At 32.8% G+C, this 69,788-nt stretch overlaps 9 protein-coding genes and 1 long non-coding RNA gene across 12 annotated transcripts; 2 read left to right on the forward strand and 8 right to left on the reverse strand.

Annotated features, from left to right (window-relative positions):
* Positions 1-689: 689 nt before the first annotated feature.
* Positions 690-2,701, reverse strand: LOC111710187 (uncharacterized). Its single transcript, XR_002767012.1, has 3 exons — positions 2,658-2,701; positions 2,091-2,176; positions 690-757 (listed from the first exon to the last, which is right to left on the reverse strand). It is a non-coding gene; the product is annotated as an uncharacterized LOC111710187 (long non-coding RNA).
* A 6,142-nt stretch (positions 2,702-8,843) lies between these two features.
* LOC111710175 (uncharacterized) lies at positions 8,844-15,220 on the forward strand. Its single transcript, XM_023484231.1, has 5 exons — positions 8,844-9,258; positions 10,693-10,726; positions 11,665-12,079; positions 12,647-12,728; positions 15,096-15,220. Exons 1-5 carry the CDS (start codon positions 9,174-9,176, stop codon positions 15,218-15,220), a joined length of 741 nt encoding a protein of 246 aa, XP_023339999.1. The 5' UTR covers positions 8,844-9,173.
* Positions 15,221-15,913: 693 nt separating this feature from the next.
* On the forward strand, positions 15,914-19,966 carry LOC111710180 (uncharacterized). The gene is made up of 5 exons (XM_023484237.1): positions 15,914-15,966; positions 17,364-17,436; positions 18,118-18,230; positions 18,608-18,766; positions 19,422-19,966. Exons 1-5 carry the CDS (start codon positions 15,947-15,949, stop codon positions 19,531-19,533), a joined length of 477 nt encoding a protein of 158 aa, XP_023340005.1. The 5' UTR covers positions 15,914-15,946; the 3' UTR covers positions 19,534-19,966.
* A 356-nt stretch (positions 19,967-20,322) lies between these two features.
* Positions 20,323-23,538, reverse strand: LOC111710184 (uncharacterized). 2 transcript variants are annotated; one of them, XR_002767011.1, is made up of 5 exons: positions 23,028-23,538; positions 22,666-22,700; positions 22,146-22,249; positions 21,713-21,804; positions 20,323-20,711 (listed from the first exon to the last, which is right to left on the reverse strand). XR_002767011.1 is itself a non-coding variant. In XM_023484241.1 (4 exons), the coding sequence occupies exons 1-4, from the start codon at positions 23,197-23,199 to the stop codon at positions 20,591-20,593; spliced, it is 432 nt and encodes a 143-aa protein (XP_023340009.1). In that variant the 5' UTR covers positions 23,200-23,538; the 3' UTR covers positions 20,323-20,590. The 2 variants fall into 2 exon arrangements, 1 of the variants encoding a protein (XP_023340009.1); XM_023484241.1 differs by lacking the exon at positions 21,713-21,804.
* A 225-nt stretch (positions 23,539-23,763) lies between these two features.
* On the reverse strand, positions 23,764-27,318 carry LOC111710185 (pyroglutamyl-peptidase 1-like). Its single transcript, XM_023484242.1, is given in 5 exon segments — positions 23,764-24,412; positions 24,901-25,488; positions 26,057-26,144; positions 26,448-26,674; positions 27,240-27,318. Coding segments are annotated over 5 exon segments (1,065 nt in total). The 5' UTR covers positions 27,285-27,318; the 3' UTR covers positions 23,764-24,295.
* Positions 27,319-27,327: 9 nt separating this feature from the next.
* Positions 27,328-34,352, reverse strand: LOC111710182 (uncharacterized). 2 transcript variants are annotated; one of them, XM_023484240.1, is made up of 10 exons: positions 34,252-34,352; positions 33,409-33,882; positions 32,694-32,819; positions 31,675-31,802; positions 30,997-31,057; positions 30,460-30,534; positions 29,844-29,928; positions 28,853-28,921; positions 28,272-28,350; positions 27,328-27,636 (listed from the first exon to the last, which is right to left on the reverse strand). In XM_023484240.1, the coding sequence occupies exons 2-10, from the start codon at positions 33,848-33,850 to the stop codon at positions 27,532-27,534; spliced, it is 1,170 nt and encodes a 389-aa protein (XP_023340008.1). In that variant the 5' UTR covers positions 33,851-33,882; positions 34,252-34,352; the 3' UTR covers positions 27,328-27,531. The 2 variants fall into 2 exon arrangements, with proteins under 2 accessions (XP_023340008.1, XP_023340007.1); XM_023484239.1 differs by having other exon boundaries at positions 28,853-28,927.
* On the reverse strand, positions 34,253-36,759 carry LOC111710176 (immediate early response 3-interacting protein 1-like). Its single transcript, XM_023484232.1, has 3 exons — positions 36,251-36,759; positions 35,643-35,730; positions 34,253-34,362 (listed from the first exon to the last, which is right to left on the reverse strand). The coding sequence occupies exons 1-3, from the start codon at positions 36,276-36,278 to the stop codon at positions 34,278-34,280; spliced, it is 201 nt and encodes a 66-aa protein (XP_023340000.1). The 5' UTR covers positions 36,279-36,759; the 3' UTR covers positions 34,253-34,277.
* Positions 36,760-40,700: 3,941 nt separating this feature from the next.
* Positions 40,701-52,660, reverse strand: LOC111710181 (terminal uridylyltransferase 4). Its single transcript, XM_023484238.1, has 16 exons — positions 52,443-52,660; positions 51,921-52,125; positions 51,693-51,841; positions 50,748-50,832; positions 49,365-49,502; positions 49,100-49,155; positions 48,616-48,680; positions 47,984-48,081; positions 46,727-46,775; positions 46,327-46,427; positions 45,952-46,055; positions 45,817-45,889; positions 45,278-45,353; positions 42,790-44,105; positions 41,852-42,163; positions 40,701-40,998 (listed from the first exon to the last, which is right to left on the reverse strand). Exons 1-16 carry the CDS (start codon positions 52,634-52,636, stop codon positions 40,822-40,824), a joined length of 3,198 nt encoding a protein of 1,065 aa, XP_023340006.1. The 5' UTR covers positions 52,637-52,660; the 3' UTR covers positions 40,701-40,821.
* Positions 52,661-52,910: 250 nt separating this feature from the next.
* On the reverse strand, positions 52,911-59,810 carry LOC111710177 (terminal uridylyltransferase 7). Its single transcript, XM_023484234.1, has 10 exons — positions 59,660-59,810; positions 57,760-57,830; positions 56,965-57,049; positions 56,191-56,318; positions 55,716-55,794; positions 55,109-55,174; positions 54,375-54,474; positions 54,082-54,166; positions 53,037-53,149; positions 52,911-52,916 (listed from the first exon to the last, which is right to left on the reverse strand). Exons 1-10 carry the CDS (start codon positions 59,794-59,796, stop codon positions 52,911-52,913), a joined length of 870 nt encoding a protein of 289 aa, XP_023340002.1. The 5' UTR covers positions 59,797-59,810.
* A 1,255-nt stretch (positions 59,811-61,065) lies between these two features.
* LOC111710178 (uncharacterized) lies at positions 61,066-64,202 on the reverse strand. Its single transcript, XM_023484235.1, has 6 exons — positions 63,999-64,202; positions 63,338-63,401; positions 62,796-62,870; positions 62,097-62,173; positions 61,761-61,845; positions 61,066-61,158 (listed from the first exon to the last, which is right to left on the reverse strand). Exons 1-6 carry the CDS (start codon positions 64,157-64,159, stop codon positions 61,066-61,068), a joined length of 555 nt encoding a protein of 184 aa, XP_023340003.1. The 5' UTR covers positions 64,160-64,202.
* Between the last annotated feature and the right edge of the window lie 5,586 nt (positions 64,203-69,788).

The following is a 69,788-nucleotide window of genomic DNA, read 5'->3' on the forward strand; positions in this document are numbered from 1 at the left end:
TATAACTGAATATATAAATAACTAGTTAGACGTATAAATGAATAAATGAATAACTGATTAGACGTATAACTGAATATATAAATAACTAGTTAGACGTATAAATGAATAGATGAATAACTAATTAGACGTTTAAATGAATAGATTAATAACTGATTAGATGTATAACTGAATATATAAATAACTAGTTAGACGTATAAATGAATAGATAAATAACTGATTAGACGTATAAATAAATAGATTGATAACTGATTAGACGTATAACTGAATATATAAATAACTAGTTAGACGTAAAACTGAATATATGAATAACTGATTAGACATATAAATGAATAGGTGAATAGCTGATTAGACGTATAAATGAATATATGAATAACTGATTAGACGTATAAATGAATAGATGAATAACTAATTAGACGTATAAATGAATAGTTTAACAACCTTCAGCCAAAAGAATCCAAAAACTGTCCAACGGAAACCAAATTTAACAGGTTCTCTCCACCCATCAAATAACTAAAAATCCAGTATAATAATTTTTCATTAAACATTATTTTTTGTTGTGAAAATGCTGAAATTTAAATTTAGAATATTTTTCAAACTTGGTGAAATCCCGGCCTTTAATAAAAGAAAGTAGCGCTGAAAAAAATTAGTTATCACTTTATTTCTAAACAATTAGTGAATGAATTTTTCCTTGAGGAAGATTAATGCTTCTTTAGTTGGAAGCTCATCTGCGTCCAGGAGAAGGAAAATGTCGTCTTCTCTGAAAAGAGTATTTTATAAAAAAAGTTTAAAGTTTTTTAAAAATTGAAGTGTACTATTATTTCATTGTTTTATTATTTCTTTCCTTTCATACAGCAATTATGCAGTTACAGTTTTGCTTGGTTGATTTTTAAGCTATTTTCTGTTAACATTAATTGCTTTAAAGCAATATCAAATACACATATAATTGCTTTAAAGCAATATCAAATGCACATATAATTTCTTAAATGTCGTCTCCCTTTTCCACAGTTTTTTACCATTGGCATTAAATATCTTAATTCTAATGCAAAATCAAAGCAGCCAAAATGATATTTTAAATTTAATGTTGGTTAGACTTTCAGTTTCTGAGTTCTAAAACTAATATTTTTGCAAAGGCAAGAATTATTCTATAGCACGCCATTCATTTTACATCAAAAGAGAGATAAAAAATTGTTAAGTCGCTTACAAGAACTCAAAAACCTTTTTTATCAAATGCTCTGCAGAAAAAGGATTTCGAACAAAAATTAAATAAATTTGAAAAACAGTGATCCCCATAAAACTGTGAAATAGGAAAATGACAATCTTTGTTTATTTGTTGTTGCTTGAAACCCAATGGTTTTACTAGAAGATTAAAGGAATTGAGTCTTCGCCACAAACTCTGATTTTCTAATCACTTTATCTTTGGAACCAAATGTTGCAGACCTTAGATACTTCAAACTATGAATGATGTTAGATCAAATAATCTGAGTTTGAAATATCAAAAGTTAACAACATTAAGTTCTAACGATATTGTGGTTTAGATATTTGATTTTGTTCCAAAGACTCAATTCCTTTTAACTTATTAAGTGATATGGGTCTTAAACGTACACTGCACAATTGCTGTGAATTATTTTGATTGGACAAATTACATAATTACATATTTTGTTTTAAAAACGTTTTTGTAACCATAGTATTAGGAGGCAGCGCGTAAACTTAACTACAAGTTGTGCATACAAGATTGCATACAACTAACTACAAGATGTGCATACAACTAACTACAAGATGTGCATACAAGGTTTGCATACAAGATGTGCATACAACTTACAAGATGTGCATACAAGATGTGCATACAACTAACTACAAGATGTGCATACGAGATGTGCAACAAGATTTGCATACAAGATGTGCATACACGATGTGCTTACAACTAACTACAAGTTGCCTATCGGAACATTTTTAGCCAGATTTTAATATCTCATTTAAAATTCGCCAAAAATAGCGTAAGAAATTTTTTGTGCTGATTATTGAAGCAGAGCATTTTCTCTTCTAATACACAAAATTAAAGGTAGAGAATCTACGAGGTCAAAAAATCCCACCTGGTATTTTCTATCATTTTCATCCCGTTCTTGCCAAGGAAAAAGCGAAGAAATGAATCCGCATACCAACCATTAGTTTCCCCTTCCTAGAACAATAGGTTCAAGTTTTAAATGTCGGAACTATGTTTTAACCCTGAAAAGATTAACAGTATAAAAGTTTTCACCTCTGGAAATTTATTTATTTATTTTTGTGGATATACAAACAGACAAGCCAAATTTATACATAGATACTAGGGTTTTAGGGCGCTTCGCGCCCATCTTCTATTTAAATTGTGAACATGTTCTTTTTATTTACATTTAAAAGCAAAGAAGAAAAAAATTTTGCGGATTTAAAAAAAAAAATTCGCGGATTTTCAAGAGTTTAAATTTTTTTTACAAAATTAAAAAACCTTTAAAACACATTTATTTTTTATTTTTATCATTCCTAAACCTTCCCTGGGATAACGCTAGGTGCCACAAAAAATTTGGGCCCGATCGGTTTAACCGTTTTGACGTTTATTGGATACAAACAGACAAACAGACAAGCCAAATTTATATATAGATGAAATGTTGACTAATATCTGTTACCTTCGGAAAAAATGAAAGGAAGACGTACATTATTTTATCCTAAACAAAACTAATTTTCACATTTTTCACATTTTTAAATTGTACAAAAAAATGGAATAGGATCTACAAGTCCTACTTAAGTTAACAACGATAATAGTAATAATGAGAATGCTGATAAAAATAATAATCATAATAATAATAGTAATAATAATTATAATAATAATAATAATCATGATATTTGATTATTCTATATTATCAACAACAAATTTAAGAGAATAATAATAAATGTGAATTTCCTGAAAGTTCTCCAACCAACCTGACTGAAATCTCTCCAAAAATCTACAGAGAAAAATTCAAATATGGTTAGAATTTAATTTAGTAATTTACTTGAAAGGAATTACGGGTTTGCCACAAACATAACAGATTTCGCAGTTTAAAATGTTTAAGGTCTACGACATCGATTGCAAAGATATAGTTCCTCCTAGATCTGAAATTCAGAGGTTCTGGCTTAGCTATAATTCACATATTTGAATATTATCACTTTATGGTCTATAGTTGAACCATCTTTAAACTAACGGAGTTGTCTTTTTATACTTTTCCATTTAAATGTAAGTTCCCACAACATTCTTTAAAAGAAAAAAAGGCAAAAATTTATGTCAAACAGTCACAGAGCTTACTAGGGTAGGGACCGAACTGTAAAATTAGCGTGGGTGGGTTTGTTCAGAAGGAACCAGAAAACTGAATCAACTTTTATCCGTATTTTTTGTAAATAAATATTTCCCAGATGTAAAAACTAAATATACAAAGCTATGGAAGTTCCTGCCCATGTTGTCTGGCTTTGTAGCATTAAAAAAATTTAAAATTTTATTTCTCTACGATCCTGAGAGGTTTTCCAGTTCCGTAAGCAGAGTAGTTGGACTCAAGGAGTAAATATGCGTCCACAATTCCATCTACAGATATTTCAGAATATATTTATATGCGTGCACAATTCCATCTACAGATATTTCAAAATATATTTAAATGCGTCCACAATTCCATCTACAGATATTTCAGAATATATTTATATGCGTCCAGAATTCCATCTACAGACATTTCAGAATATATTTACATGCGTCCACAATTTCATCTACAGATATTTCAGGATATATTAAGTTGCGTCCACAATTACATCTACAGATAATTCAGAATATATTTATATGCGTCCACAATTCCATCTACAGATATTTCAGACTATATTTATATGCGTCCACAATTCCATCTACAGATATTTCAGGATATATTAATATGCGTCCATAATTCCATCTACAGATATTTCAGAATATATTTATATGCGTCCACAATTCCATCTACAGATATTTCAGAATTAATTTATATGCGTCTACAATTCCATCTACAGATATTTCAGAATATATTTATGCGTCAAGTATATACATTAGATCGAAAACTAATATTTTCAATTCTGGTTTCTCTACACTAAAGACTTGCGCATTTCTACTGCCGAAAATATATAGGAATTATTCAAATTAAACATTTGTAAACCTTGAAAAACGACAATATCTTCCACACTAATAATACTAAAGAGGTTGTGTTGTGACCATGCATGTGTTGCATGCAGAGAATAAATGAATAAATGAATAAATGAATAAATGAATAAATGAATAAATGAATAAATGAATAAATGAATAAATGAATAAATGAATAAATGATAAATGAATAAATGAATAACTGAATAAATGAATAAATGAATAAATGAATAAAGAACCTGAAATGAGAAAACCACGCGGATTGCGGAATGCCGCAATATTTTCCGTAATATCCTTGTACACACACACACACCTCCACACTTCTAAACAAATAAAAAACTTTACATTGATTCTGTGGCTGAAATTCGGATATCACTTTAAAGAATGAACAACAATTAATAATAGTAATAAGTTGATATATTTTTAAAGATAAAAACATGGCTATCTCATGCTTTTCATTATCATTCAAAGCTTTTAAGGGTCACTTCAAATCAAGAATTCATAAAATAATTTAGCTGTTATCTAAATTGATGCTTTGCCACAAATTCAAATTTTATAATCTAATTATCTATGCAAGCTGATGGCGTACGATAATAAAGATTTAGGGATTAGAAAGTCAGAGAGTGTGACAAAGAATCAATTTCTTTAATGCTGATTACACACTAAAAAAGATGAAAAATTATAATTTAAAAATGAATTAAAACCTTGTAAAGTCAGTTCCGTTAATGTAGCACTGATATTTACCAACCGTCTTGAAGTACGTTCTAGAAAAATAAAAAATTAGGTATGTTTAAATCATAATGATAATAATAATTATTAAAATAAATTTATTTTGACATTTAAATTCATAAAATAAAGCATTTTTTACAATTAGGCCGGGGAGTGAGGACTTCAAGATCTGAAACCATTATAAATTAAGCCCTGGTACATACAAAATTTTACATAGATAAAATAAAAGGATCAAATTAAAACGTAATAGATAAAAACAAGAACAAAATAAAATGGACGTGTCGCTCAAATATCAAAAGAAAACAAAGCAGAAAAGATACGAGGAAGGATTAGTGATTCCCAGAAAACAGAACGAATACTAACTAAATTTTAAAGTTAATAAAATAAATAGTAATGCAAAGACCGAAAAAGTGCCAGTTTTGAAAGACATTTGATAGTTCAATGTTTTAATCCTTTAATATAAATAAAAAGTTGAAATCTGAAAATGGCACATGTGAGGGTGTACGTAGATGTTATAATTGAAAAAGTTTAAGGATGCTGAACTCCCAAAAACGATATTTTAACCTAACTTTATAAGATTTGTCCAACTGACTGGCAAGAAATTGTGACCCCATATAGTATTTATCAAATAGATTATCAAGTACAATAAATGGCAACAGAGAAATGGACCAAAAATACACGACGTCACAAGTGTCAAATATAACAAGGAAAGCAAAATTTACTCACATTAGTTGACATGTTTTCCAAGATTAAATAAAAAAGTTTAAAACCAGAAAATAAAGAACACATAAAATTGCACTTATTTTACTGTAAGATAAGCACTTATATCTAAAATTATCACTATTATTAATAATTTTGTCGGACACAAAAACTAAGTTGACACTTGTGACGTAAGAATACAGCTGTACTGAGAGTGTACAAATACTGCGTTGCCATCTATTGTACTTAACAATCTATTTGATGAACACGAGTTCTCTATAAATCTAATTTGATATGAAGCGCCCATAAATTGAAGGNATAGATTATAATAATAATAGATAAATATAGATTATAATAATAATAGATAAACATAAATTATAACAATGATAAATTAATATACATTGGGCATAATACGCCATCTTTTAAACTAATTATTTTGAGTACAGATATATACTTTTCAAAGCAAAATATGAAAAATGTTACATTTGAGAAAAGGTTCCCGAAATACAGGGTTACTCACAAAGAATGAGATTTTAGCGGCGACTGTATAGATTATGTTCAGACATTTTTTTATGACATTGACGGTGATCCCTAAAATTGTAAACTAATTGCTCTCCGCCAAATCAAATCAATATCTAAGATTTTTGAAAAAGTTTAAACCTCAGAATATCAGACCTAAAGTGTTGAAGGTCGTCATTCAAGTCTCCTCCTGTGTGTGTATACCTGTATTTAATCACTAAGTTACCTGCTGAAAATGAAAAGAGTCTACCCGGAGTAGAATAAAAAACCAAAATATCAACTAAAGAAAGTATTGAAAATATTAATTTAATTGCCATTATCATTTTTATCATCATAATTATTATCATTATCGTCGATCATTATCAATGTCATTTTTACTATCATAATTATACTATAATGATATCACTTAGCTATCAATTTTTTCGATTTTTCTATTCATTATCATAATCATAATAAAAAATAACAAATAAATAACATCAATAAAATCATTATAAAAATAACTATTATCATGACATAATTATATTAATTTATAATTTTTTCGATTTTTCAATTTGTTATCATAATTATTATCATGATAATACTATATTAAGTTTTTAAAAAATAGTTTTTTCTGTTGAACAAAATTTCGATTTTTCTATTTGTTATCATAACTTTTATCATGATATTACTATATTTAGCTTCTTTATTGCCAATTTTTCTTTTTATAGAATAATTATAATTAATTACCTGAGTCCAAATAAAAACTTTAAGAAATAATTCTTTTCCCTTTCTTCTCTGTAGTATTTTAAACATTTCATCTAAATTCATGATCATAAGGAATTGTGTACACTGTACACTGTACATGTACAAAGTTACAATTACAATTACAGTTTCCAATAGCCACTGTATACAGTAGGGGCTAGTGGAAACTATGGAATAGGAAGACGACATTGAAACAATCTTATGTGTATTAAATGTTGTTTTACAGGTATCTTGAAAATCAATTTATTTAGTGAAAAGAGTTTGTATTCACTGCATAATTTCATTGAACTCATAGATAAATAACAATACAGAACACTAGATGTCGTCTTTTTAAGATTTAGGGGTGACGTTCACAATAACCCTAAGGCAGAAGCCCAAAGAAGTTACGCGTATGCTGTGTTGAATGACAAAACCCTTAAAAGCCTTTTCTGATCAAATATGAATTAGATATCAATGTGTATGATTTCCAAAACTGATTATTTTCAATTGTGGCTTCTCTGGAAAATTCTCTTGCGCATTTATAATGCAGGAAAACCAATAGGAATTATCACAATTAAGAACTTATAAACCTAGAAAAACGATAATATCTTCCACATTATTGATCAGATCAAGGTTTCAAGGGTACCGTTGTGAATCGGGTATTGTCATCCTTGCATGAAGGGTCACTTGAAATTACGCCTACAGTCCCTTTAACATCTCAAGATTTTAAATGTTTACCCCAGCCCTATTTTAAATCCTGAAACTGCCGTCGTCACTTATTGAGTAAAATGGGTCTGTTTACATGGAACAATTACTGTGTCTCATATTTAATGGACTATTAAAAGTCATAACTTGAGTCTAAAAGTCGAATTCCTATTCCAGAGCTTCCTGATTCTCACTGTATAGCGAATATACATATCACTAAAGCAATAAGTGTGTATAGTTCACTGTAATAATATCCAAAGATATTCACTAAATATGAGGTGCAATCAAGTTATTTATAAAAGTGTAAAAATCACCTTTAATTTCCTTAAATAACATTGTTGACGTAAGTACATATATATATATATATATTACGCGCTTTCCTTAGAACCAACAACTACATATGTGTAATATACAGGTATAAAATAATGGTACACACACACCTTCTATCTGTCTATATATCTATCTATCTATCTAGCTATATTTCAATAGAAACTGCAAGCACAAAAGCGTAACACCTTTTTCAACTCGAAATAAAAAATAAAAATAAAAATAAAAATAAAACAGGACAGGAAGTTATTATACTAATTAAGAGGGTTTTAATTACAATATTCAACGGAAGGACTGCTTCTAAAAATCTCAGGTGAACAATAATTATCGGAATGCCTGGTCCCGGGAAAATGAATTTCCCTTCCGTCTCTCCTGCAGTCATCTGTTACGGTTCAATGGCAAGCTCAGAATTAGAAAATAATTCGTTCAAAACACATTCAGGTTGTTAGACAAGAAACATAATATAGACATACAGTGAGAGTTAACAAACATGAAGCATAATGTAAATATACAGTGAGAGTTAATAAGCATGAAACATAATATAAACATACAGTGAGAGTTAATAAACATGAACAAACATACAGTGAGAGTTAATAAACATGAAACATGAACAAACATACAGTGAGAGTTAATAAGCATGAAACATAATATAAACATACAGTGAGAGTTAATAAACATGAAACATGAACAAACATACAGTGAGAGTTAATAAACATGAAACATGAACAAACATACAGTGAGAGTTAATAAATATAAAAAAGAATATAAACATACAGTGAGAGTTAATAAACATAAAACAGAATATAAACATACAGTGAGAGTTAATAAACATAAAACATAATTTAAACATACAGTGAGAGTTAAAAAACATGAAACATAAACAAACATACAGTGAGAGTTAATAAATATAAAACAGAATATTAACATACAGTGAGAGTTAATAAACATAAAACATAATATAAACATACAGTGAGAGTTAATAGACATAAAACATAATTTAAACATACAGTGAGAGTTAATAAACACGGAACATGATCAAACATTACAGTTAAAAAACATAAATCATTATCTAAACATAAAGTGTGAGTTAAATACATGGAACATAAAGATGTAAATACAGTGAGAGTTAATAAACATGAAACAGGAGCTAAACATTTACAGTGAGAGTTAATAAACATGAACCATAAACATTAAATTAAGTATATACATATGCGAAAGTCACTAAAAAAATAAATCAATAGTTTGCAGAGAAAATGCAGAAAATGTCAAGAAAAGGTTTGAAAAAGAACCAAAGTTAGGAAGGAAATGCGGGAAAATGGGATTTGTTCGCGGGCGATCTTTTTTCTTCTTCGTTTTCTTTGTTTGCACATTCACACAGTTTATTCTTTATATATATTCAGGTTAGATTTCAGTAAATTTATTTTGTACAAATAATATATTTGTTTTTGTGATGTCTGTTATCACAGTACATTCCAGTTTATTTCATGTACCGGGCCGAATTTCAACTAGCCAATGCAAGTAGTAAAAATATAGACTATATTAGGAGAAACGGGATTGTACAGCCAAATGAATGATTCCCTTCTGAAGAAATTTATGTGATATACGTCTTTATTTTTTTTGTAATATGTCTAACATACATCTTTGTTTTTTTCATATGTCTAATTTACGTCTTTATTTTTGTAATTTGTCTGATATACGTCTTGATTGTTTTTTTATCTGTCCAATATACGTCTTTAATTTTGTGATATGTCCGATATACGTCTTGATTGTTTTTGTGATATGTCTAGTAGGTTGGTCGATTTACATACTTTTTCAACCTAGAGGGGCAGTTGGCAAAGTTGGTCAGAACTATTTAAAACCCTCTGGGAGCTTAGGTTTTTCGTTTTCTCAAAAAATTAGTTATTTACCGACCAAACAAAATTTCTTCAAAATATGCCAATAAGAGTATCAAAGATCCGTTTTAAAACACTGGATTCAGAGAAGTCGATTTCAAGTAGATTTGTTAATTATTTAACCAATTAAAGACAAACAACTGTTTTTTTAGTGAAAATTTAGAAAAATCCCATAAAAACTCGTATTTGGCCATAAATCAAACAATTATACATATATCAAAAAAACTTCTAATTTTCAAAATATTTTTGGGTTTTAAAAATGACTTTTTTGCGAAAATGGCCGCGCGATCGCCATTTTGAAAGATTTTTGATTATTTTTTTTTGCAAAGTTCTTAAAATATTTAGGTGCAAGTATCATTAGGCCCTCAAGCTTGGTTCCAAGCCCAAATGTCTAGTATTGTCTTTTTTGTTTTGTTTTTAGTGATAAATCTGATATACGTCTTTGTTTTTGTGATCGTTCTAGTATATGTCTTTTTTGTGATATGTCAGATTAAGTCTTTGATTTTGTAATATGTCTAGTATATATTTTTTATGTGATATGTCTAATATATGATTTTGTGATATGTCAAATATACTTCTTTGTTTTTGTAATTTGTCTTATATATACGTTTTCATTTTTGTGATTTGTCCAGTATACGTGTTTGCAAGTTGTCTAATATACGTCTTTGTTTTTGTGATTTGTCTAATATACGTCTTAGTTCTTGTGATATGTCTAATATTAGTCTCTTGTGAAGGACTTAATGAACGCCAATGTTCTTTAGAGTGTCTAAATTGACGTCTTTGTGTGAATCCAGCGAACAAATCTCTACGCCTATGTTTATGCTATTATGTGATATCCATATTCAAAATTACGTTTGTGTGATTTTTGTATTCCAGAATTTCTTTTTATGAAAAAGAAGTAAAATTTTTAATTACTTTTTTATTAAATTTAAATTATTTCAGTTAACTATGCCGGAGTTCACAGCAATACTAATAGGAAAGCAAAAATTAACGAATACATTTAGTGTTTAATCAATCTCATTTAAAAATTACAAAATTATCTTTGTAAACGAAAAATAAAATAACTATTTTAGAAGTACATTTATTGCTTCTAGTTGTAAATACATGATAAATAAAGAGTGTATAAAAGGAGAGGAAGTTGAGAAGGTCTTCTCCGGTTCCAGGGTCCGACACAACTGATTTGCGGATTTCCTAATCCTCTTTCGGGGATTTCATATCCTCTACACTATTCAAATTAACCACTAAGATTTCTTCACTACCTTTCATACGAAGTGTATGAACCAAGTTCCCTTTTAAATTATCATAAATATTTTTTTCTAAAATCTTTTATGCAATTGTTTTTTTTTTTAATGTTTTTCTTTAAAAACATGTTTACCAAGTAAGACGACAATGCCTGATTTAAAGCGACCCTTGCAACCTTAATCTGATGAGAAAGGAATTGAGTCTTTGCAACAAATTCTGATTTTCTAATCTTTATCTTTGGTACCCGAGGTTGCAGACCTTTGATATTTCAAACTATAACTATAACTTCTGTTAGATTACATAACCTAAGTTTGAAATTTCAAAGGTTTCTACCATCAGGTTGCAAAGATATGTGGAAAAGAAAAAAAAATTGTGGCAAAGACTCAGTTTCTTTAGAAGATAAAGACTGAGTCAAAAAGTGTTAGATTCCGATAATTTTTCAATGTTTCTTAAAAACAAGAAATGCACAAGTCACTCTTGCAGAGAAACCGCCAAAAAAAAATAAAATTTAAAAAACATGGATATCTAATTATTACTTGGTAAGACAAAGCATTTAAGGGTTCCGTTGTAAATCGGACTTTGCCTTTTTTTCAGGAAAGTTTATTTGAAATTACCAGTGCTTTAAATCCTTTAAATCAAAACCCAATGAGAATTATTTTTGCTTTATCGCAGTGAGCACTCGGTGTTATTTACCACGTCTAGACAACTACATCTAGCGGACACTTTTAGAATCAACACATCACTGCTCCAGCCTACACCAAGTCACATTCAAGTCATAAATGCAACTGTCACAGCTAGTCAAAGAAAAAATATGTTTCTAGAGTCCGAAGTAGAAAATAAGCCTTCTGTACATAGAAACAATAGTCAACTTGTACATTACGATTCCAGTACTTTTGAACACAGTGAGTATAACAACTTTGTACATAGAGAGCATGACAAATCTGTACATAGAAAACATGAAGTATCTGTACATAGAGAGCATGACAAATCTGTGCATAGAAACTATAAAGAATTTGAACATAGAAAGCAAAGCCAACTTGTTGACACATCTGCTGACTATGGAAAACCTATTAAAAATAAATGTCAGGTAAAAGAAAAAATATATTACATATTTTTTATAAGACTTCAGAGACGACAGCAAGAGTCTTTTCTCTTACAACTATCACTTCCCTGAGGTTGTAAACCATTGGAAGGCTAAATTGAAGGCAGAACACCAAATCTAACATTCAGATCGTAATATTAAAATAGTTTTCGGTCGTCTTTTTAGTCGCATCTTTTATGTATATTGAATAACACTGTATATTTTTCCTGCCATAACTTTATCATTAAAAAATCTCATTGGCACAAAATGAAATTTGTACAAAATTTCATTGTCTTTTAATATTTGCAATATTATTTTACACAAGAATGAGACTTCAGAGTGGACTGTACAGAATTTAATAAGACTTTTTTTCTTACATTCGGGGTTTCCTCACAGACTTCAGCCAAATCTTCTGATATGCCATTTAAAGACTAGATAAAAACAGAAATTCGAATTGAACCTTTTTATTGCTAAATCATTTCATTTAAGTCTTATCTTTTGTGGGTAACCCTGATTTCATGATATCAGTATGTTTCTTTTTAGAAAAAAAAACAATATTTATTAATTTTTTAGGGACATGATGTGCCCGAGTTTTCTGTGTTGGTGTCATGTTTTCAACCTTCACTCACTATTCCTGGTTTTAAATCTTGGATAGGTAGAATTTACCAAATAGATTCTAGTACATACAATAGATGTAGAATTTGTCCACTCTCAGTACAGCTGTATTCTCACGTCACAAGTGTCAATTCAGTTTTTGTGTCAGACAAAATTATTAATAATATTGATAAGTTTAGAATAAAGTGTTTATCTTATAGTGAAATAAGTGCAATTTTTATGTGTTCTTTTATTTCTGTATTTACACTTTTTTATTTAATCTTGGAAAACATGTCCGCTAATGTGAGAAAATTTCATTTTGTTTTTATATTTGACGCTTGTGACGTCGTGCATAGTTGGTCTATTTCTCTGTTGCCACCTATTGTACTTGATAATCTATTTGGGATTTACTCGTAAAAGAATAATATTACAAAGAGATAAAGACACTATCCCTACTGTTTAAAACAAAGTATGTCCGCTTCACGTCAGAACCCTTTAAACTTTACTTATCCAATAGTGTTGTAGATGTCGTCATTTTTATAGTTGGAGTGTTAGAATTTAACACTCCATTCTTTCTGTTAAATAGAATCCTTGATGAAAATAATCAATTTTCAAAGTTAAGAACATAGATATCATCTACATTCTTGTTCAATGTTCAAACATGCCTGAAGGGACTGTAAGTATATATATATACACTAAACAAGGTGTCCCCCTTAACTCCATCATTTTTAAAGATATCTAAGTTCTCTGAGAAGCTAATGAAAGATGTGAATGGCACGTTTGTAAATTTACTGAAACATAAAAGATTTTTTTTTAATAAATGTTCGCAAGTATCTCTTGGAATCTGGAATGCATATTGCTCAACAATCATCTTTAGCTCAGGAATTATTTAGATTTCCTCTTTTTGACTTGGCCACTGCAGCCCCCCAGAAGTAAAAATAACAGATTATCAAAAGTGCCAATCTTATCTTTTAATAGCTTTCGAGAAAACTTAGATAGCTTTAAAAATGACGGAGTTATTAGCGTTTGAAAATTCGCAATAAAAAAACCCCACCCTGTACAAGATTCTTTCTTGCTCGATCATCTAGTGAGTCAGATGAAGACTAAATATAAGATTAGGTTTCTTCAGGTTCACAGTCACGTAGTTAAAGACATGGTTGGTAGAGTAACCAATCATATTTATTTCTTCAGAGCTGAACACTTTAGAATAGGATATCCTTAATCCCGATCAGTTAATTATTTGGAGAATAACAAGAGGAAAACAAGCATTTTTTAATAATAAGAATAGGAAAAAGAGTGAATCAAGCATTAATCCCGATATCCACCAAAAGTTTCCAGTTTAGGACAAATGTTTAAACTGAAAAATACATATTTTTAGATATACGATTGACAATTTTTAAGAGAGTATATAAATAAATACGAAAATTGACAAACCTGAAAGGTTTACATACCATTGACACTCGGATGATGGAATAACTCCTACAGTCAAATGATACAATGAGTATATTTTGAACTTTGCAGTACGCTTCGTTTACCAAAACAAAAAAACCTGTTTATAAAAAACAGTTACTATTAAGGATTGTGAAATTTACATTTACAAGTATGAAAAAGTATAACCTTAATTGGTTTGGAAATTTCCATATACTAGAAATTCAAGGCGCTTCGCGCCCTTCTTTCTAGCCTTAGAGGCCGCTTCGCGCCCATCTTCTAAATTAATTGTGAAAATGTTCTCTTTTTGTACATCGTAAACCAAAACAAAAATAATGCGCGGATTTTCACAAAAAATTTCGTGGATTTTCAAAAATTTGATGAAGATCGAATTTTGATAGAGACAAATATTTGAAATTTTGATCATTCATAAACATTCCCTAGGGTCCCTAGATGTCCCACAAAAAAATTGGGCCCGATCGGTTCAGCCGTTTTGACGTTTATTGGATACAAAAAGACAGACAGACAGACAGACAAACAGACAGACAAGCCAAATTTATATATAGATCTCGAAATGAAATGCACCAAACATTCAGTTTTCAAATTCAATGAGATCCAGATTCATATTTAAGTCTCAACCTTCGTGAGTAGCATTTACAAAAGGGGTTATTACAACTAGGATTGTTAATCTTAAAAAAAAAAATTTTCAACCGTTTTTTGTTAGAATTGCTTTTATCGTTTTCTGTTGCTTTCATTAAACGAACAAATTAACGATCGTAAATTAACATTTTCGTGTTCAATTGGTTTTCTGTCAAAGTTTTCTGCACATATTTTCTCACAGAGTCAAAATTTGTCGTAATGTGTAAGAAAAGCTAATTGCTTTTCTTACACATTACGACATTAGAAAACAATTTGGAATTTCGTAAAAGTTCAGAATTTTGTGGAACTCTGCAATAACGAAGCAAAAGCAAACCAACTAGTATTTTCTTGTATTGTCAAGGAGATCAGATTACTGAGCTGGTTGTGGAGAGAAGGTCAGGAGGACAGATTTCTACCAAAATATCTTGTTCTAGCTTCAGAGCAGGTTCAGATCATTACAACGCAACTAGCGAGGTAAAATATTAATTTCTCGATGAGAAATCTTATTAATTTCTGTTCATCATGTAGCATAAAAGACTTTTAAAAGTTTATTTCTTAACAAAAATGTTTAAATCATAAATATTTTACTGTGAAATCCATTTTACTAAAATATAACTGTCATATAAAAAATGTTATTAGTATCTTTAGTATCAAACAACTTATTAAATTATGAAAGAAGATATTTTAAACTATTCACCAACTGTCAAGTTTCGTCACTCGTGGGACACCCTGTATTTACTAAACCTTCAGACTGATCGTATTCTGAATTGAGAAAGGAAAACTCATCTCACATCTCACATAACAAACAATGATGAATAAAATTCAGTTTGTTTTGAAATCTTGATTGTTTATAGATTTCACAGTTTTCAAAGCTAAATAATCCTTTTAATTAATCTGATAAAAAAATTTTCGGCGCAACGACATTTAATTTAACCTGCCTTCGTTAATACGTCATTTGCTCTCTCACAACGATATTTCGCCATAACGCTATAACTGCTATAGCCTATGGTGCCTCAAAAGGCTTGTCAAAAACCTAAACAGTATTTCATAGAAAAAAAAAAATTTATAGAGGAAATTTTATAGAGATCTAACTCCGTGGTCTAAAATGGGTAAAGAGCAAATATTCAAAAAAGTAAGTTCTATCGTAGTTTTGGTTTAATTTGATTTGGATTTAGCGTTTTGTTCCTTCTCCCTTTCTTCCCAGAGGAAAGCATGAACCTCAAAATACGCAGGTCAACATATAATTACTAATCTCTGTTTGCATGTATGTCCGATCATAACTTATGAACCCCTTGACCGGTTTGGTTCAAATTTTGATTAGCGAACATAGTAGAACCACGGTAATGTTCTTGTCCGGTTTAAAATTCTAAGTTGAATCGGAGGGTTTCAATCGAAAAGAAAAAATCGTTTCGCGAAATTTTTTTTCACAAAAAAATGCGTTTTTTTTTATAACAAATGCAAAATTTTAGCGAAAAAGTTTTGAAAATTCATCAAAAAAGACTAAATTTTGAGAATACAAGACTTATTTTCAAATAGGGATTAATGGATTGATGGATTAACACAAAATATAAATATAGATTTAAGAACGACTATGAAACATCAGACAATTCATAGATTTGCTTGAAAATACTTTCTCGACCGTTAAGATCTTTTTCTTAAAACACTAATTAAAGTCTACTACAGGAAGAACCAAAATAATTCGGAAACTTAAATTAATAGCTAATGAAATCAAATTCTATTCATCAAACATGTATTAAAGTAAAGGAGAAGAACTTATTAATATAACATTAAACTTCAAATATTGAGTTATCAGAGCAGAGAATTCCACAAGTTCTTTTGAGCAATTAATAGTTGCAGCTTTAATTCATGGGTTTCGCGAAATTTTCGTATTTTGCATTTTCTCAAAAAAAAAATTTCGCTTCATTTATTTTCGCGAAAAAATGCGAAATTTCGGATCACATCCTGGAAAAAGATGAATTTCTTTAAGATTTACTGATTTTTTAAAAATTATTTCTCTTATTGGTTTCGTTTTTTTATGTTAAAACTTGATGAACCATTCAGAGAGAGGGGAATTTTTTATTTATCAATTTATCAATTTTTCAACAGTTAAGATTTTTGAGAGCAAAAGATTTTTTTTTGCAGGAAGCCAAAATGTTGCGGATCCGGATCCTTAACACTGCTTTAAACCAATTGTAATCATTACAAGCTAATCAGCTCATTCTGGGCCATACCCCTGGGTTAAGACTGATACCCCTGTATACTTACTAAACTATTGAAGATTGTAATTTTTAAGTAGTTTGCGACACAAAATTTTACGGTCGGCCATTTTTTGTTTTAAAAAATTAACAAGTTCTTACAGTGTAAACAAGACAACAATGTAAAAGGAAGATGACAATATAGCAATAATTTAGTGTATGTGATGTTGTTTCAAAACAAACAATTTTACTATAACACTTATTAAATCACTATTTATGTGCCTTAAGGTCACTTGGCTTTATATAGTTGAATTCTAAAAGTCGTCTTCCCATTTCCGATTTTTCTGGCTAACACTGAAGGTTTTTTTTCTCGAATACAATTGAGCAAGATGTTTGAGTTTTTAAAGAATTGAGATAAATATCTTTAATTTTAGTGAGGAAAGAATATACAGGGATATTTTACAAACAGATATTCAAGAAAAAGAAGAGCATTTTATACAGCTACAGGTACTGCACTTAGTATATATATATATATACAAAACAGGGTGTCCCACTTAACATTGAATTTAAAGGTGACATTTACCAAGTACACAGTCTGAATTAGTGTTAGATGTAATACTGCAGCTAGGTGTCCAATTGTACAGGTTTTTTATGTTAATTTTCAAACGCTAATAACTCCATCTAAGTTCTCTGAGAAGCTAATGAAAGATGTGATTAGCACGTTTGTAAATTTACTAAAACATAAAAGGAACATTATATATACAAATAGATTTTTTAAATAAATGTTCGAAAGTATTTCTTGGAATCTGGAAAGCATATCGCTCAACAATCATCTGTAGCTCAGGAATTATTTAGATTTCCTCTTGTTGACTTCGGCCTCTGCAGCCCCCCAGAAGTAAAAATAACAGATTATCAAAAGTGCCAATCTTATATTTTAATAGCTTTCGAGAGAACTTAGATAGCTTTACTACAAGGATTGTTAATCTTTAAAAAAAAATACTTTTTCTTCAAACTTCCAAAGTTTCCAAACCGTTATCTGTTAAAGTTGTCTACATATATTTTCTCTCAGTGTGTAAGAAAAGCAAATAATTAGAAAACAATTTGGAATTTCGTAAAAGTTCAGAATTTTGTGGAACTCTGCAATAACGAAGCAAAAGCAAACCGACTAGTATTTTCTTGTATTGTCAGGAGATCAGATTACTGAGCTGGTTGTGGAGAGAAGGTCAGGAGGACAGATTTCTACCAAAATATCTTGTTCTAGCTTCAGAGCAGGTTCAGATCCATACAACGCAACTAGCGAGGTAGAATATTAATTTCTCGATGAGAAATCTTATTAATTTCTGTTCATCATGCCAACATTTTAAAAACACAATCGGATCGACTGTCGATGCAGATTGATTCTCAACCTGGTCCTGAGTGAACATGATAAAATATTTTTTTCTATCTGAAAATTGATAGTTTTCGAGAGCGGATCTCCTTCACAGAACAAGTTCCGAATTTTTAAAGCAGAGGCAAGGAATTAAATTGACAGTTGATCTTTTTAAAGCTGAAATATTGAAAATTTAAAGGGTACTTTTGTTCATCTGACATGTCTCGTAATATTGGAGAATCACTTTAAACCACGCCGACAGTCCTTTTTAGAGTTTGTGACTTAAGATCACTAGACCAATTTGTTTAGATTATTTGAAAAAGAGAAGTATGCTTGTAACCGTATCTACGGAACATTGAGAAGAAAAGTATCTCTGCCTAAACCTCATCCTTACTCCTGGTCCTGGTCAACCTTACCTTCCTTCCTAGCTGGGAATATGAGAATACTAACATCTGATACTATACCAAGGTATTCGTCTAACCCTACCTTCCTTCCTAGCTGGGAATATGAGAATACTAACATCTGATACTATACCAAGGTATTCGTCTGACCCTCCTATGGTGCCTNTAATTCAAGAACCTTTCCATGAACAAAATGGAAAAATTAAATTTTTTATAAACTTTTAACTACGATTACACTTACTATGTATAACACTTCATTCTAATTTTCAAATCGATATCTTCTTGTTACCCTGTAACCCTTGGATTCTTAAAATTTGATTTTTTAATCTAGCAGCCTGGTAAAATTTATGGTTAGAATTATCAGTAGGGAACTCGGGCACATAGATTCAGCCTGCTTATAAACTGTATTATCAGTTTTCAAGACATCTAGTGGACTTAGTGTCGCAACGCCTTGGGTTACCGTCCTAACTCACTTATTCTTTTCTGTAGCCCTATACATGTACATTTTTGTTATCTTTGGTTTTTAAGAAGTAATAAGCAAAATTCTCATTGATTTTAGCTTGAGAGCGTGAGATTATAAAATCAAAATAAGATCATAATTTAGGCTTATACAAAGAGTTAAAGATTACCATTGGACCTAGGCATGGAACTTTTAAATAAAAAATCTATCAAAAATTAAGTTAAAAGTCCCTTTAAGAAATTATTCAGGAAATTATGTTTAGACTCCTTGTGGCAGCTGGTGAGGTTCCTCTGCTGACCCCAGGCGAGATCTGGTTAACCGGCATAGTGGCGCAACACGCCAGGGTCATTTCAGTTGCTGTACAGTGGGAATAATAGCTGTATACTGTACAGTCATCTAAGTTGAAGTAAACATTTGGAAAAATAGCAGTACACTGTACAGTAAAGGGCTGATCTCATTTGCAGTACATTGGGAGTAGTAGCAGTACACTGTACAACAATGGATTGTCTTAGTTGCTGAACACTGTACAGTGTACAGTAAAGTAGCGGGTAATCTCAGTTGCTGTCCGTAGGACAAAACTGTACATTACAGGCTACTTAATGTACTGTGTACATAACAGGCTACTTGATGTACAGCGTACATAACAGGCTACTAGATGTGTACTGTTCTGTGTACATTTGTAAAAGTCAGCATACAAAATTTTACATTTTCCGCTCAAAAACTCAGGATTCTAAATTATTACATTGTAGAAATAAATATATAAGTAATAATAAAATTTACAAACAAAAAAATAAATAACTCTGCTCAAAACCCTGTACAAGAAGTAAATTTTGTTAAAAATAAATAAAATTTATTTGTAAATTTTGAAATACAATACACGATTATCAAATTTCTTTAAAAATAAATATTTATTTGTGAAAATTTTAAAATTTTTGTTGTAATCTGATTTTCTTTTTATTTTCTTCATAAATGTCAATTTCAACAAGATAAGGATGACTCGTGAAAATGACAAATGAATGACATATATGACATATATGACATAATAGCTATTTATTATAAATTTAACATTTTTCAATTTGAATAGACTTTGCTTTCAGGAGAATAAAAACCTTTGGAAGAAAATTTGCCATTTCAAAAATTAACAACTTAGTAAAATGAGCTACAGCTGCTTAACAATTAATAGTTTTGAAAGTAATACTGAATAACTTTGTGAATATTTTATTTTGAGGATTTCTCAAGCTCTCATTGGTCGAATTGGAAAACACCCATTGATTAAATCTTCAAGCTCTATCCAATGAAAGAAGCGTCTTTTTGATTTGTATAACATTTGCGTAAAATCTTTTATCGTGTGAAGAGACTTAGTTCAAGATTCATGGAAGTTCGTAGTAAGATTTTGACTCCACTGGAGACCACTCTGGTGGGAATTCATTTTCACTGGAGGTAATGTTGAATAGATGGAGAATAGTAGCACTCAACTCCAGTTAAATCTTGAACACCGCCAATAGTAGGGTTGGTCGATTTTGGAACCAAGCTTGAGGGCCGAATGACATACCTGCGAATAAATATTTGGAGAACTTTGAAAAAAAATTAATCAAAATTTTTTTAATGTTGAGCGTAAGGCCATTTTTACAAAAAAAAATCGAAAGCTATGAACCCAGGGAATACAGTAGCAGCAACAAATCCATTGTTTGGCCTTCTAATGACCTGAATGACCTCCAAAAATAAAAATATTTTAACTATGGATTTATGCACATCAATTAAAAGCTAGGAACCCCAGGAATACAGGAGCAGCAACGAATCCAGTGTTTGACCTTCTGGATTCGTTGCTGCTAATGTATTCCCTGGGTTATTAGTGTTCGTTTGATATGCATATAGCCATAGTTAAAACATTTCATTTTAAAGATCATTTTAGGTCAATAAAGGTGGTAAGAGGTCATTAAAGGGTTAAACACTGGATTCGTTGCTGCTCCTGTATTCCCTGGGTTCCTTGCTTTCGTTTGATATGCATATAGCCATAGTTAAAAATTTTCATTATGGAGGTCATTTAGATCATTAGATGTCGTAAGAGGTCATTAGAAGGTCAGACACTGGATTTTTTGCTGCTCCTGCATAAAGACATAGTTGAAATATTTTCTATTTGTGGAGGTCATTAGAGGTCATTAGAGGTCATTTAAATTCAATTTTATTTTATTTTAGGAATCTCGATCACTACTTAGGCGTGCAGCTAAAATTTTGAAGATTTGAACCAAAAATTATTATAAAGGCAGCCCCCCCCCTACATCAAATAGGACATCTCCCAACAAACCCTTTTGAAAACTAATTATTTTTAACTGTGGCTTCTCTGCAATTGCCCGCGCATTTCTACTGCAGAAAAACATAAAGTAACTCAAAATCAAAACTAAAAAAAACAACTGTATTTTTCAAACTTTTGATCAAATAATGGTTTCCAGGGATCCGTTGGGAAACGGGCATTGCCCTTTTTAGCACGGGGGTGATTTGAAATTACGCTTTTAGTTTCCTTAAAGAGACTAACAACGTGATTTGAAGTGTCACCTGAGTTAACCAGCCGGGCAGAGCTGAGTCAGCCTAACCGGACCGTCTCGGCTGCATGAAGCTATCAGTAAATCTCCGCTCACAAACTTAGACTAAATTGGATATATACTATAAAGAAGCTATAAATTGGATATATACTGTAAAGTAGCTATAAATTGGATATATACTATGAAGTAGCTATAAAGTAGTTGTGTTTTATGTCGTCTTCCTATTTAAATGGGAAGACGACCGTTAGACTCAAGTTTTGATTTAGAATAGTCAAGTAACATAAAAGACAGCAACCGTGCAAACCATAAAAAATGGATAAAAGAAAGTAAGACTAAAAGAATAGATAAAAGAAAGTAAGAACAAAAAGATGGATAAATCAAATTAAAAACGAAAGGATGGATATGAGAAAATATGAATGAATGAATGAAAAAAATGGAAAGTTTACCTGAAAAACGTTCTCCCTGTATCATGTAGGAAAGGATACAAATCCCAGATCTTTACCATCAGATCATCTGACTCTGAAGCTATCCTGCTCACTGCACCATACACCAGTCAGATGCATTCAATGCAGAATTATTTTATACATTTTTCAGACCAAAACTTTTGAATTTTATACGTGTTTTATCGAATCTCCTCCCCTGACAGTTAGCCAAACCTTTCTTTAAATCATTTCTTAATTTTCTCTTGGTGAACTTCTCGTTTATCCCCGCAATATGACTTTAATCATTCAACTGAAGTTTACGTTGTGGAAATCTAATTCAGCCGATGTGGCTTAGCGCTATCCCAACCAAAAGATTTAACCCTTTTTAAAACAAGCTAATTACATTTTCTCACTCATCAATCAAATGATGAAAGCACAAGGTATTATGCAAATATAAAAAATTATAAAAAGAAAAAAATTCTGATAAAAATAAGTGGAATTATGGTTTTTCTGTCTGGCTAAAATCTGATGCATTAACACAAACCTTCATGCCCTTCCAGCTTAGAGTACAGACAAAACCTTAAATAGTAAACTAATAAAAATAATAAAAATATAGTTTTATTTGACACGAAGGATAATTATAATTCTTATAATTATAATTCCTGCTTACTTCCTACTTTAGTAAAAAATGTTCGGAAGGAATAATTTTCATTACACAACTTGCTGGTAACGGGAAGTCTACGATTGGATAAAGAAAAGAAGAATGAACATGAAACAAACAAAAGGATAAATGTATGAAATGATGGTCGAAAGGATGAAAAAAAGAACAGATGGAGAAATGAAAGGAAAGAAAGTATTAAAGGATGTGAAAAGGAAAGGAATTGTTGTTGTTGATAAAAATCTAACCTTTTGACAGTTTCCTCTTGAAGGTTTGAGTTGACCCGAAGCCAATACGTAATTCATAACCCTCACGGAGCAGGTTCAAGTACGGAGCCGGAGCAGGTCTATCCAGGAGTTTACACGCTTTATTTCGTAGCCTAACCTCAGTTTTATCCTCCTGCATTAGCACTAACGTCATTGGTCATGATGTCATGGTCAATGGTCATGGTGTCATGATCATTGTCATGGTCATCCTTATCGTAATGATCATACAGTTCATGTGGTTCAGGTGATCAAGAAAGATGGTGAAGAAGAAGTAAAGTTTAAAAAACTCAAATTATCTCACAGAAAAATTAGTGTGATATACTGCGTATAATTTGTAAATATTTACATGAATTGTACACTTTAAACTCGCTTTTAGGCTGAAAGGGACTGACGAAGGAATTGTTTAAATTCCACTCTATGTATAATCTATTCTCTTTGGAGATAGCTCCTTAAATAAAGTTCACAGGTCCTGTCATCATTGTTTTATGCAATAAAATACCTGGTCTTGAAGTCGATATTTTCTGAGAGATAATTTGAGCTTTTTAAACTTTACTTCATCTTCTTCACCATCTTTCTTGATCACCGGGACCACATCAAATGCCGGCCGCGAATTTATAATGTCTACTTTATTTTTAACATTTCCGGCCGAAGTTTAAGGTTCAGGAATATTATCTTTGTCGCCTTTAATCGTTACACCAGGCAAAGACATTTTTTTACATCTAAAATAAATAAACGTTTTTAATAGATTTTTCAGGCTAACTAATATCACAATGAACTTCAGATATTATAATATGCAAAAATAAAAACCATACGTTCATATGTTATTAGCTTATTAAAATATATATACACTATACAGGGTTACCCACAAAGGATGAGACTTCAGAGACAACTGTACGGAATTTTTCCCTGCTTCTTTCTGTGTTTGCGAAATTATTAAATAAGCCATTTAAAGACCACATTCAAGGCAGAAGACTAAATTTAAACTTTGCATCTTCATGAGTTTCAATTCGTCTTTACATTCTCATCCTTCGTGGGCAACCCTGTAATTCAGACGCAGAATTAAAGAATTTTTCATTGAATTTAAAAAAAAAATTTTTTATCATAATTTAAATGCATAGTGAATACAAAGATTGACAACATAATTAATAATTGAAAATCAAATTCAAATTTCAAAAATTATACAATCAGCCATACTTTTGTCACATTTTATAATGCACCACAGATCTCTTTATTTATAATTTGATGTACTTTTAATCCTTGATTTGCTTTTCTTTCTCTTGTTCCGTAGGTTTCCCTTTACTCGCCAGAAGCTCGCGCAAAGCCTGATAATTAAGTTTCACTATACGCACCAGAAGCTCGCACAAAGCCTGATAATTAACAAATAAATTTTAGAAAAGTTTACTTTAATTTTAGCTACAGGGTGTCCCAATAAACTGGCTAGAAGGAAACCAATAAACCATAGAATGATTTGTCTGCTACAGATTAGAAGTTCGTTGTTTATTTTAAAATGAACAGTTCTTGAAAGGACAGTTGTCCCTCTTCGCTGTTAATATATCCCGATGCAACTATTTTTTTTTCTAAAAATATCCAAACGAAGCTGTTTCATATATTTATATAAAAAAGTGTAACCATTTCTTCCAAAAACTACCCAATATAGAACTATTTTTCTAAATAAAATTCCATTGGAACTATTTTTGTAAAATATTCAAATAGAAGTATATATTCCAAAACATGACCCAAAAGTATGAAATGAAACTTTTTGCTAATAATGTCCCAAAAGAACTATTTTTTTCTAAAAAGATAAAGTTGAAATTACATTTATAAAAAAATTATTCTGTTCTAAATTTTTGTATTCCTGTGACAGCTGGTCCCCGGAGAATGGTTTATCCAGAGGTGGAACATGAACGAATAAACTCCGTCCCTCGTTTGCGTGTAGAGAAGAGTAGTAAATAAACTCACAGAGATAGTTTCCAGCATCTTGAGATGTACTCCAGGATATAGAATTACTAGCTGAACTACCTGTAGAGTTCAACTCTTGAGATGTACTCCAGGATATAGTATTACTAGCTGAACTAGCTGTATAGTTCAACTCTTGAGATGTACTCCAGGATATAGTATTACTAGCTGAACTAGCTTTAGAGTTCAACTCTTTAGATGTACTCCAGGATAAAGAATTACTAGCTGAACTACCTGTAGAGTTCAACTCTTGAGATGTACTCCAGGATATAAAATTACTAGCTGAACTACCTGTAGAGTTCTACTCTTGAGATGTACTCCAGGATATAGTATTACTAGCTGAACTACCTGTAGAGTTCAACTCTTGAGATGTACTCCAGGATATAGAATTACTAGCTGAACTACCTGTAGAGTTCAACTCTTGAGATGTACTCCAGGATATAGAATTACTAGCTGACCTACCTGCAGAATTCAACTCTAAGCTCAGCTGCGCAAATCCATCATAAACTTTATTTTTCTAGTATTCTGCAGGGGGGGTTAATGATTGAAAAACCACCATCCTACTGAAAAAAAATGATAAGCAAGGGAAAAGGGTTTGACATCTACTGGTACGATTTCGCACTTTTTTGATAAATTTCTTCCGATAATTCTTTTATTTGAACCTTAACCCTAATCAGAAGTACTTATCAAATTTTTTATTTAATTGATAAAAGCAAAATTGTTCTAGAACTATTCTGACAATGTTTTCCGATTTCAGAATGATAAGCGACATTTTTAAAAGCTTGTAAACATGGTGTTAAATTAGCTATTAAAGATCAAAGAGACCATTTTAATCTTCTTTAATTTTACACAATGTAGCACTTCTTGCTCTCCATGGAACTGCAGTGAAATCCTATTATTTGCAACAAAGTTCCCCCGTATATTACGGGGGGGGGGGGCTATAGGGGCTAATCCCTCCCTGGAGAAGTGAGAAAATGATTATTCACCAAAAAAGTGTTAGCTCTCTGGACAAAATTCTTGATTCTATTTTGTATTTTAAGTTTATGTTTGATTCCCTTATTGACATCTAGACAGGTTGTCAGGGTCTGCTCCCCCCCTAGTACACACACACCCTCATGGGGACAACACAGGGTCACATCTTCTCTACACCATCAAACTTCATCGCACTTTTATTAGGTTTCTAAATCCTAAAAATACATTTACTTAAAAAGTAAAAAAAATAAGCCAGAACAAAAAATCAAGATGCATTTTTTATATATAGCTTAAACGATAAACATATTCTTACCAACAGCTTAGGTGGTATAAATGAGGATAAAATTGATATAAATAATTTATGGATTAATTTTAAGACTTTTTGCGGATATTGTTATTATATCCCTTAGGGTCTAGAGATTAATTCACCAAATAACCAAGATAAAATGTAATGTCTAATGTGTTCAAGCATTCCTGGTGTAACCACAGTTTTTCGCGCATTCTTCAATTGTGATATCATTTGCGGCACTGCTAACCCCAACATGTACAACGAAATCCGCCTCGGGCCACTTGTACGGTACATTCTCCTGTACATACTTGTATTCTACAGGGATTTCTTCAATAATCACATCTGCTAAATCGCTGTACAGTTTAGACCAATGTTCTGGTACTCCGCGTACAGCAACCCAGCTCGCATTCTCCTACGGTACAGGTCATGAAAATGTCTATAATCCAAGGAGAAAATGAGTAAACAATTTACATCATTCTAATCATTCAATGGTTTCAAACTCAAAATCAAGCAAAAGGTGTTGAAACTTGTCAATTATTTCATATATATAAAAGAGATAAAGGACGATTTTAACAATTTTTAAAAATACAACTTTTAATTCCAGCCCCCTACTAAATTCAGCATTAAAAATCAATTATTCTATGGTTAAAGTTAGAAAAATACTGCTTAACTTCAATATATTTACTTAGCTTTTCTGTCTCGAAAAAAAAACAGTTCAAAAGTTATCGGTTTTTGTCAAATATTGAAGATGTGATAGAAACTCGAATAAGTATTAAAAAATCCTTTAACTTTTTTGTTATTGTTGTATATCGTCCAATTATAGAAGATGCTCAAAACAATTAAATTAGAAGTTGGGCACGAAGCGCCCTAAGAGCCTATTTTTGTTGAAAACTGCCAACTTTTAAAATGACATTAAATGTTTTATAATATTAACCCCTGAAAATATACTTGTGATCCCCTATCCTTACTGTCTTTACCTTGTGCTCCCCAAAAGGGCCGAATCCAGTCAAAACTATTTTCATTTTTAAATCTGAACAACATCGTCGTTGCTTAAACACGATATAATTGCATGAAAGGAGGAAATTTATTTCTATTACACATTAATTCTACATGAAATTATTACAACATCATATTAGCTTCACACAAATACAGAACGCGGCAAATTTTAAAATGATGTAAGAACTTAGAGCACAGTTTGTTCTAGAGAGGGAAGGATAATGGCAAAACACACATGATAACGTAAATAACACATTACGTAAACATGCAATATTAGGTGATTTTTTCCACTAGAAGATGTTTGACAAGATGAGAGCAGTTGGCCTGTGTCTGAAGAACCAGGGTAGAGGAGTCAAATCCGAACACCGCTAGATGGCTCTGAAATCATTTACATTGCAAGATAATTAAACGCTACTGACCTAATCAGATAAAATGGTAATTTACAGGTCAAAAAAAGGAGCAAATGTTAAAAATATAATAATTGTAATAAAAACTTAACAGATGTCAAATTACAAAATTTCATTTTTTCAGGAATTATACTAATTGTTGTACTCAATTTTAATGCACTGCTAATAATATGTATTTTGTTTATGGTTCGTTAACAATAAAGATAAAACAACTTCTTATATGCTAATACCTTTTTCTTTCAATTTGTTAACATTTTAATGTTAAGTTGGTTATAAACCAGTACTTAGGATCCATTTCATATAGATGCGGTTCCAGGTTGTGAATCTTAAAAATTTTGTGGATTTTTAACAAATGTCATTTTTTGAAAATTTCTTTCTTTTATTCGCTTATTTTTATGACGAAACCATGTAGAGATGGGAAAGTTAAAAGTTTTAATGATCTCGCCTTAGATGACGGTTAAGATTTTTGTACAAATATTTTTATTTAGCAGGTTTTGTTAAATCATGTTGTCCCTCAGATACGGATCCAAGAAGCCAAAACGTTGCGAATCTGTTTGATCCGGATCCTAACTGTTATTAAACCCAATGTAAGTTTAAATTTGAAACCTGTAGATTAGTTGGTAGAATCCATGTTGCAAGAAGATAAACACGATACAGAGCAGAGGTTAAGTATCCACTTTCATCCCTTTATACAAATTTGATAAACATCTTAGTGGGCTGGTTATGTAAATTTTTGGGACCTCCCCACTCCTTCCATGCCATACCTCCCCGCCCCCCTCCCATGCCATAGGAGAAATGGTTTTAAATTTGCTCATGAAGGGAAAATAAATGTACTTTCAAGTGACCCTCCATTGATAGTTAAGTGGCATAAACGATTCATAACGGTAAAGCGTTGTCTGAATTTAATAGATATTAGATATCCATGTTTTCGTTTTTAAAAACTTCATTTGTGATTTCTCTACAAAACTCTTATACTATTTCTTAGTTCAGAAAAAAGGAAAAAGTTACTTTAAAGCTTTTAATATATGCATCATTGAAGATTATATCAAGTTTTTGGGGGATTTCATTGTTGACATCTAGATGTTATGTTCATTATCAGTGATTAAAAAAACACATCTGCGACAATTAAGTTATTTTCGAACAGGGATAGGGGGGGGGAGGATTTGCAATATATTTGCATTTTTTACCTGGGAGGTTTAGTAACAGTGAGGTTACAGCCTTGATAAACTTGTAGCGAGGATATAATCATACTCATCCTGATCCTTAGTTCTCATCATTATACATATTCAAGACAAATTTTTCCTATAATCTTATTTCAGGAATTCCCCCCCCCCCCCTCCCCTTCCTAAGAAAAAGAGAATTGATTTTAGAGATTTATGGATGTCAGAATGTTCAGTGGGGCCCCCATGTGGCCTAGTCTGGGCATCATACATCAATAAAGTTATGAACCATGATTGCTTATCAAGCCAACCTAGGCTAAACATGACCTTATATCATAAGGCTAGGAAGGTGCTGACGGCGTAGTGTCTTAGCCCATGCGTGATTTTAGTTTTGCTGTCTATATAATAAAACAAGACATTCATATATAAATGTTCCCGAATAGATCGAATTTTTTTTTGTGGACACTCATGGGTAGCCTGGGGGTGACATGGGCTAAACAAAATTCTATCTTTTTTCCACGGGCAACGCCAGGCCCTTTAGCTAGTAATAAATAAAACTTGCAAAAACCCTTTATTTTACTAAGTACAGCAACAACAAAGTACCCTCAAAACAATCACACTAAATAAAAGACAAATAGGACAAGGGATTTAAAATCAAGATATTTAACAAAAAATTGCAAGAAACTTTGAAATCCAATAAAAAGAAAGTGAATAAATATCGTTTACACGGCTCATTGGAAAAAAGGTATTATTTTCAATAAAAAACGTAACAAATCCAAGGGTGGGAGAAATTTTTTTCGAAGATTTGGGAATATTGAAGAATTGGACTTCAGATAACAAGATTATTTTCCTCTTTAAGCTCCCGAAAATTTATGCATGTTCCCCACCAAGCTTTAAAATGTTTCCTAACAAGGGGAGGGGGGCACGATCTTTAAGGAGAAAAGAGAATGGGGAAATGATTTTTAAAGAAATATTTACTTCTGATAAATACAAATTTAAAGTTTTAATGAGACTATTCCTGAAGTTGAAAGCAAGGTTGATAAATATCTCAGGATAGGAGGAATCCTCGGGCAACGTCAAGTTCTCGATGCTACCAAAATATCCTAAACAATAAGTAACTTCACTTAAGTGATCTTTAATTTTATGAGTGGCATGTCCGATTTTTCACACTTTTTCCAAATTATAGGTAACATTGTGAAAGATATCACTTTAGCACAGAATCGGAAATTTCAGATGGAAAAGATGATATCTATGAGACTAAGGTTTAATTTGAAGTTTCGTCGCCAGTCTAATAAAAGTATACTGCGACAGCAAAAAAAAAGACATTGAATGACCAGGAAATGCTTTAATAGTGATATTATTCTTACGCCAGTTCATCATTTGATTTTATGAATATTTAATTGATTTATCCATTCATTTAATATAAAGTAATTATTTAAAAATGAGTTAATCAATCTGTTGACAAATCAAATGATTATTCGTATAATTAAAAAAACATTCTACGATCTCCAATTTAATAATAAAGTCAGTCACGTTGGGAATCTTTCATGATCCTTTTCTAATACTAATAATCCAAAATATAACTTCCATTGATCTATACTTTGTTTGATTGATTGATTGATAGATTAAATAACCTGATTTATCTCCTATTCGAACAATGTTTCCTAATAGAGGAGGTTTACTACACCATCTTCGTATCTCCTGTAGACCTGGATTCAGAAAAAAAACCCATTAAATTAAATTTGGACAGACGAGTTTAAAATAAGCTTTTAAAAAAAGACATGGAGTATTTCAGTCACAACTTGTAACTACTTAAAAAATCGTTTTATCAGATGTATTTTATGCATATCTATAGGATTGGCTTATCTTGGACCAGGATCCGAATTTAATGAATTCGAGCCGCGTCTCAAATCCGCCAAAAACCGGTTTTAAATGAGCGCCGGCTTGAATCTTGAAACATTGAATAAAATTTTAAGTGGAACCAACCATATTTGAGCCGCGGCTCAAATTCTTTAAATTCGGCCTCTGGATTCTACAACCCCCCCCCCCATCTTTACATATATTATCAGACAAACTTGTCCTCTGTATTAGGTTACGACAATTTTTAGGCCCCACGGTGTGGTTAGAACAGACGAGGAGACCGAGCGCTGCAGACCAGACAGTATTCTTACCAGAGCTAGTTGCATACAGAGGTCTTGACTTCTCCAGGGACATACAAACAAGTTCCTTCACCTGCAAAACAGGGAGGGGGTAATTCAAACCAGGATCCGTAACATTTTTGCTTTCTGAAGCCGGATCCGGATCCGCAAAAATATACGGATTTCCGGATCCGGATCCAAGGGGCAAAATGTTAACCAAATTTGATCAGAAATGTTCATGACCTGGATCTGGATTAATTTTTTAGAGCGGATTCAGGATCCGGATCGCATAAGAATTAAATGTATCCTGGGCAGTGATTTAGACATAAGTAAGAGAACTTATGGTGGAGTACAATTTGACTTCAAGAAAATGATTCCAGGAAAAAAGAGACAGGTTTGTTAATGCCGTGAAAATCATCAAGATACAAGGAAGGGGAAGCTTATCCGCCATACGCCTTTGATGCCCTACACAATCTAATGTTGATTTGCAGAGTTTATGGAGCGGCCTCGCACCCCCTGAACTGTGATTGCGCATTTCTGCTTCAAGAATAAAAGTAACTTATCAATAGTAGTTTAATAAACACTTAAAATGCTAGAAGTCCAACAGTATATTCCTGATCATGGATAAAAATAGATTTTAAAAGTACTTTGGTAAACAAGACATGACTTTTTTTAAATTGAAGGTCACTACAGTCCCTTTAATAAACAAACCTGTCGCTGCATCACTTCTTTCTGCATAATTTTCCAGGCTAGGATAGCGATGGCAATGGTAACGAAGAAATCAAAATCTTCCGGAAACTTTCTTCTAACCAGGACAATCAGACGGAGAAGAAACCAAACTAATAAATAATATTATTAATCTATGTTCAGAAAACTTGAATATTCAAGATGAGCAGAATAAGAAGATCTAAACTAAGGACTAAGAATGAGAGGAGAAGGATGGATGATTAATTAATTATTAACTTTTACTAAGGATGAAGAATGAGTAGAAGGATGGATAGATAAAGGCTGAGTATATTCACCTGCACTAAGGATGAAGAATGAGTAGAAGGATGGATAGAGGAGTATATTCACCTGAACTAAGGATGAAGAATGAGAGGAGGATAGATAGAAGGATGAGTATATTCACCTGAACTAAGGATGAAGAATGAGAGGAGGATAGGGATGGATAGAGGTAGGATGAGAATATTCACCTAAACTAAGGATGAAGAATGAGAAGAGGATAGGGATGGATAGAGAAAGGATGAGTATATTCACCTGCACTAAGGATGAAGAATGAGAGTAGGATAGGGATGGATAGAGGTAGGATGAGAATATTCACCTAAACTAAGGATGAAGAATGAGTAGAAGGATGGATAGAGAAAGGATGAGTATATTCACCTGAACTAAGGATGAAGAATGAGAGGAGGATAGATAGAATGTTGAGTATATTCACCTAACCCAAGGATGAAGAATGAGAGTAGAAGGATGAATAGAGGTAGGATGAGAATATTCACCTAAACTAAGGATGAAGAATGAGTAGAAGGATGGATAGAGAAAGGATGAGTATATTCACCTGAACTAAGGATGAAGAATGAGAGGAGGATAGATAGAATGTTGAGTATATTCACCTAACCCAAGGATGAAGAATGAGAGTAGAAGGATGAATAGAGGTAGGATGAGAATATTCACCTAAACTAAGGATGAAGAATGAGTAGAAGGATGGATAGAGGTAGGATGAGTATATTCACCTGAACTAAGGATGAAGAATGAGAGGAGGATAGGGATGGATAGAGGTAGGATGAGAAGAAGAACAGATGAGAGAATGGCAGGGAGTAATTGAGTGCTCAAGTAGAACACAATACTGTCAACTTCACCTTCAAATCAATATTAAACTATTAATTAACCAAAATATGAGTAATAATCAATCACTTATGTCTTGCAATTCTATTCTTAATATTCTTTTTTCTTTATTCAGGAAATTGATTTTAGGTTTAACAAGATAAGATCCGATCTTTTTGGCTAAGTGTTGACCAATGACATATCAACTTTACTCTCTTTAAACGAGATTAGCTTAAACTCATTAGAATCGGGTTAAATCTATCCTTTCAACCAGTGTTTCGGATCCGGATCCGGTCGGATCCGTATCATTTGGTCGGATTCGGATCCGGATCCGTATCAGGAAACGTTGATATGGATCCGGGTAGCGCCAAAAATTAACCAAAACCATGGAATAAATAAATCAAAATGGTTCGTAAATGTATTATTTACATGACGAAAATTTTTCAAAATTATCTTTAATAATTTAATGTTTACATTTATATAATAGTAATGACGACATTTTTAACTTTAGGATTACTATAGTTTATAAATTATAACCTTGCATAACATTTAATAGGGAAAATCCGATTCACAGAATCAAAACACTGCTTTCAAAAGTGTTAAACTTTGATGACTAATATTTACCTATGATACATACTGTTGATGATGATTTGACCATGAAGACATATATCCAGGTAGAGAGGAGACCCCCAGCATCTTGTTTAACCAGTTCTAGGTTGGTCTGGATACACTTGACTCCCAGAATATACAATGATACAGCCTGTAGCTCCGGACTAACCAGTCCTAGCTGAACCGTGGTCAACAACAATAATATCTGCGCGAAGTTTATCACAAGCACTCGTCGTTTCACGCGAGAGTCTTTATTGAGAAGAATTTGAAGAGCGCGGGATTCTAATTTCACTTTGATTTCGAGAAATGCAAGGGTTAGCATTGTTATAAGCGCCAGGGTTGGCGCTATCAGGGACCCGTATGGAGCCAGTATTATCATTATGAGATTTAAACTGTTCATAATAGTGTCCGGTTTGGATTCGGAGTCCAAAAAAAGAGAAACCGAAGTAGAGTTCATCTTATTAGTTTTTAATACTAATATTTCCTTTTCTAAAATAAATTCATTTTTGTTTCAGAAAACAATCACAAGTTGTAATTTTTATAAACATTCTTTGTGCAATGTGTGCACATTTATATAACAAACAACAATATTTATCTGAAGCTCGTAGAAAGAGTACAGCAATTAACGGGATCGATCTTAAATAATCTTACAAAAAGTAGCCACTCCCTCCCGTTCTCAAACATGAACGGATTTGAAGAACTAAAGCTGATTTTTATTTTAAAAGTTAATTGAAATTTCGGGATATGTTTTTTCATTTTTGGAAAACGGGGAATTTTGAAAAGAGTTCGACATTTTTAAGATTTTGTTTTTAAAAATGTTTGAATTTTCTGTTCAAAGTTTCAGCATGAATTTTATTCCTAAGTTGTGTAAATGTGTTGTATTTCTATCCCAGCAATAGCTTTTTTGTAATCACCAGTCCGTTGATAAATATCAGAGGTATACGCATAACAGTCCTAGACAAAGAGTTTAAGAATTATTGGGATTAAAGAGCTTGTAAAGTGTGGACTTCTACAGAATAGTGGAGTAATGGCGCGGATTTATCTGGTTCAAGAGAAAACGCGGATTTTTTCGTTTGTTAAATTGATGGATTTCCATTTTGTTACAAATTATAATTTTTTATTCAAACTTTTAAAATTTCAACCGGCCTTATAAATTAAAATCCAAATCAAATGGATCCTAAGCACTGGAACCATAGAACACATAAGTAAATTGGATAACAAATCAATATTTCTGGAACTTAAAATACTACTGACAAATGTGATAACATGTGATAAGATATTCACTCTACATTACAAGCCCAGTTTATTAATCGAGTTACAGTGGGTCGATCGTATCTATTTATCTACATCCTAAAGTCTACAAAAGTGTGACCATGGTTGTACAATGTACATCTGGTAGCAAGACTATGAAACTGGGCTTACGCGAGGTACTGTAATCCTAATTTCAAGTGACCCTCCATTGAATGATGTGACATGTCCAAATCACAACGGTACCATTAAAAGCCTTGTCTAATCCAGAATGAATTAGAAAACCATATTTTGGTTTATAAAAATTGATTTTTTTTTTCATTTGAGGTAAGAGTGAATTGAGGTAAGAGTGAATTACGCATCTCATGCTTCAGAAACAATAGAGACATTAACAGATATAAAAACTGTTTAAGCTAGAATAACGGCGTATCTTCAACACTATTTAATAAGTCGTTCCAGGTTTTTTTCCCGAAAATTCTAAATTTTGTCATGGCCCTTTAATAATCGCCCTACTGTCTGCATTATTGCGCTGACCGCTCTCATCAGCTGGTTTAGATTAAGTTGGCAGCAAAAATCTATTGAGTACATTATTTTATTTAGAATTAATATGATCAAATCAAAGAGATAACATAGGTTTTGAAACTGATCAACTTTCAATCCATTGATAGTTTTTTAAGTTATAAATCGTTCCCTAAGATAATTTCAAGTCACCCTGCATAAAGGTGGCATATCTGGCTCACAATGGTAACCTTTAAATGAGGATAATACCGTCGTTATTCTAATCTTTAAAAATTTCAATTCTTGTACTTTCTTACAATGTACCTGCAGCATAAATCCAAAAGACACAATTAAAGTGAAATAGAAAATAATCAATTTCCAGAAAGAAAAATAAGGATATCTCAGTCATCGTTAACCAGACAAATGTAAGTATGGTACCGTTATGAATCAGAAATGCTACTCTATAAATGGAGGATTACATGAAATAATATGTTAAATTTTACCTATTATGCTGAACAGACCAACCAAATTTAGCCAGAAACCTTTCCTCGTGCAATACACAGATAGCGTTCAGTACAAGCAGACTAGCTTCTACATAATTATATATTAGATTCTGTACACTGTACATAGATAGTGTTCAGTACAAGCAAACTAGCTTCTACATAATTATATTTTAGACTCTGTACACTGTACACTGTACGATAGCGTTCAGTACAAGCAGACTAGCTTCTACATAATTCTATATTAGATTCTGTACACTGTACACTGTACATAGATAGTGTTCAGTACAAGCATACTAGCTTCTACATAATTATATATTAGATTCTGTACACTGTACATAGATAGCGTTCAGTACAAGCAGACTAGCTTCTACATAATTATATATTAGATTCTGTACACTATACACTGTACAGTGTACATAGATAGCGTTTAGTACAAGCAGACTAACTTCTGCATAATTATATATTAGATTCTGTACACTGTACACTGTATCCATTAACCTATGTGAGTCCCACACAAAATTTGGGCCCGATAGGTTCAGCCGTTTAAATTTATTGGATACAAAAAAACAGACAGACAAGCAAAGTATACATATAGATAATTTACTCACCGAGCAGACTATACAGGCCAAAAGCCATTTTTAAAATCTGAAAAAATCGAACAATTAAATTTAAGATACAAGACAGGATTAAAATGCATAACAGGAAAATTTAGTAACAATCTATATATCGTATTGTGTAATAATGTGAATTGGGTCAGTATAATACATCGGTAATTTTTTACACATGGTGGTGAAGGGCTTCTTTTACATCAAGGTACTACATTTTTGGATATAATGAAAATTCAAGGTATAGACAGAGAAAACATACTTCCGATCTTTTTAAGGAAAAGATACAAGATTTAAGAATTATTGTATCATGAAAAAAAATGTTTTACAGAGTTCAAAATAACAAGTTTAACAAAGATTGAACCCTTGGTTCAGTAAAATATTTATAAACACACAATCCTGCAGACATGGTGATAACTGTGTTGAATAAGTTGGTTTCATTTAAAGATTACACAGACAGTACAAGAGAAGTAGTTTTTATATGAGCTTGATCATTATTGCTTATTCTAAACCTGAATCGTACTGAATTGAACTTATTTGTACTCATTAGAACTCATTAACCCCCAGTTCTAAGAGCGGGGGAAGACAGGCGGCCATAAGCCACAACATTTTCCCTTCCATGCCACATATTAGCTTTTTGTCTTCCGGCAGCAATGAGCCACAATCGTGCAATTTTCCATACCGCAGCATTTGAGTCTTCCGGCAGTTATTATGTTTTTAAATCATAAATTTAGTGCATTGAAAATGTGATTTTAAACAATCCAGCGAATTCATGCAAAAGATATATAAAAGAACTTTATATTTAAGTTTTAAATTGAAATAATAACGATTCCTTTCAATGTAAACTGCTAAGCTTATTTTCCCAAAAAAATAAATTTAATCTTTCCTCTAAAATGGCTAATTTTTGAAAACATTATGAACAATAAAAACTGTGCACCATAGCATACTCTTAAACTAAAAAGGACACCAATAGCCCAAAATTTGCACTATTTAATAATAAAATTGCAAAAAGAAGTTTTTTTTTGAGGAAATCTGTAACGCTCAGGTAACGACAGTTAATATTGTGATTTTTCTCATCTTTTCTTATTCTTTCGACTTCACCAAACAATTTGTCTCGGTGCCCACAATACGTAAAATGATGTAAAATTTTCTTTGTATAATTTTGTTAACACAAATTCGAAATATAAGGAAGAAGATTTTACTGACTCAGTCAGATTGAAACACTTGAGATGATCACAACTCTGTCTCAGGTAGCAACCCTGGCTCCTTCATGATGATGATACAGATACCTTGTTTCTGAGTATTGAATGAATCCGAAAAAATAGGAGGTTAATAAGTACAAATTTTGTTACGTTAATAAGTATCCCTTAATTTAAACGTTTATTAAAATCAGATAAAATTTTAAAAAAGAGTTTTTAAATATATAGTTCGTCTATTATGATGTCCTTGTTTTTGTCTTCTTTCTCATCAAGGGGGAATTCTTAAAATAGATATAGTTTTGTTAAAATAAATTCGAAATATAAGGAAGACGATTGTACCGACTCAAATGCCTCTGTTAATTCTCTAGATGTGTGTGTACGCAGGATCCATTTCCGCAATGAAGCAAGCACACCACACATGTCAAATCCCCGTCCATCCCAGCTCCCGGTATTCAGTCAGATATAAACACTCAAGACATTCACAACTCCATCTCAACCCTGGCTCCTTCATGATGATGATGCAGATACTCAGCGCAACGCACCTGTTGATCTGCTCCACCAACATGAAGCTCTACATCACCCCCCATGACTCCTTCAGGCTGATGATGCAGATCCTGAACTAACAGCAGACGTGCTTATACCTCTGATCTCCCTATTAACTTCTTGAGAAGCTTACTTAGGAAACTTGTGCACGGCTCTGACCGAAGTTTCCGCTATCTCAAGTTGCATTGCCTTAGTTCCATTGATAAGCCCTGTTGTCCCAGTTCCCAGATCTGCTCCACCAACTTGAAGCTCTACAACACTTCCATGAGGCGCCATCTAATATCCATCATTAATTCCTTTGTTAATTTCTAAATCAACCAATTTTAACTCCGCTTTAAATGCAAATATTTCAAAACTTTCGTTTTATTAAATAAATGTTAGAAATATCCATTTAGATCTCTTTTATTTTATTATAGTGCTTTTAAAGTCAACAAGTTTATGTAAACTATCAACTTTTGTAAATTAAATGATGTTGACATATATATATATACGTAAGAAAGCAAATAAACTTTAATCATACAAAAAAAATTTGCCAAGCATAACAAAAATCATTTGCCGTAGGAATATCGGACTTCTCCAAAAAGATGCAGAAAAAATAAAACAGAAGTATGTTAACATAAGGCTGTATCATTTTTATACTGTCGATAGTGTGCAATGTAGGCAAATGTTTCAGCTTAATCCTTTTTCTGCTTCCGTCAATCCTTCTTCTGCTTCCAGTCTTCCTATCTTCGGTCAATCTGCTTCAAGAATTGGAGATTGTAGGGGAACAGGGGGTGATGAGTGAAGTGTAGTGGTGGTGATGGGGGGAGTGGGGAATATATGTAGGTATGATGATGAGTTTCCTAGATGGGGTATAGGCAGGTTTGGGTGATTTCAGTACCCAGAGCAACCTTGCTAGTTCACTAGATAGATCATTTGCAATGTAAATCCATAGATTTTCAGTTTGTTTATTCCGCAGATTAACTCAATTGTACAGATTTTTTACTCCATTCAATTTAATTCCGCTTATTTGCATTTAATTTCATATTCAATTCCATTTTATCCATTGAAATTCCACTCTAACCAATTTAACTTCATTTTGTTCAATTCAACTCCATATTAATTGTTTTAATCTCATTTATCACTATTTATCCATTCCATTAATCAATTATATTTACAATTTTTTTTCAGTCATCTCAACAATTTTTGATTATTAAATCTTACAAAATGACGCTCTGACATGTAGATTTAAGGATTGTTTAAACTACATTTATTAATGAATTTTCATAGATTTTCGGAGTTTACAATTAGCAAAACTTCAAAAATGATGAACTTCATTTTTAATTAATTTCATTTTTATCAGTTTTTTAATCATGTAGTTTTATAATATGTGATTTAAACGATTTTTTGTGTATTATATTTGCCGTTACTCTGTATACACATCTTCATCCAGAAGACGACATTAGTTAGATGGATGGTTATAGATAGATCAGATACAACAGCTACCACCCCCACCTTCAAGCATATTTACATCACATCTACATCATCATCCTATCTCTTTTCTTCCTCCCAACAAAACTAATCTAATCTCTTTTTGCTTTACCGGCAAAACCTAGCTAGCAACAGGCGATGCTTACATCCAGTCCAATTATGTCCCAAGAGTTCCAAAATTATCATGCATTCCAGAGACTACATAATCGCTCAAATCCAGCATGATAAAACCGCGATCTCTCCCCCTCCTTATCCAAAGCCTGGGGTGAGCGGAGACCTGTTGTTCCAGTTCCTGTCGATCTGCACCACCAACATGAAGTTCTATAAAACTCCCATGATGTTACTACTGCTGTTCATCAATAATTTTCTTTGTTAATTTCTAAACCAACCAATTTTAACCATGTCTTATGCAAATATTTCAAAACAATTTCGTTTTTTTAAATAAATGTTAAGAAATATCCATTTTAGATCTCTTTGTTTTAATATAGTGACCTTTAAAGGCAACAAATTTAAAGTAGTTTATAAACTGTACATTGTACACGCAATTCATTGATCGTTAAAAACTTCTAAAGTATCTTAAAGGTATGATCTTTCGCCTAATGCGGCAAGATTTTTAAAAATTGCAATTTCAATGCCCTAAATTTATCCTTTATAAAAGTAACAACTGCCGGAAGACTCAAATGCTGTGTCATGGAAAAACGTACAGTTGTGGCTCATGGCTGCCGGAAGACAAAAAAAGATCATGTATGGTAGGGGAAAATGTTGTGGCTTATGGCCGCCTGCCTACCTCCGCTCGTTCTACCCAACCTGGCACGGGAAAGGAAATGTTGTACTAAGAGTTTAATAAATAAAACAAAACCCACTTCTCTTGTCAGACCCAAGGAATTTACACGGAATCTTTGTTAACATCAAAGTGTACTGCAATCTGGAAGGAATTTAAATATAACTCAACAGTGTTTGTTTACATTTGTCCCAGAATCTGTAGTACGGTTTTAATGTAAACCTGTTCCTGGTATATTCTTTAATGTGATTCAGATGTAATCTATGTTAAAATAGATGGACGTAATTTAAAGTAACCCTCTATATGTTGAGTGGCTTATCAAATTCACAACTGTAATCGGAAAATCTTTAATTTCCTTTAGTTGTCCAGCCAGCTTACAACTTATTATTTTCAGTTGTGGTTTCTCTACAAAAGTCATTAGCGTATTTTTGCTTAACAAACAATGAAGAAAATACACATATTTAAACACTTTTTTTATGGAAGAAAACCAATAAACGTTTAAGTACCGTTGTGAGTTAGAACTTATGTCACAATTGGAGGGTCACCTAGGTTTACGCCAACAGTCCCTTTAATATAAAATATTATTGCTGGAATGAGTCCAGACTATCGTAGTCGAACTGACGCATATCTATTGGAGGAAAGATATTGAGGCTGTCCTCCCTTGGTGTTCCGGGTCTACTCTCCTGCTGCCCAGGGTCCAGAGGACGATGGAGGTCTCCGGAGAACAGAACACTGCTCTGGAATCCACTCGGGTGCGACTTAAAATGGTTATGTTTTAGACTAGCTTGGAAACCCAGCTTTGTCTAGAGTTTCCCTATAAAAGTCAACCCACACAACTTAGAATTTGAAAACCATGCTAAGAACATTCCCGTAGTTCTACCAAGTTCCTCAATCAAAATTTGAGTAAGATCACTACTTTTCATAAAAGGTTTTAATCCATAATCCAATATTTACAAACTTTGGTTTTCAGCTTAACACTGATTAAAGAGATTTTTAAAAACAACCATGCAACACACCGTTTATCCTTACGAGGTTTATTTTTTTATTTGTCCCAAATTTTGATTGGGGAACTCGGGAGAACCACGGCTCGGGAATGTTTTTACCTTGGTTTAAAATTCGAAGCTAAAAACGTTGTTTAAGACCAAACGCAGATTAAAGGCGGGAGTAACTATGAATAACCAGGGCAACGCTGGGTTCCTAAGCTAGTTTTAAAATAAATTAGTTCTATTCCAAAGATAAAGTTAAAGTTTAATAATTAACCAACTATAAAAGAAGGGTGTATATTTTCTCGAGAAATCATTTTTCTTTCCCCCCCCCCCTAGAAAATTATTTTTTCCCTCAGATTTTGTATATAATCCTGTGCAGAGCGAGAATTTTTCGGGGGTTTTACTCGCAGAATTTGGAAAAATTAATAATTTTTAAGGGGGAAATCAAAGAATTTCTGGGTAAAATAATAAAAAAAAGAATGAAAAAAAGTCGCCTACTATGTCCAATTTTTATTCTTCTCCACCCAAATCGTCAAAAATTATTCTGAAAAATATACACCCATGCAGTATTAAAACGTAAAAAAAAATTTCTTGCGGGGCAGAGTTTTTAAAACTCCCGTTGTACCTGGAATGGTGTAAATCTGCCCCCAAAGGCTGGAAACTGTGCACCAGGATGACCGCCAGGGAAAGGCGCCCCGGGACCAGAGAACATGTTCTGCGGGGCCCAACCCACCAGGAGGGGGGGCGGGGACATCATTAAGGGGGAGGGGGAGGGAATGAGTGGAGAGGCAGGCTGAAGAGGCGACCCTGTGGTAGGTATAGATCCATCTGGAGAGTTAACCTCTGCTCTCGCTGGTGGGAGAATAGTGTGGGGAGAGTGAACCTCTCTTCTAACCGGACCAGGTTCAGAGTTTGAAGAGTTCGGGTTCGACAGATTCTAAATTTACTTATTTTTAAGAAGCATAAAACATATGACAGTAATCGTTTTAATGGGACTATAAACGTATTTTCAAGAAGATCAAGGATAGATAAAATTTCATATTTTTCTCTCTCTGAAAATCGTTTTTTTTTAATAGTAGAAGTGCCTTGTAAATTTTTTCTTCAGAGACATTGAAGCAAACCGGCAGAATTTCACACGTTTTGAAAAAAAACAATATCATCGATTCTCATTTTTAGACAGATAAAGGTTTAAACATGCCACTCGCGGTAAACGATTGGTGCCTAGAAACTACGTCTTCGGTCCCATTAGGAGAAAGATAATCAAATCTAAATATATTCTTTGACCATTCAGATTTTGAAATGAAAATGTTAAGAACTCTCGAATAAACAGTAAGCGTAGACAGAGGGAAAAAATTAATCTCAGATTTCCGATCCTCTTTCTCCCAATATTGGCAGAAAAAAAACGAAAACCCTAAATTTATATCAAACAAAAATGTTCAACTTCATTATGAATCTGATACCCCTTCATACTCATTTTTTAAAGGTTTTTTATTTCCCTAAAGGTAAAAAGAATTCAACAAGGCAAGGAACTTTTTAAAGCTAACAATATTTGCAAAAATTCACCTCTTCGTTAAACTGATTCCTGTTGCCAGAAAATTGGTTATTCTGATTCTGCTGCTGTGAAGACAGAACTCCAGGTTGGGTATGATGTGCCAACCCTGGCAGGGAACACATTGGTATAGGGGGCGGTCCTTGCTCTCCGATAGGTGGTAGATACATCCCTCCTCCAGGACCCATTATCATTGGACCAAATAAACCAGGCATACCTGGTATCTGCTGCATTTGCTGCTGATGTTGTTGCTGCATCTGCTGCATCTGTAGATGCTGCTGTTGAATCAGGTTCTGCTGAAGACCCGTGGACACGACAGGACCCAACTGCAACCTAGGGTCAAGGGGTAACCGAGGGTCTAATGGGATCCCGACAGGAAGGAACGGGAATACTTGGTTCTGGAACTGTTGCATCATCATGTTCCTTTGGTAGTTCTCCAGAAACGGATGAACTGGAGAGGCTTGCATTCTGGCGAACCCGGGGGGAGGCGCAGGACTAGACTCTCGAATCCCGGGAGGCGGAGCACATTCTCCAGAATCCCCTAGAAAACTCTTCTCTAAATCCTCAAGATTTATTGCTTGCGCTGGAAGTTTTTTATTTTCTCCTCCTGCAGCGGCGGCCAGAGCAAGTAAATCAAATCCAGTTTCCTTCGGGGAAGTAGTTGGTTGGCTTTGGGGTGGTCCATTAGGATGAAACATTCTCATGAATGGGTTTTGACCATGCTGACCAATAGGAGGGGTTTGTCTCATAAAACCTAATGCAGGGTTGTGCTGTCCATGAAACCCAACTGGAGTAGTTTGTCGACTGTTCCCAATGGGTGGGGTTTGTCCACGGTATCCTACTGGTGGTATTTGTCCTGGGAATCCTGTGGGTGGGGTGTGTCCTAAATATCCAGTGGGCGTGGGTGTCCCTGGATATCCAGTAGGTGGAGTATGTCCCCGATATCCGGTGGGCGGGGTTTGACCGAAGAGCGGAGAACTTCCGAAAGATCGACCGGGTGGGATCTGAACCTGAGGTGGAGCAGGCAAACCATGTCCTCCATAGCCAAAACTTTCTTCATTAACTACTCCAGGGGCTTTCAAGGACGGCGGGGGTCCAGGAGCTCGGTTGTTAGGAGGAGGATTAACAACCCGGCTGGATGGTGGTGTATCATTAGAACTGTTTCGCTTAGTGATGCTTGGTGTCCTAATAGGATCTGATGGTCTAGGAGGACCTATGGGTCTTTGTCCTGAAAGGGGAGGAGGTTGAGAGAATAGAGGAACACAAGGGAGTTCCTTTTCCTGATGAAGGGAGATTTTCTGCTCTTTGATCCTACCATCTTCATTCTCACCTGAAACATAGAATAAATCCATAAATCCATAAATCATGCCAGACTGAATAAACACAACAAATTTACTATGCTAATAATATTATACTTTGGAAGAATTGCAAAAAATTAAACATTTATAAGATTGATATTGTAGATTTTAGTTAAAAACGAAATGAGAAAAAAAAACAGATCATAATAATCATATTCAGATCATTATATCAAGAAAAAGAGCAAGTTTCTATTCAAATAACTAAAAATTTAAGGCCGCGTTTAATTAAAATATCAAAAATTAGATCGCCGAGGAATAATTCTTCTTTAATTCACGTTCTGACAACATTCTGCTTGTTTACAAGCTTTGTGATGCAGATAGTTCTCTGCCAGGTTCAGGAGGTCTTCGTCAACAGGTTGATCAGCCTTCTCATACTCATCCTCAACAATGTTACGCTTTTCCTTTATTTTATTTTCCTTCTTTTTCTTCTTTTTCATTACCTTCCGCGATTTCTCCGCCATAGAGCGCGGATCAGCGTGATCAGGCTGATCAGGTTGATCATTTGTATTATCTTTCTGATTTGAGCAAACATCTATTTTGAGCTGTCTGTAGTTCGATTTGAGTTTTTCTAGCTGAATCCGTCCCTGACTCATAGGAGACAGATAATCAAAGAGTTGTGATTCTCCGACAGTAGAATTCACCTGGTTGTAATTAAACCCAGAGCTCAGGGTAACAGGGTTCTTCTTGATCATCTGATTCTCTTCAATCGTCTTCGGTTCTTCGCTTTCTTTCTTCTCTCTTCTCTCTTTCTTATTCTTTTTCTTCTTTCTATTCATATCCTCGCTATTTGTCTGACCTTCAACTGTCTTCTTCTTCTCTTCATTTATCTTCTTCCCCTTCTCCTCCTCTGCCTTCTTTTCCTTCTCCATGCTTTCCATTTCTTCCCTCTTCTTTATATTCTCAGCTGCTAACTTCTTGAATATGTTTTCTATCTCGGCTATCCTCTTTTTATTTTCATCTTCTACTCTCTCAAAATGTCCATTTTTAGTTTTCTTCTTTCCCTTCTCTGCCCTCTCCGCCGCTATTTTCTTCAACTTTTTCTCCTTGTTCTCCAGGAACCTTCTCTTAAATTCCTCCTTTCTGGTCAACTTCTGCTCGGAGTTAACTTGACTCGGATCTTCTGAAGGATTAAGGTTCTCCTTACCTTTGTCCGCTCCTCTAGGTATCTCCGACTTTGTCCTGTTTCTCCCCTCATCACGTCCATCAACCCGTCCTGCGTTCTAAACATCAAATCTTTTAGAATCACGAATAAATCAATGAGAAAAGATGCTCTTCAAACCGTTCTACATTCTTAATTTTAAGTATCAAGCTTTAAATCTAATTCAACATTTTTTTACAATTTGGTTTAACACATTCAACATATGGAATTAAATACTAAGCAAACATCTGCTTAATTAGTTTAATTCGATTAATTTTTTTTAGATTTTCATTCTTTCAACACAAAATTATCCAAATTTTGAAAAGCCAAGAAAAAAATCGGAGGGCTTGTGTATACATTTTACTGTGATATGTTCGGACTCTTTGGAACTAGTGTTATAACAACATAGGAAACCACTAACCCTAAATCTACACATATTGGAAACCACTAACCTTAGTTCTATGCACATTGGAAACCACCAACCTTAGATTTACACATATTTGAAACCACCCACCTTAGTTCTACACATAATGGAAACCACTAACCTGCTGCTGCTGCTCTGACTGAGTCCTCGGTCGATCCTTTTGTGCTTTCTTCCTCATATCCGCAGACCTTCTTCTAAACATACATTTCAATTGGATTTTTTATTCTTTTCTTCAGATAAACTTTTTTTTACATGCCTGGGACAGTCGGCGACCAGATGGCCGATTTTACCGCAGGCTCGGCAACCACGGTCGTTCGGCGGTGCTCCATTTGTCAGCAGACGGTGGTCGAAAAAGTAATCCTGAATATTTAACATTGAAAATATATTTTTTTTGAAAATTCAAATTTTTATTATCACATAGTGACTGTATGCTGCATAGTACATAAGTGAGGAAATTGGTTTGAAATTGTAGAAATTTTATTTTAATTAACCCATATAATTCATGTTGAGAAAAAACTTACAACACTTTACATCAGCAACCCTTCACCTCCCTTAAAGGTTTCTGTGCCCCTAAGACCACTTCCTTGCTACCTGAAGGTTTCTATGCCCCTGAGACCCCCCCCCCTATTACCTGAAGGTTTCTGTATCCCTGAGGAACCCTGGGTAGGACAGGTATAGGAGCTCCGAACAATGTTCTACCATTGATAAATGTTTTCTTGATGTAGATATTCACTGAAATAGTAAAATAAACAATTGTTTCAAGAAGAAAAATCAATATATTACACAATTCTTTGATCAATCCTCAATCTGTTAACCAATCAATCCATCAATCCATCAATCAAACTATCAATACATTAATATTAATTCATTAACCCATCAACCCATCAATCAATCAATATATCTATCTAATTAATTCATTAACCCATCAACCCATCAACCCGTCAACCCATCCGTCAATCTATCAATCAACTAATACATTATTCATCAATCAATTAACCAACCATTTAATCTAATAACTTTGAAGAACTTACTTCTCCTGCTTATTCCAACTCCAAGATTATGACTCAACTCGAACGGATCCTGAGGATTAATGTTCAACTGTTAAACTTTATTTTTGTCATGAAATGGACTTTTACCAGAGTTGGATTTTAAAAAATGGCCCTAAATTCATTATGCCTGGTTTTATCGCTTTAACGGTCGTGGGGAGAATACCCCCCCAGTGTTTACACCATTTCTACATAAGGACATCAAACAAATGTTTTGACACTTTACGATGTCTATTTTAGTATTAGATTGGGAAAACACGTATAAATATATTTAAAGAAATAATGCGTGTTTGGTAATTTAAAAGGAAGACGACATCTGCAAGGAATTTTTTTTGCGTTTTTCCTCTTCAAAATACATTTTATAACTAAATGTGCATTTAGTTTTGTAAACAAGTAAATGTTTTTGATATCTAAAATTGTGTAGAAAGGGTGTAAACACTAAAGGTAGGCTCTCTACGCAAGAAACCGGGTATGAATTTAGTATACCAGCCCAAATATTAAATAAATACAATTTGTTCATAAGTATTATGCAACGAATGTAGTATGGCTTTCATAGAATTAATGATAAACCTTTCCAATTTCAGTAGAAAAGAAAATAAAACAATGAAATGTCTATTTAAAAGGCTCTCTTAAAGGGACTGTCTAATTAAATTTTCCCCTAAAAATATCCTGGTTTTTATCAGAAAATTTAATAATTTTATTAACGCAGGGGTTTATATCTTTAAGATTTACCCAATAATTAGGAGATCTGTGGCAAAACTTGAAAAATTGGCCTTAAAAATGCAAGATTTTTCACCCTTTCTCATATTTTATACCTAAAATGATTTTAAAAGAGGGGGGGGGGGAGAGAAATGAATGATTTCTTAGGAAAATATACACCCCTGTTTTGACGGGAAAAATTTCCCATTATTACAGTTATGAATCAGACATATAACCTTTAAATGGATGGTCTTTTAAATTACGTCGACAGTCCCTTTAAACCAGAAGATAATAACGTCTATATTCCCTTTAAAACAGAAGATAATAACGTCTATATTCTCTTTAAACCAGAAAATAATAACGTCGAGAGTCCCTTTAAACCAGAAAATATAAACGTCTATATTCCCTTTAAACCAGACAATAATTAACAGTTGCATGTTTCCTTTAAACCAGAAAATAATACGTCGAGAGTCCCTTTAAACCAGAAAATAATAACGTCGATTGTCCCTTTAAACCAGAAAATAATTAACAGTTGCATGTTTCCTCTATAGCGATGCAGGGTGAATTCCACATTTTCTCAAACTTGGTGAGAGGTTTATGCTGACGTATACACACAACCAGCTTACGGTCATCCCACTCTCCTACAAATAAGAAAGAAAATATATTTTGCATCGTCGCTGGCTCGAAAAATATGAACGTTTTCTTTAAATTAAAGATTATTAAAATATGTTGTAAAAAATTAGGAACACTTTCTTAAAATTTAAGAAACAAAAACTCCAATAACAAAATTTTAAATGATCCCATTTTATGAGTTCTTTGCCCATTTTACTAAGCTACACTTAATTGAACAGCAATAATGTATCGTTGCTTTTCTATTTAAAAAGGTTGAAAAATGTTAAATTCTATCAATTTCCTTTTTATTCCTGCGGAATATATCCGCAATTCACTTTAATAGATAAAACCCAAAATTTTTGATAAATCAAAAGTTTAAAAGTTACCGTTTCTCTAAAGTTGTTTATTTTTTATTATTTTCTTTTAAGGAGAGATTTCCAACCGCAATATACTTTCTAGATCTCCTCCAGTTTAAATATGCAATTTCTAAACCGGATTCTGACAGGTTTTTTTTATTCCTGTGGTACTGAACAACAGAGTAAATGAATATAAATATTAAATACCTGCAAAGAAACTAAGAAATCCAATCCAAAGTTGACCAACACTCTTCTTATTCCCACTTCTCCATCTAAACAATTTAATTTTACTTCATTAACCGACAAGTGGGTAGAGGTAGAGGGGGCCATCCCGTCAAGAGCCCCCTCATTTCCTGTTCGAACCCAGGTATTTGCAGAACTCTGCCCGAGCCCCGAAATAACATGTCAAAGCACTGTTATTCACGCACGCAGAATTGTTCTTGATTTAGTTATTTTTTTCTGTCTTAAAAATAAGTAAAGATATAACTCGGAACAAATGCAGTCTTTCGTGGGACTCAAACATAAACTTCGGGGCTCAGACATCACAAGTTTTTTTGTAATCGTCAACATATTAAAAAGAATTAGTTTAATTATGATATTTTAGAAAATATAAAAGTAGGCTAACTTTCTTTATATTTAAGTTTGAAACCTAGATCCCCCCCCCACCCTTTCTTCACAACATAATGTTCACCTGGAGATAACCTCCTTGTCAGATTGAAACCAAGCGTTCCAACCATCCACAATCTTCTAAACATTTAAACTGGTTTTATTACATATCTTGGTCTCACAGGGTGAGAAAAAATTCATATAGCGATGATTTACAAGTGTGAACATAGTACTGTTTGTTAGCTTAATGCTTGCACTGAGCTAAATATTTTTTTAACTATGCTGTATACAATTAGTTTGTCCTCTTTGACATCATAAACCGTCCTGTCCTGTCCTTTCCTGTCCTGTACCTCTGGTTTCTCCCCTGTGTACATCTCCTGTAATACAGGGATGACTGGTGGAGATGTCTGCTGAAGATAGAAGAGCATCATGAGTATATACGCGTAGCTAGATAAACTACCTCGGCTTGCGTCTCCAATATCACAAACCTACAGTTCATTTAGATAATTCATAGGATTATCATTAAAGGGGCATATATTTTCTTGCAAAAAATCATCTACCCCCCCCCCCCACAGTACACAGTGGTTTAAAAAGCAGATTTCATGGACATCAGTACATAACAGGTAATACATTTTGACTAGAAATCTGATACTTTGCAAAAACAATGGGTTCTATCCATATTTCGCGATATTAGCAAAAGTTGAATTTGCTTTTTTTGAAGGTGATAACTTATGAATTAGAAGCAAACATTTTTTAATCAATTTTTGCAACCTCCAAATGGCTAAATCAAACAAATGGCTAAACCAAATCAAAATATATTTTTTTAATTAGTTCCCTCAGGTTATTAAAAGTCATGACCAAAAAAAATTTAACGTTTTTGACATATCATTTTTTTATATTTTCAATTTCCATCATTCTTGAAAACAAGGAATTGAAAGCCATTTTCTTGGACATCAGACTTTAACTTTTTTGTCTTTACAGTTACAAATCTGCCACTCTTAGGACATAACAATAAAAATTAAAATGAAGGAATGAATATTTTTACATTTTTAAGGTTTAATTTGTAAAGATCTCCTTAACCGGAGCAGTGTTCAAGCTAAACTGTAAACCCATGGAAAGCTAACATTTTCAAGATTTCAGAACATCTATGGTTTGATATGAGCATTGCACCGGTTTTTGAGTTATTCAAGAATTTGTAAAAATTTTGGAGGGTTAAAATGACTAAAAATTAACATATTTATATAATTTGTTTAATATTTTGGTCATTTACTAAGAAAAATATTTCTTTAAAAGTCCTTAAATAATGTAATGTATATATCTGTGTTGTACTTAAGGAACATTTTTATTAAAACTTATGAAAATCAAAGAACTACAAAACTTGATGTTTTACAACATTTTTTTCTAGAAGAGCTTTCAACACAATTTTTCGGTTCTTAATCGGCCTATAATTAACCTATCTGCAAATTAAGCAAATCTATTTTTTTCTATGTCCACGGTTTAGACCACTGTGCACCACTGAAATGCACTCCCCTCCATACTCAATCAGTCAATCCATTCTTTTCATTCTTAAAGGAAATTTGTGGAAGGAGGTATTTAGATAATTAACTTTGTTAGATTTGCGGGAAAAAATGAAAATTTCAACCACCAGGACTTTACCCAAAACTGAGCCCACAATCCCTAAAGAAAAAAAATTCAGGTAATAACTTCCAAAAAACAGTGTAAATCTCTCTCACCTTTGCAAATAGTTTGACCATATATCCTAGAACCTTGACTCTCTGATCTAGTTCAGAGTAGGTTGATAGCAGTCTCGTATTCTCCCTTCAAAATACACATTTTACCCCTAGTTTAGATAAGAAAAATGCTTCGAGTGCCAGATTGTTCGATATATTACACTGGCATTACCCAATATCATACACAAGGTATACACAAGGTAAACACAAGGTAAACACAAGGTAAATACAAGGTAAACACAAGGTAAGCACAAGGTAAACACAAGGTAAACACAAGGTATACACATTACACAAGGTGTACACAAGTAAAAATAAATAAATCTATAACGTTTGCATATTTTGTCTAGTTTAAAATTTAAAAACTGAAAATATTTTCAACTCTCCGAAATTTACAACAAAAACCCAGATTTTTTACTAAAATGCTATCTTGTGTGATACTAGGTATTCATACTCCATTAAACTGGAAAATTCTAAATTTCTGGATTTTTGCTTAAACATTCCAAAAGAGTACAGAGACAGTATTTCAACTGTTAAGAATTTAGCATGGTACTAGGTTACCGACAAATAATGAGTCTTCAAAAACGATTGTACAATATTCATTCCTGCAGTTGTAAACTTTTTGCAAAAACATTTAGTCTATCATTCAAGTTATTTTTAGATGTCAGCACACAAAATTCGACATCCTGAGGCCGAATTTAAAAGAATTTGAGCCGCGGCTTAAATTTAAGCCAAAGCTCAAATAAGGTTGGTTCCACTTAAAATTGTATTCAATTTTTCAAGATTTAAGCCGGCACTCAATTGAAACCAGTTTTTGGGAGATTTGAAACACGGCTTAAATTCATAAATTTGGACACAGATTATACATAATACTTGAAGATTCTCAATGTTATGTCCTTAATAGAGGTCTCATCTTTTGTGGTAAACCCTGTATCTGTAAAAAGCCTGAACCTGGCGAGTACGTTGTACAAGCTGATGTCCGCCTCGACGTTCAGGTTCTGGTAGAACAGCTTGATTATAGGAACCTTGGCGGAGGTGATGGCCAACACGTTCTTCACGCCGGACATCCGCTTGATCTTCTCCGCCAACTCCTCTATTATCTAAAAGAAAAATATATTATGTATTTACGTTTTCTGTTGGTCTATTTGTACTTTGTAGCCCTCCTCCCCCTTTTCGCACCTGTATACAATTAAGTCCATCAGCTGAAGGCTTGTCCGTGAATGTGAGTGAGATATCTAGGTCCGAATGCCGGAACGCAAACCCGTTGCTGGACGATCCAAACAAGGTTAGTTCCGCGTTCTTAAAGAACTTCCTGATGTATCCGTTCAGGTCGACCATTATGTGGTCCCGGTTCATTAGCTCAGCGCTCTGCGGTTCCCAGTTCCTTAAAAAAAAATTCGAAAATGTTTCAGGGATTTTATTAAAAGTTTAAAGAAAAATATTAACTTGCAGATTTCTCTAAAGATAATAATTTTGCTTTACGATTACAATTACAATCAGGGGTATTTATTAAATTAGAAGAATGATTTTCTATCATCTCGGGGAAAACTGAGCAAACTAGCAAATATCCCCCCCCCCCTGCGCAAACACACCTAAATTCTAGAAGGGGGGGAAAGATTTAAGAAAATATTTACCCCAGATTACGTTGAAATATGGAGGGGAAGGTTTAGATAAAACATGAGCTCCATTGATCAATATTACCTTAAGACCTCCACACAAATTCGATCAAGAGCTCGGATATAAGCATCCCGAAGCTGTGGCAGCTGCAGAAGAGGAGGCAGCTTCTCCTCAGGACAGCTACTGGTCACGTGCCCCTCAGCTGAGCAGACCGCACAGAGAACAGCAGGTACAGACCCGTCAGTCAAGTGAGCAGCTGAGAACACAAAAGACACCATGTTCCTAAATTATTTTATGGAGGAAAGGTTTAACAAATTATTCAAAGAATATACTATTATTATATACTATGTACTTTATACTATTATTATATAATCCAAGGGGGGGGCTGAGGGTATAAAAGAGAAATAGGGGGAAAACGGAACTTACAATATGCAACCTTTTCTAATTGACTCGAAATAGGAAATAAGAAAATCAGATGTAAAAAATAATCACCACAATCATCTTTTGCAAAATATGCGTTAATTCAGCCTTGTTCTTTATTATTTGAAAATACTATAACTAAAAGTTTTAGTTGTTTTTACTAATATATTTTTCCATAACTCTTTTATTTCATCGTAAAAGTTGATTATTATCGAACTTATGGGGGGGGGGAATTATGATTGGTCCATGTTTTGCTACCTGGTTAGGTAGGACTTTAGTTATAATTGGTCCATGTTTTGCTACCTGGTTAGGTAGGATTTTAGTTATGATTGGTCCATGCGAAGTTTGAATAGTTCCAAAGTACAGATAACCTAAAAATAAAGTAATCATAATCAACCAGTGCTTAAATACTAGGATCTGGAACCAATGAACCAACATTTTAGAGCTTCCTGTATCCGGATCCGCAAAAATATGTGGATCAACGGATCCGGAATCCAAATCCTAGGGGCTAAATATTTATTAAAACTTTTAGCTCTCATATCACAAAACTCCACAGTCCACAGTTAACTGACGAGATATTATTTAAAAACTTCTTAATCTCTAAATGGCTCATTAGGTTCAAGCATAAAAATGGCGGGAAAGAATGAAAAGTGTTGCAGAAGTGAAGAAGGAAATGACCTGGATCCATTTATTTCGTATCAAGGATCCGGATACGCAAAAAATGAAAGAGAGCCTAAGCACTGCACTTAATAATTTAGATATTTCTTTTCTCCTAAGTTCAGACACTGACTTTGGATTGATAAGATGTAACAGAAGTATACAGGGTGTCCCAAAATCACTCTTTACGGAGCTACGACTCTTATCTCGATTTATTCTTTTCCGAGACAATTCCGATCGATTTGACATGAAATAAAGGTCTGAAGAATTAATGCAGATTCAAGGAATAATTGAAATAAGCAAAATTATTGAAACCCTTAACTTTCGCTGTAAAGGGTAACCCACTTGTCGTTGTACACAACGCGATCAAAATGTGATGCAAATCGGTCCAGGGGTTTTTAAGAAATGAATGGACATTGGACATCCAAACAAACAAACAAACACCATAACAGAGATTATTACTTTTTAATACATATAAAAACAAGAAAAAGAATAAGAATAAGAATAAGAAGAAAATTATGAAAAGACCCCAGAAATATGATTCTCAGATTACCATCGAAAAAAATGACCACACATGTAAATAATAATAAAATTAGAATTCGTCGGTCATCGGGAGGTCATCTGGAAGTCATTTGGAGGTCTAAACCTGTTTTAAAGCAGTCCGCGATGTAGTTGAATACTGATGGATGTTGGATACTTCGGCACAGATTTCTCTTCATTGAATAGGGATCCTTTAACAAACTTATTCTTTATATATAAATAATAGTTTGGGAACCCAGCTTTGCCTAGAGTTTTCCATATAGAAGACAACCTACTCAACCTTTTCAATTATATCTACATCATTCTGGTACCGGTGTGAATCGAGAAGCTTTTACTTGAATGAAATGTAACTATGTCGGTTAATTTTTTGATGAAAATTAGAATTTAAAGAATAAGTTCCTCAATAGCAAGCTTCTTAGATTTCCAATCCTTCTCCTCATTGGTGGTATCCTCGGCTTTCCTTATGCTGACTACCAGGTCGGAGCTAGCATATGCCAAACTAAAAATTTTAGTTGTTAAGTTTCTTATAAAAGATTGATATTGAGATGTAGTTGAGCCACAAAAAGGGATAAGCTACTTCTCATATGAGCTGACTCAAGTTCAAAATATGTGGTTAAACTTAGTTTACATTGTTCAACTATTTCTCCCCATTCATTAAATTCAATCCCTGGATTAAAGAATAGTTGTTTATTATGATTATAAATTGTCCATTAAACATGACACACAGCTTTGTGCTTTAGAATAACAGTCCAAATTTTTCATTTTTTGGTTAACCTATCTAATTTGAAAATTCAGTGCTTGGGAATCGGACCCGGATCCGTAACATTTTGGCTTACTGGATCCGGAAACGGATCTGCATCTAAGGGTAATGATTAAAAAATGGCAAAAAAACCCAAATATGAATTGTTGAAAAAAGAGAGATTTATAAAGTTAGATAAAAATAAGAAAAAAAGAAGAAAAATTAATTTAAAAATTTTTTTCTGTTAAAAAATCGGTAAATACTAAAGAAGTGTTCATGACCTGGATCCGGATCCGCATCAAAATTAAATGGATTATAAGCACTGTATGAAATGATGATTTCTAACAATTTTAATATTGAATTTTTTAAAACAGTTAATATTCAAACATACAACCTGTAAAACTGGAAGAGTTGAATCCAGAGCTCGGCAACAGAATCAGCATTTTCACTTTTCCATTCTCTGTCAATATCATCAATGTATTTGAATAACTTGTCTAAATTTCCCCCCTTCCAAAAAAAAATCATTTGTTAACAAATGATTTGACCGTAAATTTTAGATTTATTTTCGCAAACTTTAGTTAGCAGAAAAAATAGTGATTTTGGGCGGTAAATAAAACTAATTTTTCTTTAGAGAAAAGATTAAGTATAAAGATTGAAGTCTTCAAATTTACGTTAACCAAAACAAAACATTTATCTATATAAGTGTTAAGGTTTAAATGATAAATTTAAAATTTCGAAAAGAATACTAGCCAAAAAAAATATATCAACGTTTTTCGTTTAAATTTTTTTCGGGATTTTCAAAGATTTTCAAGGATTTTCAAGGATTTTCAAGGATTTTCAAGGATTTTCAAGAATTTTCAAGAATTTTCAAGAATTTTCAAGAATTTTCAAGAATTTTCAAGAATTTTCAAGAATTTTCAAGAATTTTCAAGAATTTTCAAGGATTTTTAAGGATTTTCAAGGATTTTCAAAGATTTTCAAGGATTTTCATGATATGCTCCCTGAGTTTCTCCTTGTTAGGATGATAGACCTCATCGTTGCTGTCTTCCATAAACTCATGTATACAGGGTACCACAGGCTAAACACAGTAGAAATATAGGTAGATCTCATCGTTAACTTAGTAAATAATTAAACATTTGAGTAACAGTTGTCATCTGGATGGTGTGTTTGTCAAAACGGCAGAACCGACATTTTCTTGTGCAACCTCCGATGACGCAAGGAAACGCCGGTCAGAATTTTAAGCGAATTCTTAACTTATATATTCGAGCAAAAAACTCGGCGATTTATTTATTATAATCGTACGAAGAAAATAGGTGGCAAGTAAAACTGAATTTAAAACTAAAATTATTGTTAAAAAGACTAGTTTCAAATATTTTATGATCTTCTATAGTCAGACCCGTGAGTTTGGCTAATTACTTGTTAAGTACCCTGAAGGAAGTAACTGAGAAGGACGGAGAATCTATAGGAGGAGGGACTGTTTAGTTCTCTGAAGAAAGTAGATGAGTAAGATGGGAAATGTATGTGGGGATAATGTTCCTTCTGCCTGTTTATCTAGTTTAGTCAGGGCAGCCCAGTACCGGAAATTCACACCCAAAACTCGGACCCTAAAAGAAGTATGTGTTTTTTATTTTCAAATAATTATTTAGATTAAAAATTGGAGGATAGGAAATCCAAATGAAGAATAAAAGTTGTAGATCCGGTCTATCACCACTACTGAATTTGGAGGAATACTAAGTAAAAATAGACATCTCATTGATAACTGGAGGTTCGAGGTTGATTACTGGAGGTTAGAGGTTGATAACTGGTGGATGGAGGTCGATTATTAGAGGTTGGAGGTTGATCACTGTATGTTGGAGGTGGATTTCTGGAGGTTATAGGTTGAGGAATAGAGGTTAAAGGATAATTGCTGGAGGTCAAAGGTTGATAATAGGATGTTTAGGGTTGATTTCTGTAGGATGGAGGTTTATTACTTGAGGTTGGACGTTGATTTTTGGAGGTTTGATGTTGATTTCAGGAGGTAGAAGTTGAAATAATGGAGGTTTATTACTGAAGGTTGATTACTGGATGTTGGAGGTTGTTTTCTGGAGGTTGGTGGTAGATTATAAATGGTTTGAGGTTGATCACATGTTGGAGGTTTATTTCTGGAGGCTAAGGGCGGATAAATGGAGGTCCAACGGATAATTACTGGAGGTTGGAGATTGATTTCGGGAGGTTGAGGTTGAAATAATGGAGATTAATTATTGAAGTTACCTAGGATCGAGCTCCATGTAATCCTGGAGAATGGAGCTGGTCTGAAGAGCATGATGGTTGTTCAAGGATAGTTCCACATCTAAACCTAGGATAACATTTTCTTTTTATTACAGATTTTAAGTTTGAATTGCTTAACAGGTGATTTTCTAAATAAAAACCTGTCAAACTTAAGATAGCTTCATTCATTATTTTTAACAAGAGCAAACTTCGAATAATATTTTATTAATTTTTGAGGGAATTGATCACGCCTAATATTTCCCGTTTCCTTGGATTTTTTACTTTTTCTAGTTTGTTTTCGATCAAAATAAAAGAATTTTCAGAAAAAAAACTTAAATTTTGATCACGAACAAACGAGAAAAATTTAAAATCCCGGCAAAAACTTTTTCCACTTATTACCCATTACAATAACATAAATATCTATTTATCTATTAGCTTTTGAAATGTTCTTATTTTCTTAGATCCCTATTTTTTCTTAAATTTATTTTCTTATCTTACTATTTTTTCTTGAAATCGGGCATTTACTGGAAAGTTGTTCATTTTTTTATATTTTGTTTACTTCAAAATTATTATCAGTTGTTTCCCTAATGCAACCTATATGTGTATGGAAGGCCTAAAAAGTTGAGGGTGGTTAAAAATGAAAAAAAAAAATTATCGATAAAAATATCGAAATTTATCTTTTTTGTTAAAAAAATAAAACTTTAAATAATTCCGTGAAAAGGGGTCACTAAGCACCTTTACTGCCTAGTTCAGATATAAAAGACCCGAATAGGAACCACAAGTATTATATTTATAAACCTGAAGGACTGTTCCCCTCCGCCTTGAATCTGATGCAGGGAAGGTTGGCGGAGAAATCATCTTCAACATTCCTTACAACAACATTGATTATAGGAAACTTTGAGAAAAATCTGTACAAAATCTGTACATTTTCAGAGAAAAAAATCTGTACAATCCGTACATTTATGAAAAAAAAACCGTACAGTCCTAACATAAATCAATACATTCTGTACATTTTTTTCTTCAAAAAATCCGTACAATCCGTAAAGTTTTTTTAATTTTTAGAAAAACATCCAAAATAAAAACATCAAAGCCAAAAAATATAATATCTCATCTCTATTATCATTCAGCTTCCTTTTTGTTCGTATGTGAGCAAAGGCTGACCCTTACATTGCTTTAAAATTTATTTGAAACAAAAAATGACTGCACTCAGTGTAAAGATGATAAAAGATGAAAAATCCCGATGAAAACAAAATCACGATAAAATAAAAAATACAATTTAAAAATCTGCTTGCTTTCTTTTTATTTTCTAAATTGGGTTTCCTTAAAACTCATTATTTAGCAACCTTGAATAGCCCTATGTATTAATTAAGTAAACCTTGACCTATAAATTTGATAAGATTTAAAGTGAAGATGAATATTGAGAAATCTTTATCCCTTAATCAACACTCAACGGTCTACCGAGTGTTCTCAGTAAACATGAGAATTAAGTGACGACTTTAAGAAAGTCTTTGATTTTCAAAAGTAAAGATACAAGAAAGGCAGACCACATTTCGGAAAGCTTCTTATTTCCCATGAATTTTAGGACGTGTATAACATGACAAGAAAACCAGATTTGGTTGGTTTTAACTTTTTAAAGTCCGACTCTTAGTACTTTTTTTTCGGGTAATTTATCAAGTTCAGATATATCTGAATTTTATTTAGGAAGTGACAGCATTATAAAAAAAAGGAAGACGATTTAAAAAAATGGAATCCCTAATCCTTTTTTTATCAATCGGTACATTCCTCCACAGCTCGCGTTTTCATCAAAAATATTTGATCTAAATCTGGTAAAAAAAAAAAAAAAACACTACGAAGTGGTTGTAACATAAAAAATTTACACCTGGAAGTAACTAAAATTTTTAGCGTTTAAATGACACCTTGATTGTGAAAATTAAACGAAAATTGTTGCCTCAGTACCAAACACCCCTACTGCACAGTTTTTTGTGGGACACCATGTATTTCTGGAACATATTCTCGAATGAACACTTTTGAAACATATTCTCGAAAAGATGAAAGAATTTTGATTGTCAATAGAAACAACAATCAACCTATTATAATTCGGAATGAAGATAATACGTTGAACTTCATTGACTTCAGCTTAAATAAGCTTTTCATTGAGTCAAAATCGAAAAGAATAATAATGTGTTCCGGGCTAAAAATCCTGAAAATCCATACAATTTGAGACATTCCGTACATTTTTTGGTAAAAATGAAAAAATCCGTACAATCCGTACATTTTGGGCACCCTGGGGCTGTTGCTCATTTTAAAATTTGATTGTTTCAAATGTGGTGCCACTACAAAAGTATATCTGCTTAAAGAAACAATGAAGTTGATTGTACAAAATTAAAGGCTTAAACAGCTGAACAAAAGAAGATCTTCTACATTATTAATAAGATAAAGGAGTTAATGGATGGAATGATATGAATAGATATAATCTTATTTATAAATGAAAAAATACAACATGATAAAAAAATTTTAAATCACATTACAAATATCCCGCAAAATGTTTATTTTATTTCGACAGGAAGTATTGATGATTCTAACCCTTAGAGACCTAGATGAGCAGTAAAATTTGCTTCGCTTGTTTCTAATCTCAAAAATTTGGAAATTTTGCGAACTCTGAATTTTGTGAAAAATCCGTTTATTGACGACTACTTACTTGAACTTGTTTGAGTCCTTGATGAGGTCTAGGGCTTGGATGAGAGCTAGGTGAGGTTTATCCTCCTTACAGATCTGGAGGTCGAGGTTGAGGTTAGAGGATCTTAATCCAAAACCAGTCTGGGAGGATCCGTACATTCTCACGCGGCATCCTGCAACAACATATTTAAATCTTTCTTTTTTCTTTTCTTTTTTTCCGGCTTTAACATGATAAATTACAGGGACTGTAAGCGTAATCTCTGGTAACCTTCCATGCAAAGATGGCAATGCCTGATTCACAACTGTACCCTTTAAAGCTAAGTCTGATCAAATATGAATTCGAAATCAATGTTTATAATGTTTATTATTTTCCCTTGTAGCTTCTCTACAGAAGTGACTTCCGCATTTCAACTGCAGGAAAACAAATAGGAATTATTAGAATTAACCACTTTTTAAAACCTAGAATATTTTCTACTTTATCGGTCAGATAAAGGTTTCAAGGGTACAATAGAGAATAAGGCATTATCCATCTTTGCATGGAGAGTCACTAAAATTACGCATACAGTCCCTTTAATGTCAACATTTTTTTAAATGTGATGCACCAAATTTGAAGAATTCATCCTTTCAATTTTGGAAAATAATTTAAACACAAGGAAAATTTTCGCGGGTAAAAGAAACAATCAAAAGCACAAAGATGGAGACGACGACGACCGAGTTGTATGTATGTATGTATGTATGTATGTATGTATGTATGTATGTATGTATGTATGTATGTATGTAAAATTACATGAAGGATTCGAAATATACCATTGAGAAAAGACGTTAGATATTTTCAAAGATAAGAAAATTAATTTGAAGAATTTATTTCTCTTTAAAAAAACAAAAATATTGTTGATGCTACTCAGATCATGGGATGAAGATTTAAAGAGTATCATTGTGAATCAGATGAAGATTTGAAGGGTATCATTGTGAATCAGATGAAGATTTAAAGGGTATTATTGTGAATAGGGCTTTTAAATATCTTTTAAATGGAAGGTAATTCGAAGTTACATGGACAGTCTTTTTAGCCTCTTTATCAATAAATCGATAAATCGATAAATCAATAAATCAATAAATCAATAAATCAATATATCAATACATTGATAAATCAATAAGTCGATAAATCGATAAATAAATAAATCGATAAATCAATAAATCAATAAATCAATAAATCAATAAATCAATAAATCAATAATTCAATAAAATCAAAAAATCAAAAATTCTATAAATCGATAAATAAATCACTAATCACTAAATCACTTAATCAATCAAAATCAATAAATCTATGTATCAATTAGTTACTAATAAATCAATCAATCCTTCACCAAATCAATCATTTAATCAATCAATCAATCGATCAATCAATCAATCGATCAATCAATCAGTCAATCAGTCTAACCTGGGAAGGTTTGCTAGGGTTGTATCGATCTCCTTTATCCTTGTAAGCCTACTGTGCCGAGTATCAATGAAATGTTCGTAACACTGAAAACAAATGTTCAATTAATCATCTTATCTACTCTACACATGTTTTAACATATTTGCACAAATTAGAACCTGACAATGAAATTTCTGATTAAAAATCACAAAAACATTAAAAAGGCAGAACATCCTTAAATTCATGGTTCCAGTACAAATACATGTTTTACAAAATTAGTAAATTACCATTATCATGGAATGACACCAATTTCAACCTTTAATTCAACATATTTCTTTTTTTTAATAGTCATTAAGATTTAAGTTCGACATTTTTGTTGAAGAAATAATCTTGAAGAATTCGGACAAACGCAAAAATTATCAAAATGTCAAATTAATTCATTATGAGGATATCACTCCTTACAGGTACTTCAGGCATAATTTCAAGTGAACCTCTCTTTAAAGAATAAAGAGTCACATGCTTTATGCAGATGAGGAAGAAAAATGGCAGAATTAATCTCTTTTCTGTTACCGACAGTTACCTCAATGTTACCCAAACAACGGTTTGAAAATGTACCATGGTAATTCAAGCATTTTTCCTTTAAAATGGAGGATTACTTGAAATAATCTCGACTGTACCTTTGGTGAATATTTAGTATATTGTAACTAACCTTGTTTAGATTATCACAGTGGTACTCGCAGAGATGGCAGAACCACTGTGCACGGAGGAACTTTGTAGATTTCTTCTTCAATGCTCTAAATATCAATCAAAGTTGATTCATTTTCATTTTTTATTTCTTGTTTTGTAAGGAAGAATGTACAAATCGCCGACAAAAACTCGATATCATTTTTGAATTGATTAAATCTTTTGGGGTGCACTAAAAGCGCGGTATAAATATTTCTGTGGAGTAATAAGTAAAGCTACATTTTAAACCTTGAATCATAATTCGAAAAAGTCGAAGTAAAGCTTTTATTTTTTAGTAAAAACATTTTTAGTTGATTGGTACCGGATATATTTCGAGGCGAGGTAATTGACAACAGGTTCTGGAGCAGTGTAATCCTCAGCTCGAGATACTTTACTCTCCTGCAAAATAATAAAATTCAACATTCACAGTTCTCTCCAGAATGGGAGGGTAATGTTACATCGTCTATACGCAACATCCCCCCTACTGAACTTCTGACCTACTAACTTTCCGACCTACTGCAATATCGGACCTACGCCAGCTGTTTATTTTAGTATTATTTGNTGCGGCCACAAGTCAATATAGCAGCTGTAAAACAACGTGCAACTAGGTCGGATGTGTAGTATAGCGGATTCGGCGTAGGTCAAAAGTGGAGTATAGCGGATTTGGGTAGGTCGAAAAATACACCACTATAGGGAGGGAACCCCCGGCCGCCTTAACTCTCCAGATTTGCTTTGCAGCACCGAGCCTCCGCTATGCAGCACAAATTTTATACTAAAACTTTAACAGTTTTTTACGCGAATAGGAAGAAATTGAGAAAAAAGTTCTAAAATGAATTTGATTTGATTTCATTTTATTTGATTATATAAACCTTTGTTTTAAGAAATACCTTGCGTTGATTTAAAAAAAAACTTTAAAAATTCTTATGAACTATAATTTTGCATTCCATTCAATCCTGTCGTCTTAGGACATTAAACATCTCTTTATTTTATGTTTATTCAATTTTACTATTTTTAAGCCTACCTTTTTGATTTCTGAAACAAAAAACTCCTCGATACTCTGGAATCCGTTAAAAGACCCATCGTTCAATGAGTTAACCTAAATTTTTTTAATTCGTCAGTTCCGGTGCAAAGTAATAATATCCAGAGTCCGAATTTAATGAATTTGAGCCGCGTCTCATATCCCAAAAAAACAGGTTTCTTGAAAAATTGAATACAATTTAAGCGGAACCAACCATATTTAAGCTGCGGCTCAAATTTTTTAAATTCGACCTCAAGTAATTTAATAACCAAAAATTCGGTAAACCTCAAAAGTCAGAAAACTTCAAAGTTCACATGACTCGTAAGGGACTTACATACCTGATTCGTTACAGTACAATTGAAATATTTTTCTTAGAAAAGCAAAAATTTTTTGGCTAATCTTTATTTTTCAATTTAAATTCTGAACCTTTCATTTGCGGGTTTTCTGGCTTATTTTTATATCGTAAAATTAAGGATATCTTTTCCTGGTCAAAGAAAAAAAAACTTAATGTAAATAAAATTTATTTTAAATAATTTAATGTTAACCTTAGGTTTCTTTGCTGATCCTTTTTCTCCTGTATGTTTGGGTCCAGTAGGTTTCTGAGAGGGCCTGGATAAATTTAATAACATTTATCTTGAAAATTGAAATGAAAGAATTTTGCATGTTGGAAAAATTCATTTTATATTGCTACTATAAAACATTTTTTCATTTGGCCTTTGGCTTTGATTTAACATTTCTTTTTATATATAATACCCTCCACGCAAAGAGGACTTGATGTCCAATTTACACGCAGTGTACGCTTCATACAATGCTAACTCAACACAGCTGATGCGTCACTTTTTTCCCTTGATCACCAAATATTTTCCATTAAAAGCGGTTTCTAAAAATTCGAAAGAAAATATTCATTTTCTGCTAATTATAGCAAGTGAAAATTATTATTTTTAAAACTTAAAACAGCTCACAAGTGTACAAGAATTAAAAGCGTGTTCGTAGATTAATGAGAATAGGTCAGACAGATAGTCTAACATTTAAAGGGTACCGTTACGAAAAGGACACTGCCATCTTAGCATGGAGAGTCACTTGAACTTGCGAAAACCGTCCCTTGAATATATAATTTCTCCCCCCCCCCCCTCCTTGAACTTTCCTGCATAAATCTAAGCATAAAAAGAAACTTTAAATTATATATATGATATACAATATACATACTTCTCTTTAAGTCGTGGATAGGCTCCAGGTGCAGGTTGAGATGAAACGGTTACTATTTCGGGTTGGATTGAGGTTCCAGGAGCACCTTGAGTAGGAACTCCACCACCTAGATTCAACCCTAGCAAACCCTTTATCTGTTCTTCGATCTTGAGAGAATCCATCTTTCTCTAGTTCATGATTGATCGGTCTGTAATCAATTGTCAGTAACAGGAGTAATGATCCAAAAACACTAGAATCTCCCTTCTAAAGAGCTGGATCCGCACATGTGTCTTCTAATTTCAACTTTTTAAAGAAAAAGTACATGGTATTAGGGCAAATAAAAATAATAGACAAAACATGATATAGCTAGGTTTATGTTGTTTGTTTAATCGATTTGATCATTTTTAGAAAAAAATGATAAACTTCAAAGATTCTAACACTGTATTATCTTATACTTTGATTTTGTTAAACTTAGCAATATAATTGACTTAAAAAAAAGTCCAGAAACGATTTAAAAAAACGATCGTTACGACACGTTCCTTTTGTATCGTTTTTGGATCGTCTTGGGGTCGTTTTTTGCATTCAACTTCTGCCAGGGCTCAAATTTGACATAGCGTAACAAAAACTAATATTTAGAATATACAATTTAAAATATATTTGTTTTTGTTACACTGTAGTAAATTTTGACTCTAAAAGGAAATACAAACAAAAAACGTCCCAAAAACGAACCCCAATGCACATCACTATTTGATAGGGGTATATTTCACGAATTTGGTTTAGTAAATTTTAGGAAAACTGAAGATTCCCATGCTTTTTCAATTTCGAGCTATTACATAACAGACATTTGCATCCTTTTTGAGTAAACTAAACATATATTTATTCACGTTTTCTAATTCAAATCTCAAAATAACATAATTCTGAACAGAGTTTATGATGTTGCAAGTATTCAACGGAATTAAATATAAAAGGTCATTTATGTGTTAAATCAAATATGTAGCTTCTCAATAGCTCGAGTGGAACGAAGACATGTTTTAAACACAGGCAAAATATTTTCTTTAAAGTTGAAAAATCATATTTTAGTCTTGATTTATTGATTTTAACATTTTCTAAATTTTATTTTTGTAATCCCTATATATTTGCAACTTGTTGGTTTTACTTTAAACTATTAATATTTCAAACTGTGATTATTTACTTATCTGGCAGATTTCATAGTTTAAGATATCAAAGTCGATCCAAGACCAGGATGCAAAGATATATAAATTAGAGTGTGAGACAAGTGTTTAGTTATTTTAAGGGTCATTTGAGTAATAATGTACACTTTACTTTGATTGACCTAAAGTGGGATTATTTCCATCAAAATTTTAGAAGTTTAAAATCTTAAAAAAGTTAATGACATATGATAAAAACTAAAAGGTGAGAAAATTGTCTGTCACATTACATGGATTATAATACTGTAATTCCATACATGGATTCTTAGCTCACACTTTTAATCAATTTGAAGTTTTTCTTCATTTCCAATTCACAATGGTACCCTTTAAACATTTAGTTGATCGAGCATTGAGCAACAATGTATTTAAGAAAAAGTCGTTTTTACATTTTATAAGTGTTCGATTTTGAATATTACGTTCTTTGTCTGTGCTGCAAAAACAAGGGTATTACAATTGACTAGGGTCGCTTTAAATGAAGCAAACAGACCCTTTAAAGAATATTTCCTGTATAAGTCTTCTCCTGGTATCAGTTTAAAAAGTGAAATCCAGAAGCATAATGTTACATTGCTGCTTCCCCTTTAATAAAATGGAAAAAATTTCAACATGTACGCATTTTATACTTTATATCCCCGGCTGGTACAGACATTTAAAAACTTTATTGTCCGGTAGGATAAATTCGTATAGAACAAGAAGGAAAACAATTTCAAGGATCATCATAAAATCAGGGGTAAAATCTTTAAACTTTGTGTATAAATACTTTTAAAAACAGCCATTTTGTAACTTGTACAGTAATGCAGTTTACTCTGAAAATACATTATTAAAAAATGGTGGATAAATTAGCCCTGACTTTAGGAATAAAGATGAGATAAGAGGTTGTATAAAGGAAAAAAGCACGGCGAATTTTATGATAAGATGACATAAAAGTTAAATCTAGTAGTATACGCTTCTTATGCTAGATACATGGCCTGTATAATAAAATTTAGCCTGATAAAATCTTTAGGCAGAAAATCACAAAGAAATTGAGATAAGACTTCCATTAGCGCAGTAAACGTATATGTACGCGGCCAGGTTACGTAAATAAACGCCCATATGCCTAGACAGACACGGTTGGATGAGTATAACATATTATTTGGTTAGTTAGTAAATGATTCAAAATATCCTCACATTTATCAAGCCTAGCACAATACTACCCGCCAATCCTAGTTCGTTCCGCGATATTCTCAAACATCATTTTATATCCTTCAGAAACATTTTTTAAAAAACATATTTAAATGTACATAAATATATTAAACAAAATCCCGGACTTTATTAATTTCTAGTAGTTTAGATAATTTCAAAAGATTTCTCCCAAAACTCAAAGCATTATTATTTCTTAAAATTATAGACTTTTAAGGATTGTCTCCTATAATGGAACTGAGTTTTCTAGTCCTTATATCTTTGCAATCTGATGGTGTAAACTTTCCATTTATGTATCTATATATCTATCTATCTCTCTATCTATCTATCTATCTATATATCTATCTATCTATCTATCTATCTATCTATCTATCGATCTATCTAGAATAACTGATCGACTATTCTTATCTCTGAATCAGAATGCTTCTATATTTAAGATATTTAAGAATGATTTAAGCTTGAGCAGATTTAGTTGTAAATTATGTCTCAACTCTGCATCCTTTTTAGGTCATGTATCGTTAGGTTTAACTTGGATAACATATCTAGGGAAAATTATATAAAAAGGTTGAGATTGATGGTTTTAGGTTAGATATATTATCCTAAACCTTTTTGTTCTAATCCTGAAGTTTATTCACCCCCCCCCCATTAGGTTCATTTCAAAATCAGCTTGTCTGATTGACGTATCCTTTACCTGTAAACCTTTCTCTGATGAGTTTGATCGTAAAGACGACGAAGAAAATCTGATTGCTAAGATTGCGGCTTGTAAAGTACAACCATGTGAACTCAACACAGTAGACAAACTTCAATTGTCTAAAAAAGACCTTTAGTTAGACTGCTAACTATTAAGGTTCTGGGGAAATGAAGGTTTACTAAAAGGTTGGGAAATAGTAACATGATACGTATTCTCAAAAGTTAATTTTGCAAGTGCTTTTCAAAACTGTTAATTCTAGATATGTAGTTATGGGCTATTAAAAAACTAGAAGAAGGGGCCCTCTCCCAATTTTGACCATACCTCTCTCCTAATTATTCCCTGTTTTGACCATACCTCTCTCCTAACTCTGTTCTGTTTATACCTCTACTCCAACTCCGTTCTGTCTATACCTCTCTCTCAACCTTGTTCTTTATATACCTCTCTCTCAACTCTGTTCTGTATATACCTCTCTCTCAACCCTGTTCTGTCTATACCTCTTCCAACCAAATTATGACTTTGCTTCGGTCCCAAAAGAAGATGAAGGGGTTATTTTTTTCCTCTAAACTATAATTAAAAAATTCATCAAATCCTTTTTTACTTTTTTCGGGAATTTTTTCGTTGAAGAAAAATTATCGTGTTTACTGTTAAGCCCTGCTAAACGTTTGGCACAGGCTCAGTTTAAAAGAATGTTCCAATCTTAAACATTTTAAATGTATTTGATTTAGAAATAAATTTTGTTCATAAGTCATACCATTGTAGCAAAATTGACCATTTGATCATGCTTTTGTTTAAAGAAAACATTTCTTTTTTACCCAACTTTTTTTTACAATATAAAGTAACCAATTGTATACAGTGGTGCTCAGGTGCATTGACGATGATGTCGATATTAACTGTGGACGCCTTTAATTCGAGGTTCTATGCTTAATCACTTCATTTCAGTTAGCCCTGCAGGGTACGATGACCATGTGGTATATCGAATAGAGATTTAATTAATCTGCAGATTAACAAAGGATCGAGATCAAACATAGATCTCGATATCCACAATACTAGGGTTTCTAGCTCAGCTTGCTGATGTTTTATGTTGATTGGACTATATAACTGTACTTAACTACAGAAAATTCTTATAAGGTAACCTTTTATCCTGTATCCCAATTAGGTTATGCTTATGAAGCATACAGTTGTTTTATCCTCATAGTCATCTTCCACAAAAGACTTCCAGGACTTCCTCCACCCTCTGGACTCCATGGACTCCCTCGACCCTCTGGACTACCTAAACCCATTGCATCTCTCCTTGCATCTCCCCCAAAAGACTTCCTGGACTCCCTCGACCCTCTGGACTCCCAAAACCCAATGCATCTCTCCCTGCATCTCCACCAACTTACCAAGATAAACCTTGGAATTATTAAAGAGTATCTGTGTAAACTGTAGATACATGTGTAAATGTTTAATAAACAGCTGTAAGAGAGAAGGTCAACCTGGCAAAAAATAAAAACATTCTTTTGCGACAGTTATTATCGTTTTTACCCAAAAATGAAGGCAGGGGGTGTATCTTTAATCTATGTGCACGTATACTTACTAAACGCACGCGCACATACATGCATACAAGCATAAATTCAGCTCAAATATCTCAGGACATAAAAGGTTAAGCTCGGAGCTTAGAGATATAAAATTGTAATCTTGAAGATGATGAGCAGGGTAGTTATATAATATATATACCTATAGAGCTAGGTTATATATATACCTAGAGCTAAGTTATATATACCTATAGAGCTAGGTTATATAATAAATATACCTAGAGCTAGGTTATATTTACATATAGAGCACTAGGTTTTATATATATATATATATATATATATATATATATAACTAAACCTAGAGCTATGGTTGTATATACATAGATCGAGCTAGGTTATACATATATATATATATATATATATATACCTACAGAGGTTATACATTTATATACTTAGAACTAGGTTATATATATATATATATATATACCTACAGAGATAGGTTATACATTTATATACTTAGAACTAGGTTATATATACCTAGAGCTAGGTTATATTTACGTATATAATGTAAGGTTGGTAAGCAACATGATATAACTAGGCTGGAGATCTCGATGCTAAAACTTGTGTGGTAATCTCAATGCTAAACCTCGAATGGTGATCTCAATGCAAGATCTATGTTGGAGATCTCAATGTTAGATCTGAGTAAAAATCACGAAACCTCGACGCCAATGATCAAAGATTCCATGCTTCAGGGTTTCTCTCATTAGTTTGTATTGTAGAAGTAACCAATATATCTATGTCTCCTCCAAAACCTTATCTCTTCTCCTTCCTGAATAAACCCAACTCCGAGAGCTGCTATGTACTTGGATGAAGGTAGGACGGACTAGATTTCCAGGTTCTCCCGGAGTATATCCAACCCTGTACCCGGGGTTGAATATCTGTCTAATCTAGATCTAAAATCTTGAAAATGGATTCAAGAAATACAATATCGGGATCTAACGGGAGAATTCTAAATGGGCGTTTTCTTCCAAAGTATATTAATAGTTGGTGTAGGGAGTAGGCGGGGAAGCGGTGGAAGATTTTTGGGAGTAGATGTAAAGGGGGAGATGGTAGGGAGAAGGTAGTAGATAGTTATCATGAGATGGTATGGAGAAGGGAGTAGGTGGACAGTCGGAGAAGTTAGGGAGACGTGAGTACATGGAGAGGGAAAGATGGTTAGGAG

This window comes from Eurytemora carolleeae, unplaced genomic scaffold, assembly GCF_000591075.1.
Source record: "Eurytemora carolleeae unplaced genomic scaffold, Eaff_2.0 scaffold1037, whole genome shotgun sequence".
Lineage (NCBI taxonomy): Eukaryota > Metazoa > Arthropoda > Copepoda > Calanoida > Temoridae > Eurytemora > Eurytemora carolleeae.

Bases quoted from the DNA above. Each gene is read 5' to 3' on its own strand.
- LOC111710175 (XM_023484231.1), top strand. From the start codon at position 9,174: ATGGGATTTGTTCGCGGGCGATCTTTTTTCTTCTTCGTTTTCTTTGTT. The intron at 9,259-10,692 runs GTTAGATTTCAG...AAATTATTTCAG, and splicing joins TATTCTTTATATATATTCAG to TTAACTATGCCGGAGTTCAC. The intron at 12,080-12,646 runs GTAAAAGAAAAA...TTAATTTTTTAG, and splicing joins CTATTAAAAATAAATGTCAG to GGACATGATGTGCCCGAGTT.
- LOC111710180 (XM_023484237.1), top strand. From the start codon at position 15,947: ATGAACCTCAAAATACGCAG. The intron at 18,231-18,607 runs GTAGAATATTAA...CAATTTGTTTAG, and splicing joins CATACAACGCAACTAGCGAG to ATTATTTGAAAAAGAGAAGT. The intron at 18,767-19,421 runs GTATTCGTCTAA...AATTATGTTTAG, and splicing joins ACATCTGATACTATACCAAG to ACTCCTTGTGGCAGCTGGTG.
- LOC111710184 (XM_023484241.1), bottom strand. From the start codon at position 23,199: ATGACGTTAGTGCTAATGCAGGAGGATAAAACTGAGGTTAGGCTACGA. The intron at 22,701-23,027 runs GTTAGATTTTTA...TTACTATTTAAG, and splicing joins CAAGAGGAAACTGTCAAAAG to GTTTTGTCTGTACTCTAAGC. The intron at 20,712-22,145 runs GTAAACTTTCCA...ATTTATTCGCAG, and splicing joins ACAGGGAGAACGTTTTTCAG to GTATGTCATTCGGCCCTCAA.
- LOC111710182 (XM_023484239.1), bottom strand. From the start codon at position 33,850: ATGAACTCTACTTCGGTTTCTCTTTTTTTGGACTCCGAATCCAAACCG. The intron at 31,058-31,674 runs GTTTGTTTATTA...CCTGTTTTGCAG, and splicing joins AAGAAGTGATGCAGCGACAG to GTGAAGGAACTTGTTTGTAT. The intron at 29,929-30,459 runs GTTATTTAATCT...CTTATTGTTTAG, and splicing joins TCGAATAGGAGATAAATCAG to GATATTTTGGTAGCATCGAG.
- LOC111710176 (XM_023484232.1), bottom strand. From the start codon at position 36,278: ATGGCTTTTGGCCTGTATAGTCTGCTCG. The intron at 35,731-36,250 runs GTGAGTAAATTA...ATAATTATGTAG, and splicing joins TGGCCTGTATAGTCTGCTCG to AAGCTAGTCTGCTTGTACTG. The intron at 34,363-35,642 runs GTAAAATTTAAC...CCAATAATTCTT, and splicing joins TGGTCTGTTCAGCATAATAG to AAACTCTTTGTCTAGGACTG.
- LOC111710181 (XM_023484238.1), bottom strand. From the start codon at position 52,636: ATGGTGTCTTTTGTGTTCTCAGCTGCTCACTTGACTGACGGGTCTGTA. The intron at 46,056-46,326 runs GTAATAGGGGGG...TTAAATATTCAG, and splicing joins AGGGATACAGAAACCTTCAG to GATTACTTTTTCGACCACCG. The intron at 40,999-41,851 runs GTACAACGGGAG...AACCATTTTAAG, and splicing joins GCAGATTTACACCATTCCAG to TCGCACCCGAGTGGATTCCA.
- LOC111710177 (XM_023484234.1), bottom strand. From the start codon at position 59,796: ATGTACGGATCCTCCCAGACTGGTTTTGGATTAAGATCCTCTAACCTC. The intron at 55,795-56,190 runs AGTCCCTCCTCC...TCTACTGTGTTT, and splicing joins CTTTCTTCAGAGAACTAAAC to AGCCTGTGGTACCCTGTATA. The intron at 53,150-54,081 runs GTTTAGACCTCC...CTTTATTTTTAG, and splicing joins CGCGGACTGCTTTAAAACAG to GTTATCTGTACTTTGGAACT.
- LOC111710178 (XM_023484235.1), bottom strand. From the start codon at position 64,159: ATGGATTCTCTCAAGATCGAAGAACAGATAAAGGGTTTGCTAGGGTTG. The intron at 62,871-63,337 runs GTTAACATTAAA...AAAAAAATTTAG, and splicing joins GATCAGCAAAGAAACCTAAG to GTTAACTCATTGAACGATGG. The intron at 61,159-61,760 runs GTTAGTTACAAT...ATTTGTTTTCAG, and splicing joins ACTGTGATAATCTAAACAAG to TGTTACGAACATTTCATTGA.